The following is a 72,089-nucleotide window of genomic DNA, read 5'->3' as shown; positions in this document are numbered from 1 at the left end:
TACCTAGTCGATCCTACTATGTGTTTATAAGGACTAAGATCTTAATTAAGATTGATACTTGATTTTGTGACCTTATTGGTGAATGTTAACATATTTGCATCTACTAACTTGTAATTGTTTACTTGATTATCTATATATGTGAACTTGTTTGTTTTATTTTGTTATTTATTTGCTATCACCCACTAAGCATTAGCTCAGCGTGTTGATTTTTACTTCACGCAGGTTGTAGATAAAGTAGGCACGCGAAGTTCATCAGAGGTCTACATCAGATATCAAGGCCATTATCATAGCTGGTTGTTTTGAGTCTCTGAGTCATAGTGCAGTTATATTTTGGCATGTACATATTTAATAGAGTGAGTTGTAAAGGTTATGTAATCAAAGAATAGTAAGATGTCAAATATCAGTTGATAATTTTTCATGTGTTTTTCATATGTGCTACAGGTTGAAATATTGATGAAACAGATGAGACTCTGCTAACTTTTTGGTTTAAAATCTCACATTTATTTTAATCACTTGATGAAATTTACATGCATTACCTTAAAACTTGGTATTTACAGATAAAGGTAATTGTTTAGTCTTGATATGTCTAATAAGGTATAGTTTGTGATAGTCCTTACTCTATCTACACTTTGATAGGGTAAGGGGTGTTACATCTCCTCCATAGCCTTCCCCCTGTCTCCAGCCTCCCTGGCGAACCTGTTGGTAGTTAAGGTGTCATTGACTCGCGGTTGTCAAAGCCGGTCAAAAATAACCTTTCTGGTTACCAACAATTTTATATTTGCAGATAGTGGTGAAAGGATCGAATCCACAGAGAATTGAGAACTCAACTATTTCTCTTTTTATGACCAAGAAAATAAACTGAAACGATAATAAATTAAAAATGAGATAAAAGACTGAAAGTGGGATCAAATGAGATAAACTGAAAATTGGGATCAAAACTGTCAACAAAATAACAGGGGGGTTTTGAGATTGATTGTAGTAAACTAATAATGAGAATAATAATGGAAAGCAAATAATTAAATAAAAAGTAATCAATAATGAGAAAGCTCTAGTTGAAGTATTGGATCCACTTTAGTTGTTGGGATTGATCACATACACTTTGTTCTTTTGGGTTGATTCAATAGATTAGTTATGGAGATGGAATAAGATTCTCAATACCATTATCTCTCCTTATTATTAAATTAATTAGGGAACGTCCTCTAATCAATTACTAATTAACAAGTTGCCAAGGAACGTCCTTGGGCCTCAGGCAATAAACAACTGTCAATTGCATTAAGAAATAGAGAGATCCAATCCTAGCTACCCAAACGTATGGAGATAACGCTAGATCATGCAACTTCCTTGGTTTTTATGCCAAGTGTTCTCATGTAAGAATAATCTAAGCAATTACGGACTTAAATCATTCAAACTAACAATTAATTATTTTGCAATAAAAAATCAACGTAGATCTCAATAACAAAGTAATATGAGAATTAAGTATAAAATTGCATGAATATTGAACTCCCAAAAGTTAAACAATATTTGATCAAGTCTCACAACCCATTAAACAACTAAAACTTCAACCAATATTCAACTAGATTAAAGAAATCAGCCACTCATTGGCTGAATTAAAAACAGAAAAATAAAAGGAAAAAGAAAGGAACCGAAGATGGGAGGTGGAGAGCTCCTTGCGCGCCGATCCTTGCAAGAAGAGAAGAGAGTGATTCAATTCTCCTTTTGTCGGCCGCTTAAGTGTCCCTTATATAGGATTAGGGAGGCTGATTTTAGGTTTTCAATTGCTGTCCACGTGAGGTGAGTGTCCCATGTGCGTGAAGGTGCAGTCCATGTGGAGTGAGCGTTGAAGCGCTTTGGCGGGAGCTTAGTCCACGTGAAGTGAGCGTTGAAGCGGATCCATGTGCATGTGTCCCACGCTTGCCTATGTGAGGCGTGTGGCTTGGTCATGAGTGCAAGGTGGAGTCCATGTGCGCGAGCTTGCTTTGGCGGGCCCTTGTGCATGAACGTGCGGTCCATGGTTGCAAGAGTGGGCCGTCCATGATTGCAAGAGTGGGCCGTCCCTGATTGCAAGAAAGGGCTGCCCAAATGCCAAGTCGCTTGAATATTTAAATTTCAAAATATTTTCCTCATTCAGTTTGACTCGAATCCAACTTGACAGGCTTGCTCTCTTCTGCTCCAAATAAGGCAGTTTTAGGGGGATTTTCTCCAAATTGTCCTTTTACACCATTTTCTGCAAAATAATATTAAAAGCACTAAATTAAGCAGAAATCATGTAAATATTTATCAATAATATTAATATAAATTGGACTAAATTATGCTCTATCAAATACCCCACACCTAGCCTTTTGCTTGTCCTCAAGCAAATAAACATTGTCAAATAAGCTTTCTTACTCTAGATCCTTATTTCCACTTAAGCTCTTACTCAAGACACCTATTTTGAATCATTGCAGTGAAAGCTTCTTTCCTTGTTTCCCTTTACTTACCATGGCTAGGATTTGTTTTCCTCAAGAAAGACCATACATGCACATTTTTGTTAAGACTTTTTCTAGCTTTCAGAGTGACTTGCCCTTACCTTGAAGTACTTTATTCAGGCTTTTGGACTTAGATTTTGCTTGAAAAAGTCACCAACCTTTTGATGTGAAGCTACATATTTGTAATACCCACCCCCAGTTACTCAGTTGGTCACCTGTCCAAGTGGCTACTAGCTCTGTTCATAGTCTTTTGACCATTGGAACAATTTTTTTACTTTGTGCTTTTGTGGTCTTTGCCTTTGCTGAATTTTCTTTCTCTCAATGATTTGGGCAAATCAACACCAATTGCTAAAACAAGTCACATTAAGTTCATTCACACAACTTTTAATTTATTTTCTCTAATGAGGGTCATCACTATATGTTTCACCATGGCAAACTCAAATATTCAATTCAAAAGGCAATTCTCAAACATGAATATAACTCACTGCAATTGATTCAACATAAGTTTAAAGAGTTATCACATCAATGGGGTCATGGAAAGAAAAGCTCATCCAACATAGTTCATATGATGAGTAAAGCATCTCAAAAACGGAAACAAAATAAATAAAAAAAAAACTGTGGCTATCTGTGTGTGTTATTGAAAGCAAAAATAAAAAAAATAAAAAAACATTCAACTGTGGCTAATCGGATCGAAGCAAAATCGTAGAAGGGAAACTGAAAGGAGAAGAAAACGCAAAACTGAAAGGAAAAATGCAAAAATTGAAGTTTCAGATTTACGCACCCCCATACCTAAATCATGCATTGTCCTCAATGTATTGAAAATATTAAAATGCAAGAGAAACTGAGTACTCCCCTAGGGTGTGGAGTGCAATATGCGATTCCTTAGGCTGACTGAGATGGAGGGAGTAGTGGAATTTCTTCCACCACTTACACTGCAAATCCTTCGTAGTATGGTTTCAGACGATGTCCATTCACCTTGAAAATCTTTCCAGTCTCAATGCTTCGGATGTCTATAGCTCCATGGGGATAGGCATGTTCCACAATGAATGGCCCAATCCACCTAGATCGTAGCTTTCCTGGAAACAATTTTAAACGAGAATCAAAAAGTAAGACTTTATCACCAACCTCAAAGTGTTTTCTTGAAATCTGATTGTCATGGGAGGCTTTGGTTTTGGCTTTGTAGTTCCAAGAAGTCTCATAGGCATCTCGTCTTATCTCTTCTAGCTCTTGCAATTGCAATTTGCGATTGTGGCCAGCCTCTGTGAGATTCATGTTGCAACTCTTAACTGCCCAATAGGCCTTGTGCTCAAGTTCAACTGGAAGATGACATGCTTTCCCATAGACCAATCTGTAAGGAGACATACCTATAGGGGTCTTGTAGGCTGTTCTGTAGGCCCATAAAGTATCTTCCAATCTTGTACTCCAATCCTTTCTGTTGGGGGATACTGTCTTTTTAAGGATGGCCTTGATTTCTCTGTTGGACACTTCAGCTTGCCCATTTGTCTGAGGGTGGTAGGCAGTGGATGTTCTATGTATGACATTATGTTTTCTGAGAAGGTTTTCTACTATCTTGTTGCAAAAGTGAGTCCCTCTATCACTGATGATTGCTTTGGGTACTTCATGTCTGGCAAAAATGTTGGTCTTTACAAAGTCTACTACTGCCTTGGCATCATCAGTCTTTGTTGCTCTAGCTTCCACCCACTTGGACACATAATCTACTGCAAGGATGATGTAAGTGTATCCAAAGGATGGTGGGAATGGACCCATGAAGTCTATGCCCCAAACATCAAATACCTCACATACCATGATAGGATTCTGTGGCATTTGATTTCTTTTGTTCAGATTTCCAATTTGTTGGCATCTTGCATATGATCTGCAAAACAAGAAAGCATCTCGAAAAATAGTGGGCCAAAATAGGCCACTTTCAAGTATTTTATGAGCAGTTTTTCTTGGGCCAAAGTGCTCACCACAACTATATGAATGGCAAAAAGTAAGTACTGAAGCTATATCTTGGTCTAGAATACATCTCCTTATCATTTGATCAGAATAATATTTCCACAAATATGACTCATCCCAAACATAGTATTTGGCATCTTTCTTGATTTTATCTCTTGTGTGTTTTGGCATATCAGAAGGCAAGTTACCTGTGGCTAAGTAGTTTACTATGTCTGCATACCATGGCTCATCAGTTTGAGCATGAAAAATTTGCTCGTAGAAAACATTCTCAACTTCCTCAGATTCGGAAAGGGATGTCTGTGTTGGACTCTTGTCAGAAAGGGTTTCAGATTGCTTACCTTGCGCAGGACTGGCCTCAGGGAACTCCTTGTGCGCAAAACTGGACTGCAGAAGAGGACTGGCAGGTGTGCTTTGCGTTAGGAGCTGAAGAGTTGCGCATGAAGGTGTTTCAGATGGCGCAAGGCTCTTCTGCGCATCCTTCCGGAGGGAGTTTCCTTCGTTCTGTGCTTGACTGTAATGCACCTGTTGGATGCAACAGACAGTTTCTTTCAGTTTTGGCTCTGTCTGGCTCTCATTCCTGCAAAGATCATCATTCAGAAAATCATCTTGATTTTTATCAAAAACTTCCTGGCTCAAGCAGTCAATAATATCTAGACCATAAACAGGGGACATATAATGTGGATATTTCATAGCATCATAAACATTAAATTTAATCACTTCCCCTTCAAACTCCATAGTTAATGTGCCATCATGCACATCAATCTTAGTCCTAGCAGTACTCAAGAAAGGACGTCCAAGAAGAATGTCAGAAGTAGTGTTACAACTGTCTTCCTTAGTATCAATCACATAAAAATCTGCAGGAAAGACAAGTTCATCTACTTGCACTAGAACATCTTCTAGTACTCCTATAGGATGTACCACAGATATGGCAGCCAATTGAATGACTACTCTTGTGTCTTTCAGTGCACCTGTATTCAAAGAATGATAAATAGAAAGAGGCATAACATTAATTGATGCACCAAGATCACACATGACTTTCTTAATTCCAACATTGCCTATCTTGCAAGCTATTGCAAACATGCCTTTATCTTTGCACTTAGTAGAGAGTTCTCTTTTAATAACAGCAGTCACAACCTCTCCTACACTTACTTTTTCTCTTTCTGCAAGCTTTCTTCTATTAGTGCAAAGTTCTTTCAGAAATTTAGCGTACCTAGAAATCTGCTTAACAGCATCTAGCAGAGGTATATTGATTTGTACTTTTCTGAAAGTATCAAAAATCTCCTTTTCTTCTTTTTCTTTTTGTGTTCTTTCAAATCTCTTGGGAAAAGGAGGTGGAATGTGAAAACTTACTTTCGGATCAGCCTTGTGCGCAGGGGGGACTTCAGTTTGCGCAAGAGTGGCTTCCGGAGAGGGTGTTTGCGCAATATGCTCTTCTGCAATGGGTTCTTGCGCATGGCCCTCCCTTTCATCTGTCTGTCTGGGGTTAGTTTCAGTTTGAGAAGGGAGTTTACCTTGTGACTCAAGTTTGCTCATGGAGGTGGCCATTTATCCTATCTGTTGTTGGAGAGCCTGTACAGAGTGTGTAAGTGTCTCCATCATCTTTTCAAGGTGTTGGACTAAACTTGGAGGTGCTGGTTGGGCTTGATTTCTTTGATAATTCTGATAATTATTAGCCCTTCCATAGCTCAAGTTTGGGTGGTCTCTCCAGCCAGGATTGTATGTGTTTGAATATGGATCATTCCTAGGCTGGTTGTATCCTCCAATGGCATTAACTTGATGATTATCTTCTTGAAGGGTAGGACATTGATCAGTGGGGTGTCCTACATAAGCACAAATACCACATGGCCTAGGAGGCTGAGGTGGTGGAGCCTGTTGTGTTTGGCCTAAGATAAAATTTTTCATGACAGAGGTTAGTTTAGAAAGCTGAGATGCAATGGTGGAAGTACTTACCTCATTGGCTCCTCTCTGCAGTTGTTTTTCTTCTCCATATTGCCTAGAAGAGGCTGCAAGGGTGGAGATCAATTCTCTCATCTCCCTAGGTGTCTTATCTTCAATCTTTCCTCCACAGGCAACATCAATGAATTTTCTTTCTGAAGATAGCAGGCCTCCATAGAAAAATTCTATGAGTGACTTATCTGAAATATCATGTTGAGGACAACCTGTACACAGTCTTTTAAATCTTTTCCAATAATCATATAAATCCTCAGATGGATTTTATCTTATGTTACTGATCTCTCTTCTTATGCCAATGGCCTTAGAAGTGGGAAAGTATTTATTCAGAAAAACTCTCACCATGTCATCCCAAGATGTAATAGATCCAGGTGGCAAATAAAATAACCAATCTTTAGCATAATCATCAAGGAAAAAAGGAAAAGCTCTCAACTTGATATAATCTTCAGTGATACCTTGGGGTCTCATAGATGAGCAAATAATATGAAATTCTTTTAAATGCTTGTGTGGATTTTCATTTTCAAGACCTCTAAATTTAGGGAGAAGATGAATCAAACCTGTTTTAAGTTCAAAAGGAACTGTCAGAGGTGGATAGTTGATGCAAAGTGGTGCTTGATCAACTATAGGTGCTGCCAACTCTCTCATGGTTCTTTCTCTTTACACTGGGACCCTCATGGCTGGATTTTCTTGAATTATTTGGTCTTGGACAGCATGTCCATTGTGGGCAGCAGGTTGTGGAATATGTTCAGCCATGGATGAAGAAGAATGGTGCGATTCAAAGGTGTTCAGAAGTGCTTCTGCACAGGGCTCTCCTTGTGGAGCGATTGGGGCTTCTTCCGGAAGAACTGCTTGCTTTCCTAGTCTTCTGAGGGTGCGTTGTATTTCCGGATCGTAAGGCAGAGTGTCCCTACATTCAGATCTGGTCATGAAAGAAAAATAAATAAGTTAAATCAATTCCCCGGCAACGGTGCCAATTTTTGACTCGCGGTTGTCGAAGCCGGTCAAAAATAACCTTTCTGGTTACCAATAATTTTATATTTGCAGATAGTGGTGAAATGATCAAATCCACAGAGAATTGAGAACTCACCTATTTCTATTTTTATGACCAAGAAAATAAACTGAAACGATAATAAATTAAAAATGAGATAAAAGACTGAAAGTGGGATCAAATGAGATAAACTGAAAATTGGGATCAAAACTGTCAACAAAATAACAGGGGGGTTTTGAGATTGATTGTAGTAAACTAATAATGAGAATAATAATGGAAAGTAAATAATTAAATAAAAAGTTATCAATAATGAGAAAGCTCTAATTGAAATATTGGATCCACTTTAGTTGTTGGGATTGATCACAGACACTTTGTTCTTTTGGGTTGATTCAATAGATTAGTTATGGAGATGGAATAAGATTCTCAATACCATTATCTCTCCTTATTATTAAATTAATTAGGGAACGTCCTCTAATCAATTACTAATTAACAAGTTGCCAAGGAACGTCCTTGGGTCTCAGGCAATAAACAACTATCAATTGCATTAAGAAATAGAGAGATCCAATCCTAGCTACCCAAACGTATGGAGATAACGCTAGATCATGCAACTTCCTTGGTTTTTATGCCAAGTGTTCTCATGTAAGAATAATCTAAGCAATTACGGACTTAAATCATTCAAACTAACAATTAATTATTTTGCAATAAAAAATCAACGTAGATCTCAATAACAAAGTAATATGAGAATTAAGTATGAAATTGCATGAATATTGAACTCCCAAAAGTTAAACAATATTTGATCAAGTCTCACAACCCATTAAATAACTAAAGCTTCAATCAATATTCAACTAGATTAAAGAAATCAGCCACTCATTAGCTGAATTAAAAACAGAAAAATAAAAGGAAAAAGAAAGGAACCGAAGATGGGAGGTGGAGAGCTCCTTGCGCGCCGATCCTTGCAAGAAGAGAAGAGAGTGATTCAATTCTCCTTTTTTCGGCCGCTTAAGTGTCCCTTATATAGGATTAGGGAGGCTGATTTAAGGTTTTCAATTGCTGTCCACGTGAGGTGAGTGTCCCATGTGCGTGAAGGTGCGATCCATGTGGAGTGAGCGTTGAAGCGCTTTGGCGGGAGCTTGGTCCACGTGAAGTGAGCGTTGAAGCGGATCCATGTGCATGTGTCCCATGCTTGCCTATGTGAGGCGTGTGGCTTGGTCATGAGTGCAAGGTGGAGTCCATGTGCATGAGCTTGCTTTGGCGGGCCCTTGTGCGTGAACGTGCAGTCCATGGTTGCAAGAGTGGGCTGTCCATGATTGCAAGAGTGGGCCGTCCCTGATCGCAAGAAAGGGCTGCCCAAGTGCCAAGTCACTTGAATATTTAAATTTCAAAATATTTTCCTCATTCAGTTTGACTTGAATCCAACTTGACAGGCTTGCTCTCTTCTGCTCCAAATAAGGCAGTTTTAGGGGGATTTTCTCCAAATTGTCCTTTTACACCATTTTCTGCAAAATAATATTAAAAGCACTAAATTAAGCAGAAATCATGTAAATATTTATCAATAATATTAATATAAATTGGACTAAATTATGCTCTATCAGTCATCTTGCCTTATGTACTTCTCTGCCCTCTTCATCAGCTCCGCTAAGGTGGTGGATGGCTTCTTGCACAGTGACCCAAAAAACTCAAGGGATGTAGTCCCCTTCTGCATAGCCTCCACTGCTCTAGCCTCGTCCATCTCGGGGATCTACAAGGCCTCCAAATTGAATTGGGTCATGTACTCTCTTAGAGACTCATTTTTCCTCTGTCAAATCGTCTCTAGGTAGCTGGTCTTCCTCTCAGTCGGGACTCCTGCAATGAACCGGCTAATGAATATATTAGCTAGGTCCGCAAAGCTCCCAATGCTCCCTGCCTCCAGGCTATTAAACCACCCTCGAGCTGGTTTTGTGAGGGTAGTGGGGAAGACTTTACACATTAGGGTGTCTAAGAGAGTTTGGAGCTCCATGAATGTCTTATAGTTCAGGATGTGCTCCCGGGGATTTCCTGCACCGACATAAGCCGCCATCGGTGGCATCATAAACTTCTTCAGGATGGTCTCCTGTTGGATCCACCTTAAAAAAGGTGAGGATGTGGGTAAGAGAGCCTGGCTGCTGTCTTTTGCCCTCATCTCAGCCAGGAGCTGTGCCTTCATCCTTTCCAACTTTCGATCCACATTCGTCTCCTCCTGCTTTGGCCTTTTCTCTAAGCGATATCTCATTTTCCACTCTTCGCTCTCTGTCCTTCCTATTGGCCCGTTAGAGTAGCTTTCTGCCTCATCATTCTCAATGAGCTCTCTCACCCTCTTGTCTCTGGCCTTGACTGCAGACTCATTCCCCCTATCAGCCTCTCCACTTCTTTCACCTATCCTCTGGCTATTCTGTTGGGGGATTTGGTAGTTAAAAGTGGGTCGGGGTTCGGCAGTGTTGAAGCCTTCAGCTACAAGGGGTATGCTCAGGGGTGTATTGAGGCCCCTTTGTTATAGCATCTGCCCCAGCCAGTGGGCAGTGTTTTGGAGCTGTAGCTCTTGATCAGACAAGGTGGTTCTGAGTGTATTCCTTGCCAAGCTCGGCAAGGGATTAAACAGTACAGGTGGTTGATTTGATAGGATTGTGGGACTGAAAAATCATAACTGTTGTCCTTCCTGAGTAAAGCTCAAGTCGTTTAAGGTGTTATTGGTGTGATTTTCGTTGTGGTTAGCCATGTGGATCTCAGTGGGTGTAAATAGAAACTCTAGTGACAGAAAGATCTCCTTCGTCCCCACTAAATTATATATAATATAAATAATTACTGTATATAATAAATATAAAATATATTTATTTTAAATTAAAAATTATATATTATATTTAATATCATTTCAATGGTCCTTTGACTTCTTAACCAAAAGAGAAATAGATGTAGTAGTTGATAACTACTAGCAACCGTTGCCAGACTCAAGTGAGTAAATGATAAAATTGAGAAAATTTAAACCATAATTGAATTCTATTTAAATGTTTGATAAATTATATATTTTAAATATTCATCTCTAATTTTTTTTATGTTATAAAAAAATAAAAATTAGTTAATCTTAATACATGAAATGTGAATTACTGATTAATAGATAATAAATCTCACATTAATAGATAAATAACTAAGCGGTAAAATTTAAGCTCGTTTAAGCCGAACAAACCTTCTTAATATCTTCAAAACTTTGACACATATTATGCCCACTCAATTAATGGGCGAAGACCAAATCACCACCATGTCATCATTGATGAACTAATAAAATTGATTAATAATTCTTCACAAGATAGGTGAGATTTGAGATATACCAATGTTAATAAAAAAGTTTAAAAACTATATTATAATGAATTATAACTTCTTTAAATTAAACCTAGTTTATAAATTAAAAAATTTGGTTATCTGAAATATAAAAATTGATAGTATATATAAATTAATATAAATATTTATCTTTGCATTCGGTAAGATGTTTTTTTATTAAAAAGATATTTTAATTTAATTAAAATAAAAAAAATTAATTTTTTTCTTTTTAATTTCAACAATTCTCCATCCAAAAAGAAATTAAAACTATATTACATAAAAATGTCTTTTCATTTGCCTCCATTACAAATAAAAACCTTTCCTTTTTCTTTTCTCTTTCACACTGTGCTACACCTTGTGAATAAAGAAATCATTTACTCTTTTTTCTCGAAGATCAAAACTTTTCTTCTCATCAAACTTCTCCACCGTTGGCACGTTCATTCTCCCAACGACACCTTCATCGCATTCTCCTCACATATCCATAGATATGCACACTAGAGTTGGATCTTCCACATTTCCTAGAGTAATTTTTCAAATCATGAATAATACAAAAAATAATTTTAAAATCATAAAAATTTAAAAATATTTTCGAATTCTGTGTGTAAACTCAACATGTTCGGCAGTACGCTAATTCAACACCATAGATGTGGAACAAATAAAAGTTCGACATCTATGGTGTCGAACTCTACCTAATTCAACTTGTTCGACACTATAAGTGTCAAACAAGCTGTACATTGCCACGGGAACAGTTGAAATTGTTTCCGTGGCAACACGTATGGCTCTTCGGCATTGGGTCTACTGGCTTGCACGGCCCACTGCATGCATGGACCTGCATGGATGCAGGTAAGAAAATAAAATCTAATATTAAATTTTATTAGATATTAAAAAGTATTTACAAAATCTTAAATATAAAATAAAATTAATACTAATCGATTTATATATTTTAATAATATAAATAAAATAAATAAATAATTTTAAAATAATAAAAAATACAACGGATGAAATAATTTAAAAAATAAAATTATTATATTTATAAAAAATTATTTCATTTTATTTTCTTAATTACTATTTATTTTAAAAATATTAAATTTTATTATATATTAAAAAATATTTATAAAAACTTAAATATAAAATAAAATTGATACTATATAATTTATTTATTATTATAATATAAAAATAAAATAAATAATAATTTTAAAATAATAAAAAAATACGACGGATGAAATATTTTAAAAAATTAAATTATTATATTTTGAGAAAAGTTATTAAATTTTATTACCTATTTAATTATATTTATTTTCAAAAATTTAACTTTTAATAAATATTAACACAAATTTATAACAAAAATTATTATAACAAAAATATTAACTCATTAAAAAAATTAACTATTTAATTTCTAAAAATTAATTATTTCTAAATTTCTAAAAATTATATAAAAACTTATATTAACAATATTACTTCATCTTAAATATCTTATATTTTTTTAATTAAGATTTAATGTTTTAATTTTTGCTTTAAGTGAGAAAATTATATATATATATTTAAGAAAAAGAAGAAGTTTAAAGGAAAAATCTGATTACGGTGAAAGGAGATGAATCGATTAGTATTAATTTTATTTTATGTTTAAGTTTATATAAATATTTTGTAATATATAATAAATTTTAATATTTTTAAAATAAATATAATTAGGAAAATAAAATGTAATAATTTTTTTTAAAATATAATAATTTAATTTTTTAAATTATTTCATCTGTTGTATTTTTTTATTATTTTAAAATTATTTATTTATTTTATTTATATTATCAAAATATATAAATTGATTAGTATTAATTTTATTTTATATTTAAGTTTTTTAAATATTTTTTAATATCTAATAAAATTTAATATTATATTTTATTTTTTTTCACCAGTATCCATGCAGTGGATGCAGGTGCATGCATGCAGGGCCATGTGGCCGGAGGCCTGTAGGCCTGTAGGCGTAATCAGTTATTCGACATTATAAGTATCGAAGAGTTTTCTTTTTAGTGTATGATCGGAACTCGTGCTGCCGGCAATGAACAGTACAGACTTATATTCATAGTGTTGAACTTTCATTTATTTGACACTATGGGTGTCGAACTAGCGTGTTCGGCAGTACGACTGTCGAACACGTTGGGTTGACACATAAAATTCGAAAATATCTTAATACATAGAATCCGAAAATATTTTCGAATTTTACATGATTTTAAAATTATTTTTTGTATTATACATCATTTAAAAAATTGCTCCATTTCCTACCTACATGCCCAATGTTAGTGCTTCCTGCATGTCCATCTACATGCGATACACGTCCACCTGCGTGCTCTTCTTTACCATCAGCCTTCTCAATTTGTACTCCTGCCCATAGCACAAACACTTTCTCTCTCGGTGATAGCTCTCTTGGCAATTCGATTTTACTTTAAACCTCCCGTTCCTTCAGATCTATTTCCATAGCGAAACTCACTATCCATAAGAAATGACTACCTAAAGAATGATGAACTGATTGCCATCTTTTGAATTTTTATATTTTCCTCAGCGGAAGCACCTTATACAAATATTGTATACACCTCTGCTATGTACTGGACTTTTGATCTTGTCCTTTTTGAATTATCCCTTCAGAACCAAGCTCTATCCATATCTATCTAGACTCTGACCTTATCCCTTTTGAACTAGATTCTGATACTAGTGAAAAAAAAAAATTACAGATTGGCCTAAAAAATATTGCAAAAATAAAAGAGATACAATTTTAACGTTATTCAGCTAAGTACCAGCTTATGTATGAATAACAATAAAATATCTTTCCACTACATGCGAATACTATTATGTATAAATATTGTAATAGTCACTTAAGTAATTCCCACTGAATATTTTCCATAATATTTATATACCTCTCTCATATAAATTTAAAGAGTTATGCTATCTCCACCCACATATTTAAGCCACTTCACTGAAGCAAATAACTCCCTAGTTTCCCTGGAGAAAGTATCTAAAGAGTAAATTCCACTAGCACATACCGGGTGGTTAAGCCACCCGCTGAAGCAAATAACGTCTAGATCACCTAAAAAAATACCCCAAGAGTAAATCTCTCTCATATAGCCAGTGTTATCCTCGCTGAAAGAAATACTCCTCTAAACCTAGAGAAGAAAAATATATTAAAAGCTCTCCTAGCTCAACTCCCCCACGTTTTGGACTTGATTAGGAAAATTTTCCCTGAGGAGGGAAGGACTTCTTCCCTTGGTGCTCCACCTCTTCACCCCCTTAAGTGTGCAAAGAAGGTATCGAATCTTTCCTATTTATAGGCAACAGCTCATCCTTTCCATTTAAAGCTATTAAATAAATTTCTTGCACCATTGATTGACTTTGGCCCTTTTTTTTTATAATATTCATGCACCTTCATCAACCTTTTTCTTGAAAAAAAAAAAATCTTTTTAAGTTCAACAGGTTTTACTCGGAGGTTTTAAGAAGTCGGTTGGGTTGCATGAGTCAACTCAATTTTGTTAGTTCATGAAGCTGATGGAAGATGGTGGTCGTGAGTGTGAATTGTTAATCGCAGTCTTGGGAATTAGTTCTTTGATTTCTAGAATGTCATTTTGAAGCTCTGTACATATTAGCCATCCTGTACATATTAGCCATCCTGGGCAGGCATGCAATAACTACATGGCAGTAAGAGGGAGACAATTTAAACAGAGAATTAATAAGATAGATCACAAATAAAGGAAGAAGGAGATGAAAAATAAACGTGAAGGAAAGAAGATAGAACAAAGAGCTACGAGAGTGTCAGTTTCCACATTAACTAAAAGATAAATACAGATTCTACTAGTAGAGACATGCCAATAGTGAAAAGGATTAGAGTAAATGCTACTCAACATATAAGATGTAACAAAAACATAGGGACTGAAAAGTCTTGAATTGGAATACAGTTGCTCTCTCTCTCTCTCTCTATATATATATATATATAAGGATACATTTCTCTGATATGGCAGCAACTACTTACTGATATAATCATTGTTGGTGATGGTATTTGTTCAACGCTTGCTTACACTATTGGCAAGGTATAGGTTCCTTTCTATTGCTTTAAGCGTCAAAGATGAGTTCTTTATGCTCATCTTAAGTGCCAGGCTCCATGCATTAGTTTTAATTTTGATCCATTGTTGAAATGATAGTATGATCCATTGAATTTGCCAACATTCACCAAATTACCCTGGTTTGTGAACTAAAATCCATTTTCACAAAAAAGGCGAATATTTTCGTATGTAATAATATGAAACATTCTAAATTTAGAGGACATATTCTAACCTTTAAATTTGGGAGCAAATATAACCAACCTCAAAAGCAATATACTAAATTTTGAATCTAGTGAACAAAAATAAGCTAAAAAAAATTTTATAATCAGCATGGATAGCAAAATGAAGCAAATAACAGTTTAACATTTTAAGATCTGCATTTTGGTGATAATAATGACTACAATTGCTCTCAAGTCCTAAAGGTTAAGATACGTGTTCCAAAATTAGAAAATTTAGAAATAATTGCAAATCATTGCAGATGTTTCCCTTTTCTATCTAATTGGCCATTGTTTTTCAAAACCATGATTTGGCAGAAAGCCCTTGGGTTGACAATAAATTTTGTGTTTTGGTGGACTTCTTGATTTCTTAATCAGGTTAACCTTGCATAATCCTGTAGCTCCATTGTTGCAGAGCTTAGATAACCCACCAAGAACTTGATATAGTTATTAGATTAGCAGACAAGCAGAGGGCTTAGTTCTAATTGCTCTAGCATCCCTTGGTTTCCAAGCATTATTTCAAGCAGGGAAGATAACATTAATTAACATACAAGACATTAGTCTTTGAGCATCTAAATTGGGTCACTGAAGAGTTTTAGCAACACCTTCAATATTTAGCAAAATCTCAACCATGAATATAAATACACAAATTCATAGAAGAAATAGAGATTTATGACTCAAGATGAGCATACCAGATGCCCTGGATCTTCACATCTTTTGGAGTTTTTGCTCCCAAATCAGTATCAGATGGCTGAATACTCTCAAACACTCCAATAATCTCTCCAGTCTCAGGTTTTGATCCGGTGACACTCAAGGTGATTTTCCCTGTTGATGACGAAACATTCTTATTGTTCTCCTTGGCTAGCTCCTCCTCATCTCCTCTGCCTCCGGCTGGCAAGGCAACGGCATTGTCATAACCAGTTGAGCCACCTCTTCCCTTTGGGTCCAAGAAAGATGAACCACGGTAGGACGGTACGAGAAATTCTCCTCCAAAGTTCTCCGGTTTACCTGTTGCCACCAACTGTTTGATGGTGAAAAGGAAAGGCACACGTTCACCACCAGGAAGCTGTACGGTCACAGCAGCGTAATCAATCCCATCTTTCTCCTCAAACTTGACAGTTCCATCAGGGGAGACTTCGAAAGGTCCCTCAATCTCGTCGAGAGTGTAGGTCAAGCGAGTCATGAGCTTAGTGTTTTGGAACTCAGGTGGAGAATTCTTGCTTACACCTTCTGCCTTGACAGTGAATGAAGTGGGCTCTAAGCAGAACTTCTTGGCGGTGTATTTTCCAGGCTTGAATGCAAATTTGTCGACGCCACCTTCAATTGTTGGGCACTGGTTAGCAGTACCAGTTCCCTTTACTTCCAAATATGTCTTGCTTTGGATTTCATCATACGTTAGCCTCTTGGGGACTCCCTCAGCACTTGCTCCCTGAAAAAACAAATTGATAATGATAACCAAAATGAAAGTGATCATGCTCATTAGTCAGATGAAGTTAGAGAACATACAGAGACGACAAGAGCAGATGTAGCAAGAGCAAATCCAGCAATCTTAGTAACATCAACACACTTCTGAGCCAAGTCCTTGAGGTCAGATTGCAAGGAGCAAGTGATCCTAGCAGAAGTTGGCTCCAACCCAAAAGCCTTTGAGACGCTCTGAGAAGACCTGAGCTGCAGGCTGGTCCTAGCTGGTGCGCCCACCTTGGTGGGTTGCATGAGTGTGGCTGCTGCTTGTAGTGAGGCTGCCATGGTTCACTTCACTAGCTTTGTTGATCTTGTGGAAATGGATTCCTTATCAATAATAAGAAATGGAGGTGTTTTCTTTTTTGTGTGGGGAGAAATGGGTTTGGTGTGAGATAAGGGATAGGATAAGGTATTCTCTTATTGGTTGATTGACGCTAATGAAAATGGCTATGAAGTTTGCCGCGTGGCAAGTTTCTCATATGGGATATAGATTCTTTGTCGGAGTGGATGATGTTGCTGCAGAAACTTCCAAAACCTATCTGCAATTTTTTTAAAATTTTATTAATTGTCAAATAGAAACAGAGCATTGTATAATATTGGCTTAGCCAGTCAGAGGTTAAATCCTTTTCTACTGTTATGTTAAAACAGAAAAATTTAGAGGGAAAATGGCCCATGCAGGTCTCGAACCTGCGACCTTCGCGTTATTAGCACGACGCTCTAACCAACTGAGCTAATAGGCCAGTTGAAAGAATAAACGAAGTCGCAAAATCTGGTGGAAGAAAATATAGATTTTTGTACGAGATAGAAATGATACGAATTGCCATTGAATTATGGATATGATTTGATGAAATTATATAGTTAGTTCCTTTATTTTTATCACTACAGTTTCGTTGTTTATGGAAAATTATTTATATTTGAATTTCCATTTACATAATTTATTTTTTATTATTTAATTTTATTTAAAAAATAAAATTTATTAATAAATTTATATATAAAGTAGTTAACAAGAATTTTAAATTATGAAAAATGATTTTTTTTAAATTAAGGAGTTATTTTATTTAAAATGACTTATATTTTTTATTAAAAATATTTTTTATTAATTAAATTTTCTGAATCCTCTAAATATGAGAAAATATAGAAAATATTTTTTAAAAAAATATTTTCTATTAAACAAACCAACCTATATTTTCAAAATGAATTATTTGACCTATTTGGTGAAATACAAGAAAGTTGAATAATTATAATTTTAAAATTATAGAATTTCATTAGAAATAAGAGCAATTAAGTCATTTTACATTATTAACATATTATATATATATTTAGGGTGACTAGAGATTAATAGTTTGAAAAGGCAAACATCAAATAATTAATGGATTAAAAATATAGGCAGTAATTAATGTATTTAAAAAAATATAATAATTAAATAGTTAATTTTACAAAATTACAGGATTATATAAAAACTTAAATATAAAATAAAATTGATACTATATAATTTATTTATTATTATAATATAAAAATAAAATAAATAATAATTTTAAAATAATAAAAAAATACGACGGATGAAATATTTTAAAAAATTAAATTATTATATTTTGAGAAAAGTTATTAAATTTTATTACCTATTTAATTATATTTATTTTCAAAAATTTAACTTTTAATAAATATTAACACAAATTTATAACAAAAATTATTATAACAAAAATATTAACTCATTAAAAAAATTAACTATTTAATTTCTAAAAATTAATTATTTCTAAATTTCTAAAAATTATATAAAAACTTATATTAACAATATTACTTCATCTTAAATATCTTATATTTTTTTAATTAAGATTTAATGTTTTAATTTTTGCTTTAAGTGAGAAAATTATATATATATATTTAAGAAAAAGAAGAAGTTTAAAGGAAAAATCTGATTACGGTGAAAGGAGATGAATCGATTAGTATTAATTTTATTTTATGTTTAAGTTTATATAAATATTTTGTAATATATAATAAATTTTAATATTTTTAAAATAAATATAATTAGGAAAATAAAATGTAATAATTTTTTTTAAAATATAATAATTTAATTTTTTAAATTATTTCATCTGTTGTATTTTTTTATTATTTTAAAATTATTTATTTATTTTATTTATATTATCAAAATATATAAATTGATTAGTATTAATTTTATTTTATATTTAAGTTTTTTAAATATTTTTTAATATCTAATAAAATTTAATATTATATTTTATTTTTTTTCACCAGTATCCATGCAGTGGATGCAGGTGCATGCATGCAGGGCCATGTGGCCGGAGGCCTGTAGGCCTGTAGGCGTAATCAGTTATTCGACATTATAAGTGTCGAAGAGTTTTCTTTTTAGTGTATGATCGGAACTCGTGCTGCCGGCAATGAACAGTACAGACTTATATTCATAGTGTTGAACTTTCATTTATTTGACACTATGGGTGTCGAACTAGCGTGTTCGGCAGTACGACTGTCGAACACGTTGGGTTGACACATAAAATTCGAAAATATCTTAATACATAGAATCCGAAAATATTTTCGAATTTTACATGATTTTAAAATTATTTTTTGTATTATACATCATTTAAAAAATTGCTCCATTTCCTACCTACATGCCCAATGTTAGTGCTTCCTGCATGTCCATCTACATGCGATACACGTCCACCTGCGTGCTCTTCTTTACCATCAGCCTTCTCAATTTGTACTCCTGCCCATAGCACAAACACTTTCTCTCTCGGTGATAGCTCTCTTGGCAATTCGATTTTACTTTAAACCTCCCGTTCCTTCAGATCTATTTCCATAGCGAAACTCACTATCCATAAGAAATGACTACCTAAAGAATGATGAACTGATTGCCATCTTTTGAATTTTTATATTTTCCTCAGCGGAAGCACCTTATACAAATATTGTATACACCTCTGCTATGTACTGGACTTTTGATCTTGTCCTTTTTGAATTATCCCTTCAGAACCAAGCTCTATCCATATCTATCTAGACTCTGACCTTATCCCTTTTGAACTAGATTCTGATACTAGTGAAAAAAAAAAATTACAGATTGGCCTAAAAAATATTGCAAAAATAAAAGAGATACAATTTTAACGTTATTCAGCTAAGTACCAGCTTATGTATGAATAACAATAAAATATCTTTCCACTACATGCGAATACTATTATGTATAAATATTGTAATAGTCACTTAAGTAATTCCCACTGAATATTTTCCATAATATTTATATACCTCTCTCATATAAATTTAAAGAGTTATGCTATCTCCACCCACATATTTAAGCCACTTCACTGAAGCAAATAACTCCCTAGTTTCCCTGGAGAAAGTATCTAAAGAGTAAATTCCACTAGCACATACCGGGTGGTTAAGCCACCCGCTGAAGCAAATAACGTCTAGATCACCTAAAAAAATACCCCAAGAGTAAATCTCTCTCATATAGCCAGTGTTATCCTCGCTGAAAGAAATACTCCTCTAAACCTAGAGAAGAAAAATATATTAAAAGCTCTCCTAGCTCAACTCCCCCACGTTTTGGACTTGATTAGGAAAATTTTCCCTGAGGAGGGAAGGACTTCTTCCCTTGGTGCTCCACCTCTTCACCCCCTTAAGTGTGCAAAGAAGGTATCGAATCTTTCCTATTTATAGGCAACAGCTCATCCTTTCCATTTAAAGCTATTAAATAAATTTCTTGCACCATTGATTGACTTTGGCCCTTTTTTTTTATAATATTCATGCACCTTCATCAACCTTTTTCTTGAAAAAAAAAAAATCTTTTTAAGTTCAACAGGTTTTACTCGGAGGTTTTAAGAAGTCGGTTGGGTTGCATGAGTCAACTCAATTTTGTTAGTTCATGAAGCTGATGGAAGATGGTGGTCGTGAGTGTGAATTGTTAATCGCAGTCTTGGGAATTAGTTCTTTGATTTCTAGAATGTCATTTTGAAGCTCTGTACATATTAGCCATCCTGGGCAGGCATGCAATAACTACATGGCAGTAAGAGGGAGACAATTTAAACAGAGAATTAATAAGATAGATCACAAATAAAGGAAGAAGGAGATGAAAAATAAACGTGAAGGAAAGAAGATAGAACAAAGAGCTACGAGAGTGTCAGTTTCCACATTAACTAAAAGATAAATACAGATTCTACTAGTAGAGACATGCCAATAGTGAAAAGGATTAGAGTAAATGCTACTCAACATATAAGATGTAACAAAAACATAGGGACTGAAAAGTCTTGAATTGGAATACAGTTGCTCTCTCTCTCTCTCTCTCTCTCTATATATATATATAAGGATACATTTCTCTGATATGGCAGCAACTACTTACTGATATAATCATTGTTGGTGATGGTATTTGTTCAACGCTTGCTTACACTATTGGCAAGGTATAGGTTCCTTTCTATTGCTTTAAGCGTCAAAGATGAGTTCTTTATGCTCATCTTAAGTGCCAGGCTCCATGCATTAGTTTTAATTTTGATCCATTGTTGAAATGATAGTATGATCCATTGAATTTGCCAACATTCACCAAATTACCCTGGTTTGTGAACTAAAATCCATTTTCACAAAAAAGGCGAATATTTTCGTATGTAATAATATGAAACATTCTAAATTTAGAGGACATATTCTAACCTTTAAATTTGGGAGCAAATATAACCAACCTCAAAAGCAATATACTAAATTTTGAATCTAGTGAACAAAAATAAGCTAAAAAAAATTTTATAATCAGCATGGATAGCAAAATGAAGCAAATAACAGTTTAACATTTTAAGATCTGCATTTTGGTGATAATAATGACTACAATTGCTCTCAAGTCCTAAAGGTTAAGATACGTGTTCCAAAATTAGAAAATTTAGAAATAATTGCAAATCATTGCAGATGTTTCCCTTTTCTATCTAATTGGCCATTGTTTTTCAAAACCATGATTTGGCAGAAAGCCCTTGGGTTGACAATAAATTTTGTGTTTTGGTGGACTTCTTGATTTCTTAATCAGGTTAACCTTGCATAATCCTGTAGCTCCATTGTTGCAGAGCTTAGATAACCCACCAAGAACTTGATATAGTTATTAGATTAGCAGACAAGCAGAGGGCTTAGTTCTAATTGCTCTAGCATCCCTTGGTTTCCAAGCATTATTTCAAGCAGGGAAGATAACATTAATTAACATACAAGACATTAGTCTTTGAGCATCTAAATTGGGTCACTGAAGAGTTTTAGCAACACCTTCAATATTTAGCAAAATCTCAACCATGAATATAAATACACAAATTCATAGAAGAAATAGAGATTTATGACTCAAGATGAGCATACCAGATGCCCTGGATCTTCACATCTTTTGGAGTTTTTGCTCCCAAATCAGTATCAGATGGCTGAATACTCTCAAACACTCCAATAATCTCTCCAGTCTCAGGTTTTGATCCGGTGACACTCAAGGTGATTTTCCCTGTTGATGACGAAACATTCTTATTGTTCTCCTTGGCTAGCTCCTCCTCATCTCCTCTGCCTCCGGCTGGCAAGGCAACGGCATTGTCATAACCAGTTGAGCCACCTCTTCCCTTTGGGTCCAAGAAAGATGAACCACGGTAGGACGGTACGAGAAATTCTCCTCCAAAGTTCTCCGGTTTACCTGTTGCCACCAACTGTTTGATGGTGAAAAGGAAAGGCACACGTTCACCACCAGGAAGCTGTACGGTCACAGCAGCGTAATCAATCCCATCTTTCTCCTCAAACTTGACAGTTCCATCAGGGGAGACTTCGAAAGGTCCCTCAATCTCGTCGAGAGTGTAGGTCAAGCGAGTCATGAGCTTAGTGTTTTGGAACTCAGGTGGAGAATTCTTGCTTACACCTTCTGCCTTGACAGTGAATGAAGTGGGCTCTAAGCAGAACTTCTTGGCGGTGTATTTTCCAGGCTTGAATGCAAATTTGTCGACGCCACCTTCAATTGTTGGGCACTGGTTAGCAGTACCAGTTCCCTTTACTTCCAAATATGTCTTGCTTTGGATTTCATCATACGTTAGCCTCTTGGGGACTCCCTCAGCACTTGCTCCCTGAAAAAACAAATTGATAATGATAACCAAAATGAAAGTGATCATGCTCATTAGTCAGATGAAGTTAGAGAACATACAGAGACGACAAGAGCAGATGTAGCAAGAGCAAATCCAGCAATCTTAGTAACATCAACACACTTCTGAGCCAAGTCCTTGAGGTCAGATTGCAAGGAGCAAGTGATCCTAGCAGAAGTTGGCTCCAACCCAAAAGCCTTTGAGACGCTCTGAGAAGACCTGAGCTGCAGGCTGGTCCTAGCTGGTGCGCCCACCTTGGTGGGTTGCATGAGTGTGGCTGCTGCTTGTAGTGAGGCTGCCATGGTTCACTTCACTAGCTTTGTTGATCTTGTGGAAATGGATTCCTTATCAATAATAAGAAATGGAGGTGTTTTCTTTTTTGTGTGGGGAGAAATGGGTTTGGTGTGAGATAAGGGATAGGATAAGGTATTCTCTTATTGGTTGATTGACGCTAATGAAAATGGCTATGAAGTTTGCCGCGTGGCAAGTTTCTCATATGGGATATAGATTCTTTGTCGGAGTGGATGATGTTGCTGCAGAAACTTCCAAAACCTATCTGCAATTTTTTTAAAATTTTATTAATTGTCAAATAGAAACAGAGCATTGTATAATATTGGCTTAGCCAGTCAGAGGTTAAATCCTTTTCTACTGTTATGTTAAAACAGAAAAATTTAGAGGGAAAATGGCCCATGCAGGTCTCGAACCTGCGACCTTCGCGTTATTAGCACGACGCTCTAACCAACTGAGCTAATAGGCCAGTTGAAAGAATAAACGAAGTCGCAAAATCTGGTGGAAGAAAATATAGATTTTTGTACGAGATAGAAATGATACGAATTGCCATTGAATTATGGATATGATTTGATGAAATTATATAGTTAGTTCCTTTATTTTTATCACTACAGTTTCGTTGTTTATGGAAAATTATTTATATTTGAATTTCCATTTACATAATTTATTTTTTATTATTTAATTTTATTTAAAAAATAAAATTTATTAATAAATTTATATATAAAGTAGTTAACAAGAATTTTAAATTATGAAAAATGATTTTTTTTAAATTAAGGAGTTATTTTATTTAAAATGACTTATATTTTTTATTAAAAATATTTTTTATTAATTAAATTTTCTGAATCCTCTAAATATGAGAAAATATAGAAAATATTTTTTAAAAAAATATTTTCTATTAAACAAACCAACCTATATTTTCAAAATGAATTATTTGACCTATTTGGTGAAATACAAGAAAGTTGAATAATTATAATTTTAAAATTATAGAATTTCATTAGAAATAAGAGCAATTAAGTCATTTTACATTATTAACATATTATATATATATTTAGGGTGACTAGAGATTAATAGTTTGAAAAGGCAAACATCAAATAATTAATGGATTAAAAATATAGGCAGTAATTAATGTATTTAAAAAAATATAATAATTAAATAGTTAATTTTACAAAATTACAGGATTATATAATAATGTTTCCTTAAATTATTTATCATTAGTCTAATACAACATCCATCATTTTATACAGAGAATCACTTTATGCAATATGGAAGATTGAAAAATTACTATTTAATTTTTATAATATATAAAAATTCATTAGTTTATTCTTTAATTTTAAAAAATATATTAAAATATTTTTAAATTTTTAAAAAAATTATTAATTAATCAGTACGGTGAGATTTTTTTAAGTTAATATCATTATTTTTAATATTAAAAAGAAAAAGAGAAAAAAAAATAAAATTTGAGAATAATATTTCATTTATATATTATTATAATTTAAAAAAATAAATAATAATTTCAGAATAATAAAAAAATAATAAATAATAAAAATTATAAGAGGGAAGAATATATTTTATTTGAAAATGTACCTCCTATAACATAATAATTATTTTATTATAAAATTTACTTATAATTAAATAATCATGGATAAATGTATTAAAAGTTATTTTTTTATAATATTTCTACTTGTACAATAACTAAATTAATTGCCTATTTCTTTTTTTTATAATATTATTATTTTAATAAAATTTTAAATATTTCATAAAATAAAAATACTTTGTTAATATTAGCGAATATTAAAATTTTAATTAGAAAAAGAAATTCCTATCGTTTATAACACAGTCTGGTTAATCAAAACTTTGATTTATGTTAATCTTTAATCCAAATAAACCTATAAAGTTAATCATTTTCGTCCAAAAATAAAATATTTCCTTCATATTTGCAAGCAAACTATTATTCTTTTTATTTCTACATTAAAATTCTTTTTATTTGTAAAAAATAATTTATATTTAAAAAGTATTTTTCAAGAAAATAGTTTTTAATAAAATAATTTATTTTTATTATTTAATTTTAATTTAAAAATAAAATTTATTAATAAATTTATATATAGAAGTCCTTTTAAAAAGTGAAAAATAATTTCCTTTTCTCCATTAAAAAAGTGATTTTTTTAAATTGATTTAATTTTTTATCAGAAAATATTTTTAATTTACTTAATTTTTTGAGTATTTCAAACACTAAAATATATAAAAAAAATATTTTTTTAAAAATATTTTTTAAAAAAAATGGAAGATAAATTATATAAATTAATATATATATTTATTTATATATGATTAATACTTCATAAATAATACGCAAACTTACACAATTATAAAAATTTTATACGTACTTTTTAATATCCTGGCGTACTTGTAAATATGGGAAAAATACTTACCAGTATTATTTACAATTGAATTATTTTAAAAACACCAAATATAACATTAATAAACATTGAAAGTTTGATTTTAAACTGCTGTTTAATTGATTTATTTTATAAAAAAATAATTTAAATGAATTATAATAATTTTAAAATTAAATTTTATAAATTACAGAAAAATAAATTCCTCCATTTCAAATAAAAAATTTAATTAAAAAAATAAATTAACATTTTTTTTTTGAGTTATTCTCCATTGCGTGTCTTTTTTTTAAAGGAAAGAGACACGCCAACTACAACAACACAAGTTTCATCAATGCCTACATCTTTTATAAGTACTTTTTCACACTTAACTTCATTTTCAAGGTTTAAATGTGCTTGAAAATCATATTTATTTTGCTTTAAGGTGTAAAATTTAAGGTGGTTGTGAACTATTTGAAATTTTACTTGATAAAAATTGGATTTGAATTAATTTATTTTAATTAAATTTAATTTTAATAAATAATTTAAATTTAGTCTATAGACATTCAGCTTCTTAAAAGTCTGAGAACTATTTTTTTACATATTCACAAACCAGTTAATTTATATGCTCATTTAACTAAATTTTTATAATTTTAAATTTATTATTTTTAAACTAAAAATCATTAAAATTATATAAATTATTCGATAGTTATTAGAAAATTAACTCATTCATTCAGTAGTTATTAAAAAATTGACTCAATAAAAATTCAGCTTATCATATTTATTTTTTAAATAAATTAAGTTTAAATTTATTAATATTTAGTTTAAATTTGAAATGAATCAAGTTTAAACGGGTTCAAATTCAGAAAAATTTTGATAAATGAAACTTAATACCAGTTGATCCTAATTTATATATATTAACGTGGATATAATTTTTTTTTAATAGTCCTTAGCACTTAATTAGTATTATAAAAAAGTTTTTAAAAGTTTTTTTTACATGTTATCTTATTTCCATATGACTAATACCCTTTTGCTTTATCTGTGAGTTTTTGCCACCTACTCACCTCTAAATAGAATAATTAGAATCAAATGTTCTAAGATCATAAACAATATTGATTACGTCCCGAAGAAAACAATAAATCTAATAAAAATCTTTTGAAATATTTGAAAAAAAAAAACAATATTTCAATAGATAATCATTATGATGTTTGTCAAACGCACAAGATTACTAATGGAATCTCATGCACTGAAAGATTTTTGTGTACGGCTTAACAATGTTCAAAGAATAACTTGCTAGAGTGACTTTACATGCTTAAAGCAAAGGTTATAGATCAATTTCATAGAGTGTTGGTATCATCAAATCAAGCTCATTGAAATTTATGGGGCCACTCAAACATAATCAAAATATGACTTTCGCTAGCTTTACTGCTAATCTGATCACAATTTCACATTCAATGACTACAAGAAGATGACTCTAGCCCATTGAAAGCTTTGAACATTCGCTTTTCTTAGGTTCCTAGCCCAATGGTTATCAGATTCAAGAGAGAATTCCTACTATTTGATAGAGAAGAAGCTAATCAAATCAATTAGTGTATATAATATATTCACTAGTTAAAATAATAATCCACTAGTCAAACCACTAATGCACAAATCCCTTTGCCAAATCAAAGAGATAATTATAGTACCAAAGTTAAATTAAGCTTATCAATCCTTTTAAGTTGATTTTAATAACATTCATTTCTTTTTATCTAAATATTGTTTATGAAGAAATCGCAAACATATTTTGTTTCAGTATTTTTATTTTCTTCTGAATTGTTATTTTTATTGATATGTTGACGTAAATATTATTTTTATCATCAATGATCCAAACTATACTATTTTTATTCTCTCCATCTATAGATCATTTCCAAATTAATATGTATAATTCGTAACATTCCTTTTGCTAAATTTTTAGTCCATCTATTCAAGTGCAGTAATAATCTCATTCTCTTTCTAAATTTTTAGAGAATTTTTTCTCTCTATGTTAGCTTCTTAGGACAAGTCCCTAACCTTCTCCTCCGGCATTTGTGGCTTCCCCTGCCTCTTCAGTCAATAAAAGTATCCTTTCTCCGCTTGATTGTGGATTTATTTTATTTTTGGCTTTCTACTAGTAAATTTTTTAAATTAAATCCCCACAAATTGGTTCATAGTTTAAGTTTATATAACATTTGGGTCCTTCAAGGGGAATTCGACATTAATTTAATTTGCAATGATAGTGAGCCAAAAAGATGCACAAAATAAGGAAATAAATATGAGATTAGATATAACCTTCAAAGAAACTACCAACCTCATTAACCTTGCTCTTTCCTCCACCCACCTAACTCTACCCTGCTGGCCTTTATACCTCTGTACATTTGTTTCTCATGTAGCAAATATACAGTCAGGCTATCCATTCCTCTAACTGGGCGAGCACTTACCCCAAAATTCTCATTATAAACATATACAAAGTTTATTATTGCCCCCATATCTCCAAAGTATATGCTTATATATTGCTTATTTTAATTATATATCTAGGTCCACAATTCAAATAGGCTATCCCCACTCGCAAAATTAAATTCCGACTTTAGAAATGTATCGCATCATATAAGCTAGATCAAAAGATCCTCGCTACGATATGCAGCTAGCATTAGAATTTAAATAATAGACCAGAAATACGATTTCAAACCTTAAGTTACAAATTTATAGCAATGACAAAAAAAAAAAAAAATGACGAATCCAGTTCACAAGTCCCATTCATCTGTCCATTATAAATGCCTAGATGAAGTGGAGAACCAGAGCCCACACTGGATAAACTAACAGCAAAATAATACCAATTGTGTTTGATATTCCATTGGGTTGTGTGAAAGAATTCCTGAATCCACCAGATGCCCTGATGTGCTCTTGCAGAAGGTAACAACCAATGATGAGGCATATCAACACACCAACCCAGCTGTCCTTCAAGGTGTGTGCAAAGAAGCTGGGAGCCACTACCAGAAGAAGAATCAATGATCCTGGCATCTCCAGCCAATCTGTCAATAGCAATTACCAGCTAGTGGGATTAAGAAAAAAGGGTACAGAAAGGCACCAGATCATTATCACATGAAAATCATTAATGGGCATAGTTGCAGAAAAATCAAGCACACTCACACACGTCCACCTCCTCATGTTCTCAGCGGTCAGTAGTATTGTACAGGCACTAGACCCAACTCCAAAAGTATAATACTCCAACTAAAACAGGGTCTAAATGACTTCTAAACCCATTTTCCACTTAACTCAAAATGATTATTTAATGGTTCTGAGCTACCTATATAATTTCGTTAATCCTGCTACTCGATCAATGTGGGATTGAAATCCCAATCCCCAAGCGGTAGGCATCACAAAAAAATATCCTTTTAGTTTGGAAATTCTGCTTCTCAAGGAATTTATCTCATTGACAGTCAAATGCAGAGGAATGGCACATGGAGATGCAAACTAAATTGATAAGTTGAATAAATACACACATGAGCTTGTACCTGGGAAGTGTCGAGGAAAGAAAAGCCTAAGCACCACTGCAATGAAAGCAATCCATTTTCCAACCTCACCTCTGAACAGTTTAAGACAAATATATCAAGAAATAAAGTTCAGCGGAAAAAATGAAAAATGGAAAGAGCTCAATAAGTTAATCATGAATGGCGGTTGTGACCTAAAGAAGTTGAATATTACTGATGGAAGACTAAAGAAAATATAAGGGACTAAGAGTGCAGTTAGAATGTTTGTTCTCCAGTTTGTTCGGTCCAATATCAGCAAATATCTGCATTGAAAATTAAAAATGGTCATCCATTTGATTCACTACTAAAAGCACATAACCTCATATTCAACAAAATTCAATGCTTCATTAGCAATAATTTACATACAAGAAAATAAATAAATTGAATTTTCATACAACCACGCTATTTTTTTATATGATTTGTATTCTGTTAAAATGAGTCATTTTTTCAAGTTAAAATAAAAATGAATTCCTTCACTTATCATGTTTCTGAAGGTAAGAATTGATACAAAAAAAAATAATAATAATAATTAGATTGAAATTTGCAAACTTTCATATTCTAGAAAGGGGAAAATCGATCATATCAAATGGAAAGGAACTAATAGAAATATGCATAGCTTGATATAGTTGGGACAGGTTTACTTCACATTTGAATGAGCATCAATATTGTAACCAGAGTGGAGTGAAATCGAAATTGGAATGGTGAAGTTTCATTAAACAAATTATTTTATTTATTTTATTTCAAAATAAAAAATTAATTAAATGATACATTTCATTAGTTTTATTGATAGATTTAAAAATTACATTTGTTAATAAAAAAAAAAAAGAAGTAAATGATACAATATAAATTATATGAAAATGGGGAATGATGATTCTGATGTTTTGATTCCTTAAGTTAGAAAGGAAAAGTGATTCACTCATTTGTGTAGAACATTCTCCATCTATTAAGAATATTATCCAAGGTATTATTATAACAGTTTTAAGTTTTATATAATTATATGCATTACATCTGCTGCTTCTAATTCTTTTTAACACGTATTTACATCCATAATTATATAAAGCTTCAACCACCTATAATAACATACCGTATAAATTTACTAGTAAAAAATAATATAAACTTGGATAATATCCTTCAATAGCAGGAAAAAAGTTCCATATTAATTGAACTATGCTTATAAATAATAAAAATTTAAATAACTACTAAAATGCACAAAAAAAAAATAGTGAAGAAAAGAAGAATTCTCATAAAGGAAATCGATGGATTCAATTTTAGTTTCACTGACTGATTTTTTATAGAGTTGAAATGAACTAAAACCGCCATCTCAATTGGCGTTTTCAACTGCTATGAAAATGCCAGTTGAACCAGTGTTTTCAAAAATATTTGTTAGATTAGTAGTACAACAACTCACTCCTCGGTGTTAAGCTTTTTTTTTTTTTTTAATTAAAATTAAAATATACACAAACTGCAAATAAACCATTATAATTTTTGTTAAGACTTATTTAATGATATATAAATTTACACACGCATCTATTCACAATTTATATAAAATCTCATGCACTTTTTCAGTGAAAATAAATAGTTTTAAATTGACACTACATTGGTAAATACTTCTTTAATATTATTAAAAACCGAAATAAAGCTCATTGGTTAGGTTTTGGTCTCTTCCAATACAACATGGAGGAATTTTGCTGAATGGTAAAAAAATAAACAAATTAATTCCTACAAAGAATGCAACGTATGGAGAACCTTATCACATCTTATTTGAGAAATAAACAAAATATTTATCAAGGCCAAAAGTCCTGCTTGTGAAAGGATAAACCATCCAGCAATCTGCCCATAGGATTTCTTCTTCTTATTATTATTACTGTTTTAAATAAAATTACTATTTGGTCCATATTAATTTGACCTCTCAATTTTAAAAAATAAATTAAAATATTTTTAAAATTTTAAAAAGTTACTTGATTAATTTTTTTTTATTAATTTTAATAGTTAAATTAAAAAGTTAAAAATAAAAAAAAATAAACTGCCCCAATACAGAAAAGACTCATTAATAAATTTTCTATAAAACAAGAAATAACAAGTAAATTTTTGCAAAAATTAAATAATAAAATACTTAAAATTAACAAAAAAAATTAATTATTATATTTTTTAGAATCTTAAATATATTTTAATATATTTCTTAAAATTGAAAAATAATATATTGAGTTTCATCATATAAATAGTAAATTTTTTTTATTTTATTTTAAGTTGAAAAATTATTGATAATTTTCATGCACAATCTCTAACTTAAATTTAAAATACTACTTCAGACAGTTACTGAACTTCAATTTATTTTAAAAAAATTATCAAAACTGAAATAGTTATATAAAATAATAACTCAAATGAATTTTCAATTAATTTTTTATCGAAACACATATCAAACACATAAGTAGCGTATTCTATATGTGGCTTAAAACATTTTGAAATTATATTATTTTGCATCAAACGCTTTAAACTTCTGCACGATATTCGCAAATCCCAAATCTCAAATTTCAAATATCGACCTCTAGCCTAAATGGTGACCACAGACCGCCATGCCTACCCTCCGCAGAGTTGAAACACCCCTCACCACCACCAATACCAACACCAACACCATCACTAATACCATCCTTACTACCATCAACGAATCGAACTCCAGTGTAGCCGATTGCTTAAGTGATGCATCAATCCTGGAAGCACCCCGGTTCTAGTTTCCTAGAGGATTCGGAGGAGGCCCGAATTGTAGCAGTTGAACTCGATGATTGAAAAACAAGAAGAAAATACAAAATTTTTAGCAAGAGACTTAAAAGTCTCTTACGTGGCAAAATAATTTAATTTTAAAATTTTTTAAATTACTTAGAAAATACTACTGTATATGCTTTATCGAAAAATTGACCAGAAACTCCTCCAATGACTGTTGGATATAACTATTTAAATGTAAATAAATTAAAGTTGAGGGACAGCAGTTCAACGACTGAAAATTAACCTAGAAATTGCAAATAGCCAGAAGTGAAACAAACTCTTATCCAAAATTAAATCTTGTCAACATAATTTTCTCAGGGAAAGAAAATGATCGGCGTCGAGCACAATCGTATCCTGAAGGAATACACGTCTGCAACTGTAAGAATGTAAAATACACCAGAAAAGAGAAAGATACACGGGCATGCTTTCTTCCCTTTCTTCCCCTTTTAACAACAATAAACATAACAAATCCCACTAAAGCAAAATTTGAAATACCCAATTTCAATTTAAAGTGAAAGCGAAGAAAATAAAAATTGAAAGGCTGTCAATCAAAACAACACTTTCCGCAACAAATTCTAAAGTGATAATCAACACAGCAAAGGAGAAGATCATAATATCAAGATAAAAAGGAAACAGACTGAGACACTCACATGGCAGCAAAAGAGGCGACCCATTTAAGAAAAGAAGTACCAAAGCCGAGGCCACCGAGCCTAGCGGCATCATTGATGAGTCGCTTGGCAGCAACGTTGCGCTCATCGTTATCAGATTGAATCAAATCGGCCTTTACTTGATCAGTACTCATTTTCAAGTACTCAATCCTCCCCATTTTCCTTCCTTTTTCCTTCTACTCTCCCTTTGTTTCCACTCTAATCAGATCTAAAGCGCATGAATTGGAGCAAGAAGCTGCAGCAGAATGGGATCGAAAGGACAAATCAATTGGATAGATGTTTGGGAACGATCACAATGCTACCGTTTGGGAGCATGAGGTGGGACCTCCCTTTTAAATGTTAAATATGATTATTTTCAGTGAAAACAAAAGGTACCAACTTCTAGAGCTTTATGGAAGTCTCTTAAATGATCCTAATTAAATAGTTGAAATTAAAATTTAAATTCTTTTGAATAATATTCGGAATATTACTAAATTTTCATAAAGTTGAAATGTTTTAAGATTTAATTTATTAATTTAATAAATAATTTAAAAATTAATTAATAATGATTTTTATAATCACTATATCATTTTTCTCATTAAAAAACTTCTTTTATTTTTTAAATCATTGAAACTATTCTCTATGAGATTTTTTGCAAGTGATTTTTTTTTATCTACACATACAAATATATTCAAAGGTTAATTTGTACAAACTTAAAATTTTTTAATTTATGTATTGATATATTCTTTTTAAATATCAACTATATTTCAATTTATAAAAAGCATTTGTTAAAAATTTATGATAAACATAAAAATAATACTTTATAATATAAATATGTTATCCTTATAAAAAATATCAGTAATAATAATTTAAATTATGTATATTTATTTTTTATTAAATGAAAATAAATATAAATAATAAAAATTAATAAAGTAATTATAAAAGTCATAATAAATACAATTAAATTTGATTGAAATAATGAGATGAGTTATTTGAGTGATTTTTTAAAGAGAGAGGAGGGATAATAGTTTTAATTATTTTTTTATTATTGGATTAATTTTGGAGTAGTTTTATGTTGAATCACATTAAATTTATATTCTTTTATTATCGATAGTGATTATCACAATAAATTGATATTAGAGCCTAGTTTGTGATGCCAAAGATAGCGAGTACAAAAATTTAAAATTGAGCCATTTAATGGAAAAAATAATTTTAAAATGCGACAAATCACTATAAAGGATATTTTTATATAAATAAGAATTAATTAAAGTTTTAAATGAGAAACAATCAATGATGATCAAGAATAATGATTAGGAGGAGTTTCATAAAAGATAGTGAGTATGATGATATTAACGTTAGCTTTGAAGTACAATGTCTTAGAAAATACTTCATCAATTATATTATGGAAGCAATTGGAGAATTTGTATATATTAAAATCACTCACAAATCATTTATACTTGAAAAAAAAATTATACCGATAAGAATAGAGGAAAGTATGGATATTCAAAATCATCTTAATATTTATAATAAATTAAATTCGAGTTAGCCGGTGTAGGAGTAACTCAAGAATAGCTAAAAAAAAGCTACAAAATTTCATCGAGATCGATACTTTAATGGTTGGTACTTTAATTAGATTTTAATAAATAATAAATAATTTATTTTACTAACCACTTTTTTTTTTAATAATTTAGTCCATAAATTTTGTCACCTTTCTTTTACTTTTCTTACAGTGAGTAAAGATTGATAATGAAAAGAAAAGTCTCTTACTTCTAACCTCTCTCCCACAATTACATAAAAGTTTGATAATAGCCATAACGGTTGGAAATGAGTCACTGAAGGTAGAAAAGATTACTATAATGATTCTAGATGACGAAAAGTTTAAGAAAACAAGTGGTGGCAATGAAGGTGGAGCTTTTGTTGCTAACTCGAGTCATAGTAGAAGCATTCGCATGGAAATAATTCAAAAAGAAAATCAAGCTTGAAACTATGAGTATATCTTATAGATAAAGAATGTTTCTATTATCATTTGATGGCCTCATTTAGTACACTTGTAAAAAGATAAAAGAAGATCTCGAGAGTTTAAATAATTCAAGAAAAATCATGAAAAAAAGCGGTTGTTGCATTTGCAATTGAAGATGACGGATATGACGTAATGAATGTAGATGATAATGAAGAAAAGATAAAAAAATCTATTATAAGATGAATGGATAATGGATTCTGCTCCTTTTCTATATTTTTTCAAAGAAAGAATAGTTCGATGCAATTAAGGGAAAAATCAAATCAAATAAAGTTAGTAAAACCAAATGAAGCTATTAAGATGAAAATTTAAGGTATTGTTAGAGTGAAGATCAAATTTCATGATAATCATTTTATAGTATTCGATGAAGTAACTTATGTTTCTAAATTTAAGAGCAATTTAATTTTTTTAGGTAAGTTAGATTTTTAATGTTATGGATTTTTTATTCAAGGAGGAGCCGTGAGAGCTAGTCAAAGTACTTTTGTGATCATAAAGTCCATAAAACTTGAGGCAAAAATCTTTGCACATTGAATTAGTTGGATCACTAGTTGAAATAAGAAAATAGCATTACCAATCAATAGTTCAAGGAGATAGCCAATAAAAGATTGGCTTTTGCAAAAGTTGTGAAGGTTACTTCTATTTGCAAAATATATGGCTGCTCAAGCAAATGCAATGCAGCATCTCCCTCTAAGTTAGTTTTTGAGATTTTTTTTTCTCTCTGTGTTGCCGAGTTCAGTTTTCTTCCTTCAGTTGGTTTTATGGACAAGGAGAATGAAGTATAGCAAACTAAAAGGTATGTATTTGTTTTTGGTTACTTTGGTTTTGTTTTAAAAGCCAATAATGATTGTGGAGTAGTGGTGCTTTAAATGTAGTTAATATTTATTGTCCTGTGGAGTGGTTGAAAGTTTTAAAGGTTTTGCTAGGTATCACCCCTTTAGTTTTAATTATCTTCTTCTCGGAGATCTTTTCTTCTCTTCTTATTTGCTTTGGTGCCCTATCTTTAATGAGTCTACCAAACACGGTAATTTCTTACCTCATATCTATGACAAAATTTCTGCCTTATAGGGATGCTACGTTGGATCTTAATAACACGGTAATTTCTTACCTCATATCTATGACAAAATTTCTGCCTTATAGGGATCCTACATTGGATCTTAATAAATATGGAGAAAGGCATCTTCAACAGAAAACAAGTTGTTGTGTAAAATCATAGCAGCACACAAGTATAGTCCTTAGGTTCTAAAATCTATCTTAAGCAAGTTATGGGTTATGAAAAGTGAATTGATTATTAGAAGATGGTCAAATGATGTATTTATTACTATTATCCAAGATGCTGATGAGATTGATAACATCATTAGAAAAGGGCCTTGGTATATTGACAACAAATTGTTGGTTTTTCAAAGGTGGCCAGTTGAAAAGTCAATCTTATAGGTGGACTTCTCTATTTATGCTTTCTGGATTCAAATCCATGATTTACCACCAAAATGGTGGACAAAGGAAATAACTATAAGAATAGGGGAGTTCTTTGCGAGTTTGGTGGAAATGGATAATAGCCAGGATAGTATGGAGGGATGGATACAATATTCAAGTTGAAGGTGAAGATTAAGATTTCAAAATCTCTTCTTACAGAGTTTAATCTTAGTAGAGGAGAATCAGGCAAATCCTGGTGTAAAATCAGGTATGATTCCTTTGTGGATGCATTGGCCATGTGATGAGGAGTTGTAGGGAGAATGTCACTCTCATAGATCTGAGGGGGAGGAGTTTGAAGTATGGAGCTTGATTAAACAAAAAAGGAAGTTATGCCTTGCAAGACAGAGCACAGATGGTATAACAGAATTTGATAATAGCTGCTCAACAAGGGTGCTCATCAAATCAGGAGAAAGAGTTGATGTTAGGGTGCAAATAGGAGGAAAGTAGAGCTCACGCGCCGGATAAAGAGTTACTCAGGCTTACAATCACAGATGAAGCAACATTAAATGCAATAGACAGTCCAAATCCAGCTAATGCAAATATCCCATTTGTTGCATTGCTCGAAGAGGAGAGATACCTTAAGGAAGGCAAACTACAAGTAGGAGGGAAGATTTCAATCACACGAGATAATCAAAGCGATGCCTAAGTGACAGGGATACACTTTTCCATTCTTCTAAAAGGTACAACATATCAAGATCAATCAAACAAACTAGTTAGAAATGTCATATTTAAGGGAGATGAGGATATGAAATTAAGTGAGGATCTTAGCTTAGTGAGAAAAAAATGGAACACATCTGAAGTGAGGTTGGAAAGAGGTTAGAAGGCCTAGACCTAAAGGAGGGGGAATCAGGTTGGGCAGCTAGGAAAAAACCATTTTAGGCCTTGTTGAAGCCTCTCTCTATTCCTAGAAAAAGAGCCTGGGGGTTGGAATTTATTAAGCCATGGCCTTTTGATTTTCTAGTCCATTTGGCCTATAACATTCACCTACTTAAGTCCATTGTTTCTAGTCCAAGTCCACCAGAAATCTCCTATAACCAACGAAGAATCAAAAGAGCTACTTTTGATTTAAATGGCAATAAAGAACTTGGACTAGATGGGTTTTTTGGGATCTTCTTTCACAGGAATTGGGATATTGTTAGGGAGGATGTGTATAATGTTGTACGAAGGTTTTATTCAAACAAATTGATGTTGAAGGAGCTAAATAGAACTAATGTTGTTTTGATTCCCAAATGTAAGCATCCATATTATATTAATGAACTATAAGTCTATGTAATTTTATTTATAAGGCGATCTCAAAGACCATTGTTAATAGGCTTAAACCTTGGATGGATGCTTTAATTTCTTCGAATCAGTCTGCTTGACTGTGCGGTTGTCGATGCTGGTAAAAAATAACCTTTTTGGTTATCTATAATTTTACAACTGTAGATAGTGGTAAAAGGATCGTATCCACAGGGAATTGATACCTACCTATTCTTCTATCAATTACCAAGTAAATAAACTGAAAATAAAACAAAAAGGGAGGGGGATTTTGAAGTTTGATGAACTAAACTAGAATTAAAAGCAATAAAGTAAAGAAAATAATAAAGTAAAGGAAATTCAATAATGAGGAGAGTCTAATTGAAGCATTGGATCTATTTCAGTTGTTGGGATTGATCATTGACACTTAGGTTCTTTTATTTAACTCAATAAATTAGTTATGGGGGTGAAAGACGCTTCTCACCACCATATCCCTTCTTAAGTATAGATTAACCAGAAAATATTCGCTAATTAATCACTAATCAACAAGTTACCAAGGAACGTCCTTGGGGCTTTAGATTCATACAACTGTTAATTGCATTAAGAAATAGAGAGACCTAATTCTAGCTAGCCAAACTTATGGTGATCTTGAGTTAGATAATGCAATCTCCTTAGTTTTTCCATCAAGAGTTACTTATATTTGAGTAATTCAAGCAATTATAGACTTAAACTACCCAAGCTAACAAATTATCACCTTGTAATCAAGAATCAATGGGCCCTATTGATCTAACAACAAAGTAACAATAGAATTAAACATGAAATTGCATAAATATTGATAAATAAAAGATGAACACGGTAAGTTCAGATCTACCAATCCACTAACAAACTGAAATTTCACTTAATCTTCAACTAGAAAATGGGGTTTCAGCCACTCATGGCTGAAACTAACATCAAAAATAAAGAAAGAAAGCAAGAAGCAAATCAGTCGACTAGGCGGCTACTGGTGGTGTGGCGAACTGCTAAGGGTGATGATCCCCAAAATTCAGTCATGTCTTGGCTGCTAGAAGGCTATCTATTTATAGCTGAATGGGGAAACCTAGGTTAGCTCTTGATTAGATGGAATTCTTCTCCAATTTGAACTTTAATTCCCTTTGCAATTGTGTTTCTTTGTGCTTTGAACTTCTTGTAAGGGCGGGATACTGTTGCTGAGGTGTTTGATGTGCTGCTGATGTGTCTTGATGTGTTTGAGATAGGATAGAATTCTGAAAATTTGAAATTCTGGTTTTTCTGCATTTCTGCACAATTCTGCTGCAAAATCTGTTTGGACAACTGTTTGGGCAAACAGCCGGCCAAACAGTTAGTCTATGTTATCTGCTTTTTTATTTCTGCTCTGCGGGAATTGGTTTGGGCAACTGTTTGGGCAAACAGCTGGCCAAACAATAAGTTTGCACTACTCTTTATCCTTCCCAGTTTCTATCGTAAACTTGGTTTGGGCAGTTATTTGGGCAAACTGATCTTGGCACACCAAACTTAGGGGTGAGCAGTATTCGGTTCAAACCGAAAAAACTGATTCGGTTTGGTTTTTTATTCAATTCAATTCGGTTCAGTTTTTAATTTTAGAAATTTTGGTTATTTCAGTTAGGTTTAGTTTTGATCAGAAAAAAATCGAAAAAATCGAACCGAACCAATTAGTGATAATAATATGTTATTTTCAATAATATAGAGAAATTAAATCATATAAAGATTAAAATATTTTAATTAAATTTTAAAATACTAAAAATAAAGTGTAAAAAATAAAAAAATTTATTAAAATCAAAACCGATCAAATCGAACCGAATTGAACCGAATCTGACCGGTTCAGTTTGATTCAATTTCTGATCAAAATTGGTTCGATTCAATTTTCATAAATACTAAAATTTCAGTTTTTGATTTATTTGGTTTGGTTTGATTTTAAACCGAACCGACCGAGTGCTCACCCCTAACCAAACTTGACTTTTTGGCTTTTTCTTCCATTCTCTTTGAGCAGCTTCCTTAGCCATCCTTGAGGGTGGTTTGGCTAAACAACTTCGGCCAAACCATTTTTTGGGCGATTTTAAGCTATTTTTCATCAATTTACCATTTTACACCATTTTCTGCAAAACAAGATTAAAACCACAAAATTAGATAGAAAATATGTAATTTAACATCAATAATAATATGAAAAATGAGTCTAATTTTGGTTTGATCACTACTTTCATTCCAAATAGATCTATACATGAAAACATAATAGTAGCCCATGAAATTCTGCACTCCTTTTGTAATACCCGGCTAGACTCCGGTATCGGAATTCCTACCATCCGGTGGAATCTCGGATGTCGGAAACCTCTAGAAGGGTAAAACCATGTTTTCATAAAATGTTTTAATGTATTTTATGGTTTTAAGCAAGAAAGAAATTAAGTTTTGAATGAAAATAGCCTTGGAGGAAGACTCAGGTTCGGCCGCCGAACCTCAAGTTCGGCTGCCGAACATGCATGCATTTCGGGAGTGCTTTAGGCCCCCGAAGGCATGAGTGAGGGAAATCCAGGTTCGGCCGCCGAACATGGCATGCATGCGGAGGCACGTTAGACCCCCGAAAGTGGCCTGGCCAGCCACCTATAAAGGGGTCCCCATGTCCGAACGAATGAGTTTTTCTCCCCGTTTTCGGCCAAGGTGAGTTCTCCGCCATCCCTCCTCGATTTTGAGCTTCTTCCTTCGAATCTTCATGATTTTCTTATGAGTTTTCATTTGGTTTGAAGATATTTGAGCAAAAGAGCAAGTTTGGAAGCTTGGAGACTAAAGAGTTGATTTCTCCCCATCTCCAAGCTAGGATCGTCTTTCCTTTCGATCTTCAAGAGGTAAGCTTAGATCCAACCTTCCTTGTATGTTTTAAACAAGTTTTATAAAGATCTATAGGGTAGAAATGCATGTTTAGGTTATTGTTGACCTTATGGGTTTATGTTGAGTTAGTGTGCAATGTGGGTTGTTTGATGTGTTTCGGTTGGGGTTTAAGTTAGCTTGAGACTCCTATGTGCTTGTTGGCTTGAGTTTGCATGTTGTAGACTAGGTAAATGCATGATGGAATGGATTGGGAGACATTTGTGCATGAAAGAGGCTGAGTTCTGCCCTTTGGAAGAACTCAGGTTCGGCAGCCGAAGGAACTTTCGGTTGCCGAACCTGCCTGTGGAGGCTAACTTTTGGCTGCCAAACCCTGCCCCTGAAAGTGGACTTTCGGCTCTGGAAGGGAGTTTCGGCCGCCGAAGGTGCCGCCGAACATGCATGAGTTTCGTCTCTAGAGGGAACCTTCGGCCGCCAAAAGTGCCACCGAAGATGCATGACTTTCGGCTCTGGAGGGACTTTCGGCCGCCGAACCTGCCGCCGAAAGTGCCCTGTTCAGCCTTCCTTTGCATGTTTTATGTGATGGTTTTAAAGTGTTTTAGGGGGTTTTTGGGGAGTACTTTAGAGTCATGTTCATAGATGTTTGGTCCCTCATTTGAGTCCACCTGTGTAGGTTCGGACCCAAGGAACCGAGGACCTCAGCAGTGAGATAGCTGCTTCAGAGTCATTAGAGCTTCAGCCAGAGGTGAGTGGAATAACTCATTACGTTTCAAAGCAAATAAATAAACTTTGAGCATGATACATGCATCACGTATGCCATGAGATATACTAAGTTGTTTGCATTAGGATTCATGAATATGTTGCATTGCATTATTTGATGTTGATGTGGATGGATGTTGGATGATCCTTTAGTCCTCGTATGATATGATATGATGATGATACGGCATGAAAGACCAGTGAGGCCCATTCTACGCCCCTGGCACTATGGTAAGAGAAAGACCAGTGAGGCCCATTCTACGCCCTTGGCACAGTTGGAATGTTATGTTATGTTATGCTATGGTAAGAGAAAGACCAGTGAGGCCCATTCTATGCCCCTGGCATGAGTGCCCGTCCCCCTGCATTGCCAAGGGCAATGTCTAGCAGGTCTAGCAGGGAAAGAGCAGTAAGTGACCCTAGAAGGTCTTTGGATATGAACAAAAGCAGATTAGTAAGGGGAACAGTGCAAGGAGGAATGTCAGAGGATGTGGGGGATGATATGGATGTGGATCAGAGGAGGGATGGCAGTCTAGGAGTGAGTATATCGGAGGAGGGTATGGGAGAGTCCCATGGAGGCACTCAGGCCTCGGGATTTGTTCAGCCACCCCAATACCCACCCTTTTCTCAGAATCCTGGGTATTCGATGGGAGGTACATCGGATTACCCCAGCTTTAACCCTTACCACTCCCACATGCCATACCCACCTTTCTACCCACCATACGCACAGTACCCTATGTACCCACCCCCGTCCTTCTACCCAGGTATAGCAAACCCTACCCCAGGGGATGCTGCACCTCCTCCACCACTAGTAGCACCTACTGTCCCAGAAATCCAAATGCCTAAACCTAGCTCATCTGGAGGGAGCAAGGTCAAGATGACCGACTACATGAAGCTGGGTGCTCCCCAGTTTGAAACCGATGATGACCCGTTTGTGTATCTTGAGAGGGTCAGAACGATTACAGATGAGATAGGAGCTGATGACAGTAGAGCCATTCAGATGGCTGGGTTCACACTGAAGTGCAAGAAGACCCGAGAGTGGTTTAAAAACTATGTGAACCCGAGATTGGACAGCCTATCATGAGAGGAATTTGCAAATGAGTTTGCAGGATGGGCTTTCCCTGATAGTTCAAGGGAGTTAAAGATGATTGAATTTGAGCAGTTGAGGCAGACGGATGAGATGAGTGTGGATGAGTATACAGACAGATTCTTGGAGCTGTTGCCGTTTGATGGGCAGAATCTAGATACAGATCAGAAGAAGTCAAGGAGGTATATCATGAGGCTCCATTCCAGGTATCACTTCTTGATTCAGTCAGTAGAGAGGGAGAGTTTCTATGCCATAGTGGATATGGCTCAGAGGATGGAGGCTAGTGCAATCATCGAGGGAAAAGTTAAACAGTCAGTGGCACAGCCTTCTGGTTCCAAGACCCCTGGTGGGGGCAAGTTAGACCCTTCTCCTCTGAGTTCAGCTAGTAAGAGGTGGAGCAGTACCACCAAGAAGCTAAAGAAGAACAAGTTCTGGAGCAAGATCAAGTCAGGTCTGGGATTGGGAAGTGGCTCGAGCTCAGGTGCAGATAATGCAGTATGTAGGAAGTGTGGGAAGCCGCACAAGGGTATATGTCTGGTTGGGACGACAGCCTGCTTCAGATGTGGGCAGGAGGGACACATGGCTCGGGAGTGTCCTAGAGCAGCTTTTATGGCACAGTCTCAGCAGACAGCCTCTGGTAGTGTGGCTCAACCAGTAGCTCCAGCCGCGACTCAGGCTAGTGGTAGAGGCAGAAGGAGAGGGGCAGCCTCTTCTTCAGCGGGTTTCAGAGGTGAAGGTCCATCAGCCCCAGCACGGATCTTCACCATGACACAACAGGAGGCAAATGCATCGAACACCGTGGTGGCAGGTAATCTCATCATTGGTTGCTCAGATGTTTATGCCTTAATGGACCCTGGTGCATCTCATTCTTTCATTGCTCCGAGGGCCGTCGAGAGGTTGGGATTGATGGTCTCTGGGTTAGAGTGTCCTCTAGACCCAAGTGCGACCCATCAGTGGCAGAGTCAGTCTGCCAGTATAGTCCAGTTTTTGTTGAGGGAAGATGCCTTTCAGCCGACCTTGTGGTTCTAGATTTGACAGATTTTGACGTCATTCTAGGGATGGATTGGCTATCTACCTATGGTGCTACCTTGGATTGCAGAGACAAGGTAGTCAAGTTCAGATGTCAGGATGGGTCAGAGGTTGTCTTCAGAGGAGACAGGGGGAGTACACCTAGAGGTTTGATATCAGCCCTACAGGCTCGTAGGCTACTCAGGAGGGGTTGTCAGGGTTTTCTAGCTCATGTGAGAGAGCTGGATAGTCATGTCAGAGAGCCCGCCTCAGTGCCCGTGGTCAGTGAGTTCTTAGATGTGCCGGAGACGGCGTTCAAGACCAGATATGGGCACTATGAGTTCCTTGTGATGCCGTTCGGGTTAACCAATGCCCCTGCAGCATTCATGGACCTCATGAACAGAGTTTTCAGTCAATACCTAGATCACTTTGTTATTGTCTTCATAGATGATATCTTAGTGTATTTCAGGAATGCAGAGGACCATGCCCATCATCTGAGGTTAGTTCTGCAGACCTTGAGGGAACATGGCTTGTATGCCAAGTTCTCCAAGTGTGAGTTCTGGCTGAGGAGCATTTCATTCTTGGGGCACGTTATGTCAGAAAATGGAATCGAGGTAGACCCCAAGAAAGTGGAAGCTGTAGCTAACTGGCCTAGACCCACTACAGTGACAGAGATCAAAAGCTTCTTGGGTTTAGCAGGTTACTACAGGAGGTTCGTTCAGGACTTCTCTAAGATTGCAGCTCCAATGACCAAGTTGACTAAGAAGAACCAGAGGTTTGTGTGGACCGACCAGTGTGAAGAAGGCTTTGAGGAGCTCAAGAAGAGGTTGACTTCAGCACCGGTGTTAGCTCTGCCATCTAGTAATGAAGACTTCTCAGTGTATTGTGATGCATCCCGTGTGGGACTGGGTTGTGTGCTAATGCAGAATGAAAGGGTGATTGCTTATGCTTCTAGGCAGCTGAAGAAGCACGAGTTGAATTACCCTACACATGACCTTGAGATGGCAGCGGTAATCTTTGCACTTAAAATGTGGAGGCATTACCTTTATGGGGTAAAATGTGAGATCTTCACAGATCATAAAAGCCTGCAGTACATCCTGAGTCAGAGAGAACTGAATTTGAGGCAGAGAAGATGGGTAGAACTGCTCAATGATTATGATTATAAGATCCAGTACCATCCGGGTAAGGCGAATGTTGTGGCAGACGCCTTAAGCCGAAAATCACTTGGCAGTTTGTCCCATATTTCAGCAGAGAGGAGGCCAGTAGTGAGGCAGTTCTTCGAGCTCATCAATGAAGGTCTATAGTTGGAGTTGTCTGGTACAGGTGCCTTGATAGCCCAAATAAGAGTGGCACCCGTGTTTTTGGAGCAGGTGGCTCAGAAACAGCACGAGGACCCAGAGTTAGTGAAGATTGCCAGGACTGTTCAGTCAGGCAAGAATGAAGAGTTCAGATTTGACAGCAAGGGGATCCTCCGCTATGGGAATATATTGTGTGTACCAGATGACGTAGGTCTAAAGGGAGACATTATGAGAGAGGCTCATAATGCCAGATACAGTGTTCACCCTGGAGCCACCAAAATGTATCAAGATCTCAAGAGAGTGTATTGGTGGCCAGCTATGAAAAGAGAAGTGGCACAGTTTGTGTCAGCCTGCGAAGTGTGTCAGAGGGTGAAGCTGGAACATCAGAAGCCGGCTGGAATGCTTAACCCACTACCGATTCTAGAGTGGAAATGGGAGAATATTGCTATGGACTTCGTGGTGGGGTTACCGGCATCGTCCAACAGATTAGACTCCATATGGGTGATTGTGGACAGATTGACCAAATCTGCTCACTTCATTCCTGTCAGGAGTAACTATTCTGTGGACAAGTTGGCGCAGGTGTATGTTGATGAGGTTGTCAGGTTGCAGGGGGTTCCGGTTTCAATAGTGTCTGATAGTGGACCCCAGTTCACCTCCAGGTTTTGGCGGAGTCTGCAGAATGCTATGGGTACCAGATTGGATTTTAGCACTACTTTCCATCCACAGATGGACGGACAGACAGAGAGGACCATCCAGACAATAGAGGATATGCTCAGAATGTGTGTGCTGGATTTTAGCGGTTCTTGGAGGCAGCATCTACCTCTGGTGGAGTTTGCCTATAATAACAACCATCATGCTAGCATAGGGATGGCTCCATATGAAGCTTTGTATGGAAGGAAGTGCAGATCGCCTGTCTGTTGGGAGGAAGTTGGAGAAAAGGCCTTAGCAGGGCCTGAGTTAGTTGAGATCACCAGCAGAGTGGTGCCCATAATCAGAGAAAGGATCAAGACTGCTGTAAGCAGGCAAAAGAGTTATGCAGATATCCGCAGAAGGCAAGTAGAGTTTCAGGAGGGGGATTTGGTATCGCTCAAGGTGTCTCCAATGAAAGGGGTGATTCGGTTTGGGAAGAAAGGTAAGCTAGCTCCACGGTACATCGGACCCTTTGAAATCTTGCAGAAGATTGGGAATGTATCGTATAAGCTGGATTTACCTGCTTCAATGGAGAAAATCCATCCGGTTTTTCATGTTTCTATGTTAAGAAAGTTCGTGTCAGATCCGAGCAAGGTTCTTAGTGAGCCTGATGTGGAGATCCAAGAGGATCTCACCTATGTTGAGCAGCCAGTGCGGATTCTTGACACTCAGATCAGAAAGTTGAGAAACAAGGAAATCCCGATAGTTAAAGTCCTTTGGAATCACCACAACATTGAAGAGTGTACCTGGGAGACACGGGAGTCCATGCTCCAGCAATATCCTCATCTCTTTTAAAGTAAGTGTTATGTGTTTTATGTGAATGTTTATGTTTTATGCTATGCATGTGTTTATTTGGTGAACATTCGGGGACGAATGTTCTTAAGGGGGGGAGCATGTAATACCCGGCTAGACTCCGGTATCGGAATTCCTACCGTCCGGTGGAATCTCGAATGTCGAAAACCTCTAGAAGGGTAAAACCATATTTTCATAAGATGTTTTAATGTATTTTATGGTTTTAAGCAAGAAAGAAATTAAGTTTTGAATGAAAATAGCCTTGGAGGAAGACTCAGGTTCGGCCGCCGAACCTCAGGTTCGGCTGCCGAACATGCATGCATTTCGGAAGTGCTTTAGGCCCCTGAAGGCATGAGTGAGGGAAGTCCAGGTTCAGCCGCCGAACATGGTATGCATGCGGAGGCACGTTAGGCCCCCGAAAGTGGCTTGGCCAGCCACCTATAAAGGGGTCCCCATGTCCGAACGGATGAGCTTTTCTTCCCGTTTTTGGCCAAGGTGAGTTCTCCGCCATCCCTCCTCGATTTTGAGCTTCTTCCTTCGAATCTTCATGATTTTCTTATGAGTTTTCATTTGGTTTGAAGATATTTGAGCAAAAGAGCAAGTTTGGAAGCTTGGAGACCAAAGAGTTGATTTCTCCCCATCTCCAAGCTAGGATCGTCTTTCCTCTCGATCTTCAAGAGGTAAGCTTAGATCCAACCTTCCTTGTATGTTTTAAACAAGTTTTATGAAGATCTATGGGGTAGAAATGCATGTTTAGGTTATTGTTGAGCTTATGGGTTTATGTTGAGTTAGTGTGCAATGTGGGTTGTTTGATGTGTTTTGGTTGGGGTTTAAGTTAGCTTGAGACCCCTATGTGCTTGTTGGCTTGAGTTTGCATGTTGTAGACTAGGTAAATGCATGATGGAATGGATTGGGAGACATTTGTGCATGAAAGAGGCTGAGTTCTGCCCTTTGGAAGAACTCAGGTTTGGCAGCCGAAGGGACTTTCGGCCGCCGAACCTACCTGTGGAGGCCAACTTTTGGCTGCCGAACCCTGCCCCCGAAAGTGGACTTTCGGCTCTGGAAGGGAGTTTTGGCCGCCGAAGGTGCCGCCGAACATGCATGAGTTTCGTCTCTGGAGGGAACCTTCGGCCGCAGAAAGTGCCGCCGAAGGTGCATGACTTTCGGCTCTGGAGGGACTTTCGGCCGCCGAACCTGCCGCCGAAAGTGCCCTGTTCAGCCTTCCTTTGCATGTTTTATGTGATGGTTTTAAAGTGTTTTAGGGGGTTTTTGGGGAGTATTTAAGAGTCATGTTCATGGATGTTTGGTCCCTCATTTGAGTCCACCTGTGTAGGTTCGGACCCAAGGAACCGAGGACCTCAGCAGTGAGATAGCTGCTTCAGAGTCATTAGAGCTTCAGCCAGAGGTGAGTGGAATAACTCATTACGTTTCAAAGCAAATAAATAAACTTTGAGCATGATACATGCATCACGTATGCCATGAGATATACTAGGTTGTTTGCATTAGGATTCATGAATATGTTGCATTGCATTATTTGATGTTGATGTGGGTGGATGTTGGATGATCCTTTAGTCCTCGTATGATATGATATGATGATGAAACGGTATGGAAGACCAGTGAGGCCCATTCTACGCCCCTGGCACTATGGTAAGAGAAAGACTAGTGAGGCCCATTCTACGCTCCTGGCACAGTTGAAATGTTATGTTATGTTATGCTATGGTAAGAGAAAGACCAGTGAGGCCCATTCTACGCCTCTGGCACGATTGGACTATGTTGAGGACTATTGGTGACAAGTCCATCCTTGATGTGATTTGTTTGTGATGTGTTGCATTTCATGAAAGCATGAAATTTAAATTGAATGTTTATTCATTCTGCTCACTGGGCTTTATAGCTCACCCCTCTCCCTTAACCCCCAGATTTGCAGGTACAGGGTAGACCAGGAGGTCAGCAGGAGTAGAGTCATGTTTTTAAAATAGCTAGATGTGGTCATGAATATGATGTAATGTAAAAGTATAGTATAGAAATGTAATGTAATGATGCTTGTGGAGGTTTAGAGTTGTGCTTGACCATAGAATGTTGTTAATCCCTTCTTAGTACATGATCTTAAATGTTTAATGATGATTATTGTAGACCAAGCTTAATGTATGTTATGTTACCCCATTGGAGTATTTGATGAGGACTCCAGTGAGAGGTTTTATGTTATGATTTTTGCATGCACAGGTTAAGCTTGGTGAAAGAATGAATGAAAGAAAGAATGAATGAATGAATGATTAAATGATAAATTTTTAAATTTTTATGAAATTGTTGATCATGTATGGGATTATACAGGTATACAGAATGAATGTTTGGCTTGCTACGGGTCCCGGCGGCCTTAAGCCGATCTGGATCTTAGCACCGATAGCGGTCCGATTTTCGGGTCGTTACACCTTTAGTGTTACAAGTAGGAGAGGTCATTCTATGGCTATAAAACTAGACATGTAAAAAGCTTATGACCAGGTAGAATGGAGGTTTCTTGAACAAGCTTTTTTCCTTCGAAAGGCTTAAGGCAAAGTGATCCACTCTCATTGTATTTGTTTCTATTCATATCTCAAGCTTTTTCATGCTTTATTATCTCATGAAGTGGAAGTAGGAAATGTACAAGGTTTTAAAATTTCTAGAGGAGTACCTATCGTAACAAGTATGTTTTTCACTGATGATACTCTTTTATTTGGAAGGGCCTCAAGGACTGAAGGTTGGACATTTATGGATGTAATACAACTATATACCAATGAAAATAGGACAAAAAATCAATTTCAATAAATCAAGCATCTTCTTCAGTAAAAAAAACTATTGAGATATGAAGTCTAATTATATATTATGGAGTGTACACCATACTCTATGGTCGCGGATCCAACTAGGTGTATAAATATGTAATATTTTTTCTTTTCTTTTTTTTTTTTATCTTTTCTGGATATATAAATATGTAATATTCTCCTAGTGTATCATATTGGAAAACTCACAGAGAAATAAGAAAACCCTAGCCGCCGAGGACGTAGCAGAATTGGTGAACCACATTAAATCTGTGTGTTATTTACTTTTCATGCTTATTCTTTGATTGTGTGATTATTGGATTTTTAGCAACTGGTATCAGAGCTTTTAGTCTGTATCACAACAATCTAAAAAGATGATGGAAAGTCCGAAGGTTAAAATTGAGAAGTTCGATGGAATCGATTTTAGTTTCTGGAAGATACAGATTGAAGATTATATATATCAGAATAATCTCCACGAACTTCTATCAGAGAGAAGCCGAAAACTATGAAACAGGAGGTTTGAGATCTGAAGGATCAGAAGTCATTAGGGTTGATTCGTTTGACGTTAGTGATAAACGTTACCTTTAACTTTATTAAGGAGACAACGACTGCAAGATTGCTAGCAGTTCTGGCAAACATGTATCAGAAAATGTCGACCGTTAGCAAGGTATATCTGATGCATTGTTTATTTAATTTGGAGGTGTTTGAAAGTGAATCTGTCACAGATTATATTAAAAATTTTAATATGATCATCAGTCAATTAAGTTCTATTAAGATTAATTTTGATGATGAAATTAGAGTTCTCATTTTGTTGTCCTCTCTACCTGAGTCGTGGGATACAGTTGCTTTCGTAATTAATAGTTCACATGGGTCTGAGAAATTAAAGTTTGATGAAGTCCGAGATGTTGTTTTCACAATCCAATTTTGGATCGGACTGGCACTAGGACTTGGGCTATCCTAAAGCCCCCAAAACCTGTAGTAAGCCTGCTATCTCTCATTTCCCAAATAAGACTCATAAAAAAATACTGAAAAATCAAGAAATTAAATGGACAAAGTTCTGCCATAAACTAGACATACCAACGGGGAAAAAACTCTCCCGATCTACATGTGAATAAATCTCAATAATTTGGAGAGTTCAACTCACCCTCACAATCCACAACATTCTCAAATAATCAAAATAATAATAGTAACACCATAGGGAGCTCATCTCTCTAAAAGAAATACAATATCATAAAAATATAATAGTTGAAATAAAGATTCCTACAATTTAGGAGACACCTTCAATAATCACTGCGGAGTTCTAGAGTTAAAATTTTAAATATCAAAATATAATAAAATGTATATAATCCTATGAGAAAAAATTTGCAGGTTGACTTTCAAATAAAAATAATAACACCATAGGGAGCTCATCTCTCTAAAAGAAATCCAATATCATAAGAATATATTAGTTGAAATAAAGATTCCTACAATCTAGGAGATACCCTCAATAGTCACTGCATAGTTCTAAAGTTAAAAATTTAAATATCAAAATATAATAAAATCTACGTAATTGTAATACCCGGCTAGACTCCGGTATCGGAATCCCTACCGTCCGGTGGAATCTCGGATGTCGGAGGCCTCTAGTAGGGTAGAATCATGTTTTCATAAGATGTTTTAAGGTATTTCATGGTTTTAAGTAAAATGGAAATGAGTTTTTGCATAAAAACAACTTTGGAGGAAAACTCAGGTTCGGCCACCGAACCTCAAGTTCGGCCACCGAACCTCAAGTTCGGCCACCGAACCTCAAGTTCGGCCGCCGAACATGCATGCCTTCGGGAGCGCCTTTAGGCCCCCGAAAGCATAAGTGAGGAAGTCCAGGTTCGGCCGCCGAACCTCAAGTTCGGCCGCCGAACATGGCATGCATGCGGAGGCACGTTCGGCCCCCGAACGTGGCCTGGCCAGCCACTATAAAAGGGTCCCTTAGCCGAAAACGGGCGAGCTTTTTCCCCATTTTCGGCCAAGGTGAGTCTCCGCCGCCCCTCACCCATCTTTGACGTCTTTCCTCTAGATCTTTCGAGATTTTCATTTGTTTTAACTTTGTTTTGAAGATTTGAGCTTTTGAGCAAAGTTTTGGAGCTTGGAGGTTCAAGAACCCAATCTCTCCCAACTTCGAGTTTAGGTCGTCTCTCTCTCGATCTTCAAGAGGTAAGAGCAGATCTTAAGCTCATTGCATGTTTTAAGTAAGTTTTAAGTAGATCTATGGGGGTAGAATGCATGTTTAGGTTATGGTTATGTTTTTGGAGTTTATGGGTATAAATGTATGTTCATGAACAATGTGAGTTTCTTGATGTGTTGTAGATGGGATTTATGTTGGTTTGAGACCCCTAGGAACATGTATGCTTGTGTTTGTGTGTTGTAGAATAGGTTTAATGCATGTTGGAAAGGTTTGGAGGCGAAATGTGCTAAGGGAGCCAAGTTTCTGCCCTTTGGCAGAAACCAGGTTCTGCAGCCGAAGGACTTTCGGCCGCCGAACATGGCTGGGGAGGCAGCCCTTCGGCTGCCGAAGCTTGCCCCCGAAAGGGAGACTTTCGTCTCTGTCTGGCAGGTTCGGCCGCCGAAAGTGCCGCCGAACATGCATGAGTTTCGTCTCTGTCTGGGAATTTTGGCCGCCGAAGGTGCCGCCGAACCTGCCTGACTTTCGGCTCTGGAGGGACTTTCGGCCGCCGAACCTGCCGCCGACATTGCCCTGTCCAGGCCTCATTTGCATGATTTTGTATGGTTGATTCATGATGTTTTAGGGGGTTTTTGGGGAGTAGTTTATAGTTATGTTCAGGTGTGTTTGGTCCCTCATTTGAGTCCACCTGTGTAGGTTCGGACCCGAGGAACCGAGGACCCCAGCAGTGAGTTCAGCTGCTTCGGTGTTGTCAGAGTCAGCCAGAGGTGAGTGGAACTAAACTTAATCTTTTAAATTAAATGTTTTATCATGTTTCATGCATCATGATTATGCAATAGGATGATTGCATTAGTGTTCACGAATATGCCGCATTGCATCGATTGTTGTTGATGTGGGTGAATGTTGGATGACCCAATTAGTCCATGACAGGAAGACCAGGACCCCATTCTACGGCCTGGCACGGTAATGGGACTCGAAGACCAGGAGCCCAGAGGAGGCCCTGGGATAATGGTAAGTAATGTATGTATGACAGGAAGACCAGGACCCCATGCTACGGCCTGGCACAGAGTTAGCTTGGACTAATTGGTGACAAGTTCACCCAACCCTTATGTGAATTGTCTGTGTTATGATGCATTTCATTGGAGCATAGTGTTATTATGTTTTATAGTTCAACTCACTGGGCTTTTAGCTCACCCCTCTCCCTTTACCCCCAGGCTTGCAGGTGCAGTATAGAGCAGGAGTCCGGATAGAGTAAAGAAGTCCTGTCTATGTAATAGCTAGCAATGGACATGATCAAATTGTATTGTAATGTCTTATTCAGTATAGATATGTATTGAGATGACGTATATGGATGTTAGTGTGTGCTTGACCATAGATTGTTGTTATCCCTTTTATTACATGATCTTAGAGATTTTATGATGTTTATGTAAACTAACTCAACATATGTTAGGTCACTCATTTGGGGGCACTGATGAGATCCCACAGAGGGATCAATGTTATGTTTATGTTATGCACAGGTTGAGTTTGGTTGATGTATATGGAAAGAAAAGTTTTAATTTTTATGTATGTTGTTGATCATGTATGGGATTATACAGGTTTACAGGTTATAGGTCAGGCTTGCTACGGGTCCCGGCGGCCTTAAGCCGACCTAGATCCTAGCGCCGGTAGCGGTCCGATTTTCGGGTCGTTACAGTAATCCTGCAAAAAGAATTTACAGATTGACTCTCAAAGAAATACACCTGTCATCTGAAAAAAAATTTTGAACAGGGGTGGGCGTTCTACTCAATGAGTATGGATATTAATTATAATGATAAATTTTATAATTATCTAATACTAATGCAATCCTACAAATGAAAAGTGCATCAATCAATTAATCACACAATCTTCACATAAGAGGGTAAATTGGAGCTACTCACGCACTCATTCAAAAAAAATATTGAGAGCCGGCTCCATATCTTGGCTCTCTCAATCCAATATATTCACTTAAACCATTCTGCACTGACTCGCAGTTGTCGAAGCCGGTCAAAAATAACCTTTCCGGTTATCAACAATATTACTACTGTAGATAGTGGTAAAGGATCGAATCCACAGAGAATTGAAAACTTATCAACCTTCCTTATCAAGACCAATAGAACGCACTGAGAACGAATAAACTAAAAGCAAGTAAAATAAAAGTGCATGAAAAATAAAAAGGGGGATTTAAGATTTGATTTGTTAAAACTACTGAAAGTAATTAAGTAAGCAGATAATTAAAATAAAGATGAAATCAATATGAGAAAAGTCTAGTTGAAGAGATGGATCCACTTTGGTTGTTCGACTTGATCATTGAAACTTATGTTCCTTAGGTTGATTCAATAGATTAGTTATGGAGATGGAAGACGCTTCTCACCACCATGTCTCTCCTTATGATTAAACCAATTAGGGAATGTCCTCTAATTAATTACTAATTAACATATTGCCAAGGAATATCCTTGGGCCTTAGGCATCAAACAATTGTTAATTGCATGAAGAAAGAGAGAGATCCAATCCTAACTACTCAAACGCATGAGATGTTGTTAGATCATACATATCCTTAGTTGTTACACCAAGAGTTCTTATATTTGAATAATTCCAACAATTACAGAATAAAAATTATCCAAACTAATAATTAATTACCTTGCAATCAAGAATCAAGTGGCCATTTTGATCAAAACAACAAAGTAATAATAGAAATCAAGCATGAACTGTATGAATATTGAATAACCAAAAGACAAACAATGTGTGTTCAAATCTCACAATCCATAAAACAACCTTAGTTTCAATCAATCTTTAACTAGATAAAAAGGTTTCAGCCACTCATGGCTGAACAAAAACCAAAATAAAAGAAAGGAAGAAGAAGATAGAGCCGGATGAGAGTCTTGCGCCAATGGTGTTGCAAAAACGTGGAGAGTGTCTGAAGAGGTGGGCGGCTGGCTTTGTGTACCCTTTTTATAGAGTTTAGGTGCTGTCCTTGATTCCTAATTAGTGAAGAGGCTGCCCAAGATGCTGCCCATGTGCAACTTGCTGCCCAAGTTGTTGCAAAAGAGGAAAGTATCGCATTGCAAACTCTCCGGAAGGAAGGAGGCGCGCGGCTTGTGTTCAGAAGAGGAAAGAATCGTGCATTAATTCTTTCAAAAGAGGAAGGAGACGTGGCTGGAGCTTCAGAAGGAAAGAGACATGTTCCAAGGCTTTCAGAAGGAAGGCGGCGTGCACCAATGATTCAGAAGAGGAAGGCGCTCATCTTGCTTTGCAGAAGGCAGGTGGCGCATGGTCATTGAATGCAGAAGGGAAAGTGAATCTGTCTTGTCTTTCCTTTTTAGGTGGAGCCTTCGTTTGAATTTTAAATGCTGAATGAAGAAGAGGCAAGTGCATCTCCTTGAAATCTTGCTGCCTAAATAGGAAGATTTGACCGCTATAGCGCGTGCACATCTTTGAACAAGGAAAGAAAGATCTGCGATTTGAATTTCAAATAATCTTATGACTGAGCTTTCCTTATTTGCTTTTGCTTCTGCACTTTCCTTATTTGAGAACTTTCCTTATTTGAGAACTTTCCTTTTCTGAAAACTTTCCTTATTTGAAACTTTCCTTTTTTGGTACTTTCCATATTTGGCACTTTTTGGCAGTTTTAAGAGCATTTTCTCCACATTGTCTCTTTACACCTAATATCTGCAAAACATGATTAAAACCACAAAATTAAGTAGAAAAGATGCAAATAAACATCAAGAACATAATGAGAAAGTGGACTAAAATATGCTCTATCAAATACCCCCACACCTAGCCTTTTGCTTGTCCTCAAGCAAATAAACATAGTCAAACAAGCTTTCTTTGCTACTTGATCCTTATTTCCACTTAAACTCTTACTCTAGACACCTATTTTGAATCATTGCAGTGAAGAATATATGCATCAAGGTTACTCACCTTCTTTCCTTGTTTCCCTTTACTTACCATGGCTAGGATTTGTTTTTCTCAAGAGAGAGATTACACATGCACATATTTTTTGTTCAGATAGGACTCTTTTTAGCTCTCGGATTGATTTGCCCTTACCTTAAAGTACTATATTCAGCCTTTTTGCATTTAAGTTTTGCTTGAAAAAGTCACCAACCTTTTGACGTGAAGGTACATATTGGTGATACCCACCCCCAGTTACTTAGTTGGTCACCTGTCCAAGTGGCTACTCTGTTCATAGACTTTCAACCATTGGAACAGTTTTCAATTGTGCTTATGAAGTCTAAGCCTTTGCTGAATTTCTTTAATCAATGCATTGGAGAAATCAACACCAATTGCTAAATCAAGTCATATTAAGTTCATTCACACAAATTTCAATTCATTCTCTCTAATGAGTGTCATCAATACATTTTTCACCATGGCAAGCTTAAAGATTCAATTCAAAAGGCAATTCTCAAACATGATTATAACTCACTGTAATTGATTCAACATAAGTTTAAAGAGTCATCACATCAATGGGGTCATGGAAAGAAAAGCTCATCCAACATAGTCTATCAGTTTGAGTAGAGCAAATCAAAAAGAAGAAGAAGGTTGTGGTTGTGTGTGTTATTGAAAGTAAAAACAAAAAAAAATTTTCAAATGTGGCTATTCAGACTAATGAAAATCGCAAAAAATGAAACTGAAAGGAAGGAGAAGATGCAAGCTAAATGCAATCTGAAAGAAAGAAAAAAAAGAAAAATTTGCGCAAAACTTGAAAGAAAAAGAAGAAGAGAAAAGGGAGAAGAAGAAGGGATATGCACCCCCACACCTAAATCATGCATTGTCCTCAATGTGTAAGAAACATAAAAGAACAAAGGAAACTGAGTATTCCCCTGGGGTGTAAGGTGCATAGTGCGATCCACTTAGGCTGACTGAGATGGGTATTGTAGTGGAGTTTCTTCCACTACTTGCACTGCGAATCCTTTATAAAATGGTTTCAGTCGATGTCCATTCACCTTGAAGATCTTTCCAGTCTCAATGCTTTTGATGTTTACAGCTCCATGGGGGTAAACATGCTCTACAACGAATGGTCCAATCCATCTAGACCGTAGCTTTCCTAGAAACAATTTCAAATGAGAGTCAAAGAGTAAGACTTTATCACCAACCTAAAATTGTTTTCTTGAAATCTGACTGTCATGGGAGGATTTGGTTTTTGCTTTGTAGTTCCAAGAAGTCTCATATGCATCTCTTCTTATCTCTTCTAGCTCTTGCAATTGTAATTTGCGATGGTGGCCAGTTTCCTTAAGGTCCATGTTGCAATTATTTACAGCCCAATAGGCCTTGTGTTCAAGCTCAACTGGAAGGTGACAGGCTTTTCCATAGAACAATCTGTAAGGAGACATACATATGGGAGTCTTGTAGGCTGTTCTGTAGGCCCATAGCGCATCTTCTAATCTTGCACTCTAGTCCTTTCGGTTGGGAGTCACCGTCTTTTCTAGGATGGCCTTGATCTCTCTGTTGGACACTTCTGCTTGCCCATTTGTTTGAGGGTGGTAGGCTGTGGATGTTCTATGGATCACGTTATGCTTTCTGAGAAGGCTTTCCACTACCTTGTTGCAAAAATAGATCCCTCTGTCACTGATGATTGCCTTTGGTACTCCATGTCTGGCAAAGATGTTGGTCTTCACAAAGTCTACTACTGCCTTGGCATCATCAGTCTTTGTTGTTCTAGCTTCCACCCATTTGGACACATAATCCACTGCAAGGATGATATAGGTGTATCCAAAGGATGGTGGGAATGGACCCATGAAGTCTATACCCCACACATCAAATACCTCACAAACCATGATGGGGTTCTGTGGCATTTGATTTCTGTTGCTCAGATTTCCTGTTTGTTGGCACCTAGCACATGATCTGCAAAACAGAAAGGCATCTCGAAAAATAGTGGGCCAAAATAGGCCACTTTCAAGTATCTTATGAGCAGTTTTTCTTGGACCAAAGTGTCCACCACAACTATATGAGTAACATAATGTAAGAACTGAAGCTATCTCTTGATCTGGAATACATCTCCTTATCATTTGGTCAGCACAATGTTTCCACAAATATGGTTCATCCCAAACATAGTATTTGGCATCTTTCTTTATCTTGTCTTTGGTGTGCTTTGGCATGTCAGAAGGCAAGTTACCTGTAGCTAGATAGTTCACCATGTCTGCATACCATGTTTCATCAGATTGGGCAAGGAAGATTTGTTCAAGGAGGTCATTCTTACATTCTTCAGATTTTGAAATGTGTTGCAAAGATGTCTACACAGAAATGGTTTCAGAAGTCTCCTTCTGTGCAAGATCTGATTACAAAGGCGGACTGGAAGAGCTCGCCTGGGTTGAAAGCTGAAAGGGCATGTCTGAGAGGCTTTCAGTTTGCGATGGAGGCTGTGGAGCAAGGTTCGGCGGCCGAAAGGAAGTGGGGTTCGGCGGCCGAAAGACAGTGGCTTCAGTCTGCGCGAGGTCTTTCTGAACAGAGCTTTCTTCATTATGTGCTTGACTACAAACTACCTGTTGGACGCTATAGACGGTCTCTTTCAGTTTTGGTTCTTTCTAGCTCTCATTCCTGCAAAGATCGTCATTCAGAATACAATCTTGATTCTCATAAAAAATTTCCTGGTTTAAGCGGTCTACAATATTAAGACCATAAACAGGGGACATATTATGTGGATATTTCATAGCATCATAGACATTATACTTAATGACTTTCCCTTCAAACTCCATAGTCAAAGTACCATCATGCACATCAATCTTAGTCCTAGTAGTACTCAAGAAAGGACGTCCAAGAAGGATGTCAGAACTAGCATTGCAACTATCTTCCTTAGTATCAATCACATAAAAATCTACAGGAAAGACAAGTTCATCTACTTGAACTAACACATCTTCTAGAAAACCTAAGGGATATACCACAGATCTATCAGCTAATTGTATCACAACTCTTGTGTCTTTCAATGCACATGCATTCAGAGATTTATAGATGGAGAGAGGCATGACATTTATGGATGCACCAAGATCACACATGGCTTTCTTAATTCCAACATTCCTTATTTTGCAAGAAATCGCAAACATACCTTTATCCTTGCATTTAGTAGGGAGCTCTCTTTTAATAACAACAGTAACAACTTCACCTACACTTACTTTCTCTCTCTCAGCTAGCTTTCTTCTGTTGGTACACAACTCTTTAAGGAATTTTGCGTACCTGGAAATCTGCTTGACAGCATCTAGCAGAGATATGTTGATTTCCACCTTTCTGAAAGTCTCAAGGATCTCCTTTTCTTCCTTTTCTTTTTGTGTTCTTTCAAATCTCTTTGGAAAAGGAGGTGGAATATGAAAACGTACCTTTGGATAAGCTTTCTGCGCAGGAATGTCTTCAGATTGCGCTGGAGGCTCTGCAAAGGCTTGCCTTTGTGCATCTGGCTCTTCAGAATGCGTTGGAGAGGCTTCTGAATCAGTTGGTTCTTGCGCAACTTGCTTCTCTTGCTCATAGCTAGCATCTTGAAGCTCTTTTCCACTTTTCAAGGTAATGGCACTAACATTCTGTCTGGGATTAGTTTCAGTTTGAGAAGGGAGCTTACCTTGGGTTTCAGAGTTGCTCCTGGATGTGTCCATTCGGTCTACACGCTGAGTGAGGTTCTGTAAAGCACTTGCCAAAGACTCCATCATCTTTTCAAGGTGTTGGTTGGGATTTGGAGGTGCTGGTTGGGCTTGGTTCCTTTGATAGTTCTGATGGTTCTGATTGTTGTTGGCCCTTCCATAGCTAAAATTGGGGTGATCTCTCCAACCTGGATTGTAAGTGTTAGAGTATGGATCATGCCTTACATGGCTATTGTATCCTCCAATGGCATTTGCTTGCTGGTTATCTTCTTGGAGTGTAGGACACTGATTAGTTGGGTGGCCTACATATGCACAGATCCCACATGGCCTAGGCGGCTGGGATGCTTGAGTCTGTTGAACCAGTCCTATGGTAAAATCTTTCATAACAGATGTCAGTTTAGAAATTTGAGAAGCATTTGAACTTACCTCATTTGCTCCTCTCTACAGTTGCTTTTCTTCTCCATATTGCCTAGATGAGGCTGCAAGTGTAGAGATCAACTCTCGCATCTCTCTAGGTGTCTTGTCTGCAATGGATCCTCCACAAGCTACATTGATGAGCTTCCTTTCTGAAGATAGCAATTCTCCATAGAAGAACTCTATGAGTGACCTGTCTGACATATCATTTTGAGGGCAACCTGTACATAATATTTCAAACCTTTCCCAATAATCATATAAATCCTCAATTGGTTTCTGTCTTATGCTAGTGATTTCTCTTATTATGCCAATTGCTTTAGAAGTTGGGAAGTATTTGTTCAAAAAAATTTCAACCATATCATCCAAAGAAGTGATAGATCCAGGTGGCAAATAAAATAACCAATCCTTAGCATAGTCTTCTAATGAAAAAGGAAAAGCTCTCAACTTAATATGATCTTCAGAAATACCTTGAGATCTCATAGATGAACAGACAATATGGAACTCTTTCAAGTGCTTGTGTGGATTTTCATTTTCCAATCCTCTAAATTTAGGGAGAAGATGGATCAAACTTGTTTTCAGTTCAAAGGGAACTGTCAGAGGTGGATAGGTGATGCAAAGTGGTGCTTGACCATTTACAGGTGTTGCCAATTCTCTCATGGTTTTTTCTTTTGGCATCTATGGCCTCATTGCTGGATTTTGTTGCATTATTTCCTCATGGACAGCAGGTTGTGCATTAGGTTCAGCCATTGGTGTGAAATTCGGTGGCTGGAGAAGGGAAGGTTCGGCGGCCGAAGGTTGATGTAGTTCGGCGGCCGAATGTGTTGCAGAAGGTGCTCCTGCGCAAAGGTGGTCTTCAGGCGGAACTGCTTGCTTTCCTGGTCTTCTGAGAGTGCGTTCAATCTCCGGATCATAAGGCAGAGTGTCCCTATGTTCAGATCTGGTCATGAAAGAAAAATAAACAAGTTAGAACAATTCCCCGGCAACGGCGCCAATTTTTGACTCGCGGTTGTCGAAGCCGGTAAAAAATAACCTTTCCGGTTATCAACAATATTACTACTGTAGATAGTGATAAAAGATCGAATCCACAGAGAATTGAAAACTTACCAACCTTCCTTATCAAGACCAATAGAACGCACTGAGAACGAATAAACTGAAAGCAAGTAAAATAAAAGTGCATGAAAAATAAAAAGGGGGGTTTAAGATTTGATTTGTTAAAACTACTGAAAGCAATTAAGTAAGCAGATAATTAAAATAAAGATGAAATCAATATGAGAAAAGTCTAGTTCAAGAGATGGATCCACTTTGGTTGTTCGGATTGATCATTGAAACTTATGTTCCTTAGGTTGATTCAATAGATTAGTTATGGAGATGGAAGACGCTTCTCACCACCATGTCTCTCCTTAGGATTAAACCAATTAGGGAATGTCCTCTAATTAATTACTAATTAACATATTGCCAAGGAACGTCCTTGGGCCTTAGGCATCAAATAATTGTTAATTGCATGAAGAAAGAGAGAGATCCAATCCTAACTACTCAAACGCATGAGATGTTATTAGATCATACAATTCCTTAGTTGTTATACCAAGCATTCTTATGTTTGAATAATTTCAGCAATTACGGACTAAAAATTATCCAAACTAACAATTAATTACCTTGCAATCAAGAATCAAGTGGCCAATTTGATCAAAACAACAAAGTAATAATAGAAATCAAGCATGAACTGTATGAATATTGAATAACCAAAAGACAAACAATGTGTGTTCAGATCTCACAATCCATAAAACAACCTTAGTTTCAACCAATCTTCAACTAGATAAAAAGGTTTCAGCCACTCATGGCTGAACAAAAATCAAAAATAAAAGAAAGGAAGAAGAAGATGGAGCCGGATGAGAGTCTTGCGCCAATAGTGTTGCAAAAACGTGGAGAGTGTCTGAAGAGGTGGGCGGCTGGCTTTGTGTACCCTTTTTATAGAGTTTAGGTGCTGTCCTTGATTCCTAATTAGTGAAGAGGCTGCTCAAGATGCTGCCCATGTGCAACTTGCTGCCCAAGTTGTTGCAAAAGAGGAAAGTAATGCATTGCAAACTCTCCGGAAGGAAGGAGGCGCGTGACTTGTGTTCAGAAGAGGAAAGAATCATGCATTAATGCTTTCAGAAGAGGAAGGAGACGTGGTTGGAGCTTCAGAAGGAAGGAGGTGTGCACCAAGAATTCAGAAGAGGAAGGCGCGCATCTTGCTTTGCAGAAGGCGGGTGGCGCGTGGTCATTGAATGCAGAAGGGAAAGTGAATCTGTCTTGTCTTTCCTTTTTAGGTGGAGCCTTTGTTTGAATTTTGAATGCTGAATGAAGAAGAGGCAAGTGTATCTCCTTGAAATCTTGCTGCCTAAATACGAAGATTTGACCGCTATAGCGCGTGCACATCTTTGAACAAGGAAAGAAAGATCTGCGATTTGAATTTCAAATAATCTTATGACTGAGCTTTCCTTATTTGCTTTTGCTTCTGCACTTTCCTTATTTGAGAACTTTCCTTATTTGAGAACTTTCCTTTTCTGAAAACTTTCCTTATTTGAAACTTTCCTTTTTTGGTACTTTCCATATTTGGCACTTTTTGGCAGTTTTAAGAGCATTTTCTCCACATTGTCTCTTTACACCTAATATCTGCAAAACATGATTAAAACCACAAAATTAAGTAGAAAAGATGCAAATAAACATCAAGAACATAATGAGAAAGTGGACTAAAATATGCTCTATCATGCACGAGTGAACGAAATATAGCGTTGTACTTACCCTAAAGTGGCAAGAGTCAGCGAAATATAGCATCGAGTCTACCCCGCCTATCAATATCCTGGAGAGTCAACGAGATAATACGACGTACCTACCATGGGAATCTACATCCATTCATATATACATATAGTCAGCGAGATAATGCGACGTACTTACCATGGGAATCCACATCCATTCATATCTATATATATATATCCCAAGGCAGCACAATATAAAAAAAATAATGCAAAGAGTAGAGGATGCTCCTAACATATCAACTAGACATATAATATAAGTGATGCATGAGCATATTAGATAAATATAAATTGTAACGACCCGAAAGCCGGACCGCTACCGGCGCTAGGATTCAGATCGACTTAAGGTCGCCGGAACCCGTAACAAGCCTACTATGTATCCTGTGTACCTGATAAAATCCCATACATGATCATACATTTTCATAAAAAAAAAATTTTAACTTTTCATATACCAAGCTCAACCTGTGCATGCACCATAAACTGAAAACATAAAACCCACACTAGAGCCCTCATCAAATGCTCTAGTATGGTAAACATGACATACATCAGGCTTAGTACAACATAACTCATCATAAAAACTTTTCCATAAAGATCATGTTCACAGGGATTTACAAAAAAATATAACCTAGGGCAAAGCACAAAACTAAACCATTACATAGTACATGTCCACTACTATTCTATTATATAAACATATACCAGCCTCTAGCTGACCACCCGAACTATCTCTGGTCCTGCAAACATGGGGTTAGGGGAAAGGGATAAGCTACAAGAGTCTAGTGAGTAGAACAGTAAAAACAGTTTAATAAACATATACTCTCATGAAATGCGTCACAATACAAACAATACACATCAATGATGGACTTGTCACCAGTAACCCTCTACATATCCAATGTGTCCGGCCCTCAACGGAGCTCCTCAGGACTTCCTCTTAAACATAACATAACATAACATATCCAACTGTGTCAGGGGCATAGAATGGGCAAGCCCTGGTCTTTCCCTTACATCGTGCTAGGGGCGTAGAATGGGCAAGCCCTGGACTTCCATATCATATCATATCATATCATATCGAGGGCTAGTGGGTCATCCAATATCCATCCACAACAATAGTAAATTATGCAATGCATCATATTCGTGAATTCTAATGCAGACATCCTATAATATGGCATTCGTGATGTATGAACATGCTCAAAAGTTTGATTACTTAAATACAATAGATTAGTTTAGTTTTACTCACCTCTGGCTGACGCTTGCCTAACAATGACGCAGCTAGCTCATTGAAGGCCTCTACAGTCTCCCAGGTTCGATCCTACATAGGTGGACTCAAATGAGGAACCAAACATACTCTAGAAAGAGTTTAAACATCTCCCTAAAAACCCCTAAAACATCACAAAACGTGCATATAAAACAAGCAAAAGAAGGTTGGGCAGAGGACTTTCGGTGGCAGGTTCGGCGGCCGAAGGTCTCCATAGATCCGAAAGTCAGGGTCCTTCGGGGGCAGGTTCGGCGGTCGAAGGTCCTCCACAGATTCGAAAGTCAGGGACTTTCGGGGGCGGGTTCGACGACTGAAACTCCCTTTCAGATCCGAAAGTGCATGCTTTTGAGACATGTTAGGCGGCCAAAAGGCTACCTCCCATACAGGTTCGGTGGCCAAACCCTGCTTCGGCGGCCGAACCTGGGTTCACCAGAATGGTAGAACCCGATTCTGCCTCATGCATTTCAACCCCAAAACTCTCAAATCCTCACACCCAACTTCCCACAACATGCATACTCACTCCAACATGCATAAGGGGCATAAAACTAACTTAAGCCCCAACAACAATAGCAAAAACATCACATAAGCATACATTCATAAAAAATCCAACTCAAAGCCTATAACCTTAGATCTAGCCATTTCATGCATTTTTTAACCCTTAACCCTTTTTAAAACTTACTTAAAACATAATAAAGGCAAGGTGATAGAGCATAAATTAGTTCTTTTTATCTTGATATTATTGATGATTATTTACATGATTTCTGCTTAATTTAGTGCTCTTGACATTATTTTGCAGAAAATAGTGAAAAAGGACATTTTGGAGAAAATACCCTTAAAACTGCCTTAAATGGAGTAAAGGAGAGCAAGCCTGCCAAGTTGAATTCAAGTGAGGCTAAATAAGGAAAGTTCTAAATAAGGAAAGTGGCAAAGAAGGAAAGAACATTCAGCCAAAGCAATTTGAAATTCAAATTTCAAATCTCCAAGTAGCCTTTTCCTTATTCAAGAAGCCAAGTCTCAAGTTGCCATAAATGAAGAGTCAAATAAGGAAAGTATTTTGAATTTCAAATCTTCAAGATTCATATTCAAATTTTGAATTTCAAAATCCAGCTTATTAAGGAAGCTAAATCCAAAGATCACATGCTTGCCACCTCATGCCTTGCACATTCAAAATTCAAATTGCAAAGGAGGCTCCACCTTCCTTATTAGTGTATGGGCGGCAAGGAGAGTGTGAAGCCAAGTTTTGGGCACCTTGGGCAGCATCTTGAAGACACTTGAGCAGCAAACAAAGACCAAAAGACCCACTCTTGCACAAGCCACACATGCCCCACGTTTTTCCCTTCTCACATGTGCATGGATGGCACATCTTGGACCAAGGGCATTTTTGGCAGCCTCTTAAAGACTCATGGACAGCCAAAAAACCCTAGACCATCATCTTAAAACATATTTAAAGACTCCAAAGAGGCCAGCCGACCAGCACTCATCATCCTCCCATCCGGCCAAGCAAGGCGCACCAAGTCTCCATCAATTCGGTTCATCTTCCTTTGTGTTCTCCTTTTATTTTCTGTTTTGTTTCAGCCATGAGTGGCTGAAACCTTTTATTCTAGTTGAAGATTGGTTGAAACTAAGGTTGTTTAAAGAATTGTGAGATCTGAACATAAACTATTTGTCTTTGATTTGTTCAATATTCATACAATTTGGTGCTTGAATCTATGATTACTTAGTTGTTTTGATCAAATTGGCCACTTGATTCTTGATTGCAAGGTAATTGATTGTTAGTTTGGATAATTTTTAGTCCGTAATTGCTGAAATTATTCAGACATAAGAACACTTGGTGTAACAACTAAGGAATTGTATGATCTAGCAACATCTCCATGCGTTTGGGTAGCTAGGATTGAATCTCTCTATTTCTTCATGCAATTGACAATTGTTTTGATGCCTAAGGCCCAAGGACATTCCTTGGCAATTTATTAATTAGTAATTGATTAGAGGACGTTCTCTAATTGATTTAATCATAAGGAAAGACATGGTGGTGAGAAGCATTTACCATCTCCATAACTAATCTATTGAATCAATCAAGAGAACATAAGTTTCAATGATCAATACAAACAACCAAAGTGGATCTATCTCTTCAACTAGACCTTTCTCATATTGAATTTCTCTTTTATTTTAATTACTTGCTTATTTAATTGCTTTCAGTAGTTTGCTAATCAAATCAATCTCAAAACCCCCCTTTTTACTTTTATTGCACTTTACTTTGTTCCGCTTTCAGTTACTTGCTTTCAGTTTCTCATTCAGTTTAATCTCTTGGTCTTGTTGAGAAAAATAGATAAGTTTTCAATTCTCTGTGGATTCGATCCTTTACCACTATCTGCAGTTGTAAAATTATTGATAACCGGAAAGGTTATTTTTGACCGGCTTCGACAACTGCGAGTCGCAAGGATCTACACTTACCTCTTGAAGATCGAAGGTAGATGTGACCCAAACTTGGAGATGAGGAGGAAAATGGTCTCCGAAGGTCTCCAAGCCTTAAAACTTTGGATTCAAGCTTAAACTTAAAAAACCAAAAGAAAACTCATGAAAATTTGAAGGAAAAACATAAAATCATCAAAGGAAGGGCAAGAACTCACCTTTGCCCGAAAATGGAGAGAGAAACTCTCCCATTTTTGGACTGGAGGCCTCTTATAGGTGGCTGGCCAGACCACCTTCCGGGGCCGAAAGAAAGCTCCCGCAGTAGCACCATGTTCGGCGGTCGAACATGAGGTTCGGCTGCCGAACCTGGGCTTATCCCTCAAAAACATTTTTCTTTCATTTTAAAACTTTAACTCAAGACCAATCAATAAAACCATGAAAATCATTTTGTAAAAACATATTTTACCCTTCTAGGAGGTTCCGACATCCTAGATTCTGGATTCCAACAGAGATTCCGTCAGAAGGTTAGAATTTCGAAACCGAAGTCTAGCCGGGTATTACATTCTTTCCCCCTTAAGAACATTCATCCCCGAATGTTCAAACACACACAAGCACACATAGCATCAAGAAAACACAGAAAACTTAAAACACTAATCTTAAAAGAGATAGGGGTATTGCTGGAGCATGGACTTTCGGGTCTCCCAAGTGCACTCTTCCATATTGTGGTGATTCCAAAGGACTTTCACCATCGCGATTTCCTTGTTCCTCAACTTTCTGATTTGAGTGTCTACGATCCGCACTGGCTGCTCAACATAGGTGAGATCTCCTAGAATCTCTACCTATGGTTCATTAAGAACCTTGCCTGGATCTGACACAAACTTCCCTAACATGGAAACATGAAAAACTAGATGGATTCTCTCCATAGAAGCAGGCAAATCTAACTTATAAGATACATTCCCAACCTTTTGCAAGATTTTGAAGGGTCCGATGTACCTTGGAGCTAGTTTACCTTTCTTTCCAAAACGAATCACCCCTTTCATAGGAGACACCTTAAGCAACACCATATCTCTCTCCTGGAACACAACATGTTTCCTGTAGACATCTGCATAGCTCTTCTGCCGACTCACAACAGTTTTGATTCTTTCTCTGATAATAGTGACTCGTGGTTGTCGAAGCCGGTCAAAAATAACCTTTCTGGTTATCAATGATTTTATAACTGCAGATAGTGGTAAAGGATCGAATCCATAGAGAATTGAATACTTATCTATTTTTCCCAACAAGATCAAGAGAATCAACTGGAAGCACAACTGAAAGCAAGTAACTGAAAGCAGAATAAAAATAAAGTGCAATAAAGTAAAAAGGGGGGTTTTGAGATTGATTTGACTAACAACTATTGAAAGCAATTAAATCAGCAAGTAATTAAAATAAAATAGGAAATCAATATGAGAAAGGTCTAGTTGAAGATATGGATCCACCTTGGTTGCTTGGATTGATCACTGAAACTTATGTTCTATTGACTGATTCAATAGATTAGTTATGGAGGTGGAAAACACTTCTCACTACCATGTCTCTCCTTATGATTAAATCAATTAGGGAAGGTCCTCTAATCAATTACTAATTAACAAATTGCCAAGGAACGTCCTTGGGCCTTAGGCATCAAAGCAATTGTCAATTGCATGAAGAAAGAGAGAGATCCAATCCTAGTTACTCCAAACGCATGAAGATGATGCTAGATCACACAATTCCTTAGTTTTTACACCAAGTGTTCTTAGGTCAGAATATTTCCAGCAATTACGGACAAAAAAATATCCCAACTAACAATCAATTAACTTTGCAATCAAGAATCAAGTGGCCAATTTGATCAAAACAACAAAGCAATCTTAGATTCAAGCTCACATTGTATAAATATTGAACTAATCAAAGACAAATAGTTTATGTTCAGATCTCACAATTCATAAAACAACCTTAGTTTCAACCAATCTTCAACTAGAATAAGGGTTTCAGCCACTCATGGCTGAACCAAAATAGAAAATAGAAGAAGAGAGCATGAGATGAAGAACCGGCGGTGGAGGAAGGCTTGGGCAATCCGCGACCGAACCTTGGAGGAGTGGGGGTGATGAATTCTGCCCTTTTTGTCTTCTTGAAGCCTTTAAGTATGTCTTGAGAGGCTGCCTAGGGTTTCTTGGTAGTCCATGAGTCTTTTTGAGGCTGCCAAAATGAACTTGGTCCAATATGTGCCTTCTACGTGCATGTGTGAAGGGAAAAACGTGGAGCATGTGTCATACCCGGCTAGAGTCCGGCATCGGAATTCTATTTTCCGGTGGAGTCCAGGATGTCGGAATCCTCTAGAAGGGTAAGATTTATGTTTTTCTAAAGTATTTTGGTGTGTTTTATAGTTTTAAAGTATAAAGGAAATGCGTTTTGACAGAAATGAGCCAAGGAAGAAATGCAAGGTTCGGCCGCCGAACATGCATGGCATTCGGGATCACGTTAGGCCACCGAAGGTGGTCTGGCCAGCCACCTATAAAAGGCCTTCAGGCGGTGGAAGGATAAGCATTTGCTTTTCTTTTCACAACCAGAGGTGAGACCATGTCTTCCTTGGATCTTCTTCATGTTTTCATCAAATCTTGCAAAGTTGTGATAGTTTTTATGGTTGTTTTGAAGCTTGTGAGCTAAAAACCCAAGATTTGAAGTTTGGAGACTTTTGGAGAGAGTTGCTCCATATCTCCACGTTGGGATCATTCATCTTCTTGTTTTTAAAAGGTAAGTGAAGATCCTGAGTTTCTTGTCATGATTTATGAAGGTTTTATGGAGTTTATAGGTAGAGATGCATGAGTAGGTTAAATAGGGTATTTTTGGTGTTTTTGTTGATGAAAGCATGTATATATGTGTGTTGTGTTGTTTGTTGGGGTTTTAAGGTAGTTTTGGACCCCTTTGTGCATATACTTGAGTATATGGATGGTGAGAAGTTGTGGTTTGTGTGTGTGGGTGAGATTGAGAAGGTTTGGCAAGAGGCAGAGCAAGGTTCTGCCATTCTGGAGAACCCAACTTCGGCCACCGAAGGAATGTTCGGCCGCCGAACGTGCTGAGGAGGTGGCTTCGGCTGCTTAAGCTTGCCTATACTTGCCCCCGAAAGTTTAGACTTTCGGCTCTAGAGGGGGTTTCGGCGGCCGAAGGTGCCGCCGAAGGTTAGGGACTTTCGTCTCTGGAGCGGACTTTCGGCAGTCGAAGTACCGTCGAAAGTGCTTGAGGTTCGGCTCTGGAAGGGACTTTCGGCCGCCGAACTTGCCGCCAAAAGTGCCCTGTCCAGCCTCCTTTTGCATGTTTTACATAATTGTTCTAGGATGTCTGAGGGGGTTTTTGGGGAGTATTGTAGAGATGTCTTTGAGCTAGTTTGGTCCCTCATTTGAGTCCACCTGTGTAGGAACAGACCAGAGGAACCGAAGAGAGCAGCAGTGAGCACTGCTTAGAGTTTGCAGAGTCATTTCAGAGATAGCTAGAGGTCGATCTGCTTGATTGACTGGAGTTCCACCAGAAAGTGAGGGTGCAGATGCTCGTCCTCCTGTGTTGCCAAGGGCGATGTCTCAGAGAACAAGCAGGGAGGGTACGTCAAGGGACTCTAGAAGGTCTTTTGACGAGAGCAGAAGAGGAACAGTGAGAGGAGGGAGGTCAGAGGAAGTGAGGGAGGCTATGGAGGTTGACCAGAGCAGAGATGAAAGTATGGGTATGGGCAGATTTGAAGAGGCTATGGGAGAATCTCAGGGAGGCGCTTAGGCCTCGGGATCAGGTTATCCACCCCACTACCCACCCTTTCCACAGGGCCCGGGGTATCCGATGGGAGGTACGTCGGAGTACTCTAGTTTTGTCCCATATCCTACTTACATGCCTTACATGCCTTATCCTCCTTATTATCCACCATATCCCATGTATCCACCTTCACCTTCCCATCCAAGTACAGCATACCCAGAGCCAAGTGATACAGTACCTCCTCCACCACCTGAACCAGTAGTCCCTGGTGTTCAAGCACCTCAACCTAGCTCAGCTGAGGGAAGTAAAGTGAAGATGACAGAGTACCTGAAATTGGATGCTCCTAAATTCAATATAGGAGATGATCCATTTGAGTACCTCAGAACGGTTAAGATGATAACCGATGAGTTGGGAGCTGATGATAGCAGAGCCATTGAAATGGCAGGGTTCACACTGAAATGTAAGAAAGCTCGAGAATGGTTCAAGACTGATGTGGACCCCAGGTTGAACAGCATGTCATGGGGAGAGTTCGCCAATGAATTTGCAGGTGGGCTTTTCCTGACAGTTCCAGGGAGATGAAAGTTATAGAATTTGAACAGTTGAGGCAGACAGAAGAGATGAGTGTTGATGACTTTACAGATAAGTTCTTGGATCTGCTTCAGTATGTGGGTCAGGCGTATGACACTGACCAGAAGAAGGCAAGGAGATATACTATGAGACTGCATCCCAGGTATTCCTCCTTGATTCTTCCAGCAGAGAAAGAGAGTTTCCACTCTATAATAGATGCCGCTAGGAAAATGGAAGCAAGTGCTATCATTCAGGGGACAGTTAAACCATTTAAGGCACAGTCTTTAGGATCTAAGCTCGATCCTTCTTTTCAGAGTACAGCAGGCAGCAAGAGATGGGGAAAGGCAAAAGTGACAAAGAATAAGTTTTGGAGCAAGGTCAAGTCTGGTCTGGGATTTGGTAGTGGCTCAAGCTCTGGCACAGATAGTCCAGTCTGTTTGAGATGTGGGAGACCACACAAAGGAGCTTGTCGGTTGGGATCTACAGCGTGTTATAAATGTGGACAGGAAGGACATTTTGCTCGGGAATGTCCTCAGGTGACTTTTATGGCACCATCCTAGCAGATGACTTCTGGCAGTGTAGTTCAGCCAGCCGCTTCAGCCAGGCCTCAGAGTAGTGGCAGAGGTAGAGGGAGAGGGTCAGCCTCTTCTTCAGTAGCAGGTTCCCGAGGTGGAGGTCCGGTAGCCTCAGCACGGATTTTCACTATGACTCAGGAGGAGGCAAACACGTCGAACACAGTGGTGTCAGGTAACCTCATCATTGGGTGTTTTGATGTGTATGCTTTGATGGACCCCGATGCTTCTCACTCTTTTCTTGCTTCGAGAGCCGTAGAGAGGTTGGGTTTGATGATCTCTGAGTTAGAGTGTCACCTCTGGGTCAGTGGACCCAAATGTGATCCATCAGTGGCAATGTCAGTCTGTCGCTTCAGTCCAGTGTTCATAGAGGGTAGATGCCTTCCAACTGACCTTGTGGTTCTAGATTTGACGGATTTTGATGTCATTCTAGGGATGGATTGGCTATCTGCATATGGTGCTACGTTGGACTGTAGAGACAAGGTAGTTAGTCTCAGAGACCAGGATGGGTCAGAGTGTGTCTTCAGAGGAGACAAGAGGGGGACACCTAGAGGTTTGATTTCAGCCCTTCAGGCTCGTCGTTTGCTTAGGAGGGGTTGTCAGGGGTTTCTAGCTCATGTGAGGGAGCTAGATAGTCAGGTTAGGGAACCAGCCTCAATACCAGTAGTCCGAGAATTTTCAGACGTTTTTCCATACGAGCTTCCAGGAATACCACCTGATAGGGAGATAGAGTTTGAAATAGCAGTGTTGCCTGGTACCAGACCTATCTCTATTCCTCCCTACAGGATGGCGCCAGCAGAGTTAAAAGAACTGAAAGAACAGTTACAGGAATTGGTAGATAAGGGTTTCATCCGCCCTAGTACCTCACCTTGGGGTGCTCCAGTGCTGTTTGTCAGAAAGAAGGATGGATCCCTCAGACTTTGCTTCGACTACAGGCAGTTGAACAAGGTCACTACCAAGAATAGGTATCCCCTACCTAGGATCGATGATCTATTCGACCAGCTAGCTGGAGTAGGTTGTTTTTCTAAAATAGATCTGAGATCTGGGTATCACCAGTTGAGAGTCAGAGAGGCAAATGTGCCAAGAACAGCTTTCAGGACCATATATGGGCATTATGAGTTCTTAGTAATGCCGTTCGGGTTGACTAACGCCCCTGCAGCATTCATGGATCTCATGAATAGAGTTTTTAGAAAATATCTAGATCACTTTGTCATTGTTTTTATCGATGATATCTTAGTGTACTCCAGAGAGGCAGAGGAGCATGCCCAGCATCTGAGAATAGTGTTGCAGACACTGAGAGAGCATGGTTTATATGCCAAGTTCTCTAAGTGTGAGTTTTGGTTAAGGAGCATTGCATTCTTGGGGTATGTAGTATCAGCAGAAGGTATCGAGGTAGACCCCAAGAAGGTAGAGGCTGTAGCTAACTGGCCTAGACCCACATCAGTGACTGAGATTAAAAGCTTTTTGGGTTTAGCAGGTTACTACAGGAGGTTCATTCAAGACTTCTCCAAAATAGCTGTTCATATGACCAAACTAACTAAGAAGAATCAGCGGTTCGAGTGGTCGGACCAGTGTGAAGAGAGCTTTGAGGAGTTAAAGAGAAGACTAACATCAGCACCGGTGTTAGCTCTGTCCGTCAGTAATGAAGACTTCACAGTGTTCCGTGATGCGTCCAGAGTGGGATTGGGTTGCGTTTTGATGCAGAATGACAGGGTGATTGCTTATGCTTCGAGGCAGTTGAAGAAGCACGAGTTGAATTACCCTACCCATGACCTAGAGATGGCGACAATTATCTTTGCACTCAAGATGTTGAGGCATTACCTTAATGGGGTTAAATGCGAGATCTTCACCGATCATAAGAGTCTACAGTACATCTTGAGTCAGAAAGAGCAGAATTTGAGGCAGAGAAGATGGGTAGAACTGCTCAGTGACTATGATTGCAGGATCCAGTATCATCCGGGTAAGGCGAATGTTGTGGCAGACGCCCTAATCCGGAAATCCCTAGGCAGTTTATCCCATATAGCAGCAGAGAGAAGACCAGTGGTGATGGAGTTTTATAAGCTCATCGACGAAGGGCTACAGTTAGAGTTGTCTGATACAAGTGCGTTGATCGCACAGATGAGAGTGATCCCAGTGTTTCTGGAGCAGGTAGCTCAGAAACAGCTTGAGGACACTGAGTTAGTACAAATGGCCAGGACTGTTCAGTCAGGCAACAGTGCAGAGTTCAAATTTGACAGCAAAGGGATCCTCCGCTATGGGAATTGACTATGTGTACCAGATGACATCAGTATGAAGGAAGACATTATAAGAGAAGCTCATAATGCAAGGTACAGTGTTCACCCAGGAGCCACCAAGATGTATCAGAATCTGAAAAAGGTGTATTGGTGGCCAGCGATGAAGAAAGAAGTGGCACAGTTTGTGTCCGCCTGTGACGTTTACCAGAGGGTGAAACTGGAACATCAGAAGCCGGCTGGAATGCTTAACCCACTGCCGATTCCA

The 72,089-nt window shown here is 36.9% G+C and overlaps 3 protein-coding genes and 2 non-coding genes across 5 annotated transcripts; all 5 read right to left on the bottom strand.

Moving 5' to 3' along the window:
* Positions 1–15,497: 15,497 nt before the first annotated feature.
* On the bottom strand, positions 15,498–16,897 carry LOC122721392 (oxygen-evolving enhancer protein 1, chloroplastic). Its single transcript, XM_043949078.1, has 2 exons — positions 16,490–16,897; positions 15,498–16,412 (listed from the first exon to the last, which is right to left on the bottom strand). Exons 1-2 carry the CDS (start codon positions 16,727–16,729, stop codon positions 15,654–15,656), a joined length of 999 nt encoding a protein of 332 aa, XP_043805013.1. The 5' UTR covers positions 16,730–16,897; the 3' UTR covers positions 15,498–15,653.
* Positions 16,898–17,110: 213 nt separating this feature from the next.
* On the bottom strand, positions 17,111–17,184 carry TRNAI-AAU. Its single transcript has one exon. It is a non-coding gene; the product is annotated as a tRNA-Ile (tRNA).
* Positions 17,185–21,579: 4,395 nt separating this feature from the next.
* On the bottom strand, positions 21,580–22,979 carry LOC110628318 (oxygen-evolving enhancer protein 1, chloroplastic). The gene is made up of 2 exons (XM_021774930.2): positions 22,572–22,979; positions 21,580–22,494 (listed from the first exon to the last, which is right to left on the bottom strand). The coding sequence occupies exons 1-2, from the start codon at positions 22,809–22,811 to the stop codon at positions 21,736–21,738; spliced, it is 999 nt and encodes a 332-aa protein (XP_021630622.1). The 5' UTR covers positions 22,812–22,979; the 3' UTR covers positions 21,580–21,735.
* Positions 22,980–23,192: 213 nt separating this feature from the next.
* Positions 23,193–23,266, bottom strand: TRNAI-AAU. The gene has a single exon. It is a non-coding gene; the product is annotated as a tRNA-Ile (tRNA).
* Positions 23,267–27,791: 4,525 nt separating this feature from the next.
* LOC110627712 (cold-regulated 413 plasma membrane protein 2) lies at positions 27,792–32,492 on the bottom strand. The gene is made up of 4 exons (XM_021774063.2): positions 32,119–32,492; positions 28,864–28,971; positions 28,694–28,764; positions 27,792–28,210 (listed from the first exon to the last, which is right to left on the bottom strand). The coding sequence occupies exons 1-4, from the start codon at positions 32,292–32,294 to the stop codon at positions 27,957–27,959; spliced, it is 609 nt and encodes a 202-aa protein (XP_021629755.1). The 5' UTR covers positions 32,295–32,492; the 3' UTR covers positions 27,792–27,956.
* Positions 32,493–72,089: the final 39,597 nt, after the last annotated feature.

Source organism: Manihot esculenta, chromosome 12, assembly GCF_001659605.2.
Source record: "Manihot esculenta cultivar AM560-2 chromosome 12, M.esculenta_v8, whole genome shotgun sequence".
Classification (NCBI taxonomy): domain Eukaryota; kingdom Viridiplantae; phylum Streptophyta; class Magnoliopsida; order Malpighiales; family Euphorbiaceae; genus Manihot; species Manihot esculenta.
The sequence above is the reverse complement of the archived record's forward strand: the minus strand, read 5'-3'. Positions and strand labels throughout refer to the sequence as shown.

Excerpts from the sequence above, each read along its gene's own strand:
- LOC122721392 (XM_043949078.1), bottom strand. The coding sequence starts at position 16,729 with ATGGCAGCCTCACTACAAGCAGCAGCCACACTCATGCAACCCACCAAG. Across the intron at positions 16,413-16,489 it reads CATCTGCTCTTGTCGTCTCT|GGAGCAAGTGCTGAGGGAGT; the intron begins GTATGTTCTCTA and ends TTGTTTTTTCAG.
- LOC110628318 (XM_021774930.2), bottom strand. The coding sequence starts at position 22,811 with ATGGCAGCCTCACTACAAGCAGCAGCCACACTCATGCAACCCACCAAG. Across the intron at positions 22,495-22,571 it reads CATCTGCTCTTGTCGTCTCT|GGAGCAAGTGCTGAGGGAGT; the intron begins GTATGTTCTCTA and ends TTGTTTTTTCAG.
- LOC110627712 (XM_021774063.2), bottom strand. The coding sequence starts at position 32,294 with ATGGGGAGGATTGAGTACTTGAAAATGAGTACTGATCAAGTAAAGGCC. Across the intron at positions 28,765-28,863 it reads GTAATATTCAACTTCTTTAG|AGGTGAGGTTGGAAAATGGA; the intron begins GTCACAACCGCC and ends TAAACTGTTCAG. Across the intron at positions 28,211-28,693 it reads CTTTCCTCGACACTTCCCAG|ATTGGCTGGAGATGCCAGGA; the intron begins GTACAAGCTCAT and ends TGCTATTGACAG.